Source organism: Ananas comosus, linkage group 15 (genome assembly GCF_001540865.1).
Source record: "Ananas comosus cultivar F153 linkage group 15, ASM154086v1, whole genome shotgun sequence".
NCBI classification, from domain to species: domain Eukaryota; kingdom Viridiplantae; phylum Streptophyta; class Magnoliopsida; order Poales; family Bromeliaceae; genus Ananas; species Ananas comosus.
In genome coordinates, this window is record NC_033635.1 from 5,777,468 (window position 1) to 5,849,556 (window position 72,089).

The window sequence follows — 72,089 nt, forward strand, 5'->3', positions numbered from 1 at the left end:
GGAAGAAGCGGAAACCATTGGAAGGGACATTTTTGCATAATTAATTTCAGTATTTGGAGGGACACATTTGCAAAGATATAATTTCAGTACTTAGAGTGACATGTTTATAAAGATGACTCTTGTGTTTTTGTGAGGAAGACATGTTTTTCCGATTCGAGCCGTTAATCCTATTTGCAAGGACATAGTTGTAAGGATAATATTATTATTTTATTTTTCTAACGGTTAGAAATAAATAGAGAACTACCGGCTCGAAACTAGAGGGATAAATATGAACATAACAGCATATTTTTGGAGAAACAAATTTAATTATTTAAATTTTTTTAAAGATATATTTATAAAGAACTCTATACAATTAGTATTAGCGTTCCTATAAATGTACGTGGCCCAATTAATCAAATTCAAATCTGAATTTATTATAAATAAAAGTTAATTCTAAAAGATATAAAATTGCTTGATATGATATATCTTATTCATTTTTCATCTATTAACCAACCAGCCAGCCTCACGTCATTTCGAACATTTTTCATTGGCCCAATCTGAATTTATTATGGAAGGCCATTTAGACCGAGTCATGTTCGAAATGACGTGAGGCTGGATTGGGCCGAGTCATATTCGAAGTGGTGTGAGGCTGGTTGGTTGGGCCGAGTCACAATTGAGATCCGTGGGCGCTGTATCTGTACGCTTTAAGTGAATTGGTTGCGTATTTCTAACGTTTCGAGTTTTTGGGATCAATGGTTAGCGTCAGCTCAAGCTTTTGGAATTAATGATTAGCTATAAAAATATTTAAAAATAAGTTTTCAGAGAATAACGATTTTTTCGTATAATTTAATAATGAACTTTTCTAACTTAATTATATTTGTTGATTGTTGATTAGTTTGCATTGCCTTTTGAATTAATCTACTCTTTCTTATAAACTTTTAATTATAAAAGTAGAAATGAGTAATAGTTTGAGACAAGATCGACATTTAAAGTTGATTTTAAATGTTACAATTTTTTTTTTCTTTTCAATTTACCTGTAATTCTGCAATATCTCAAATAGTCCAATACTTTTCTAACCTCGCAAAGTCGGGAGCTCGAGCTCTATTTTTGCACCCCACTCCCCGTTTCTTTAATCTCTCAATAATATAGGATCTTTATCAAAAATAGTATCTATCATCGACCATTCCTAGAACAAGTGGTAAAAGGTTTGATGGTTGGTATCCGAGATCCAAGTTCGAATCCTAATTGATTCAGATTTCTAGCTAAGTTTTTTTTCTAAATGAAATAAACGAAGCAGCTAGCGTATTATCTATCTCTCTCAAAAAAAAAATGTGAAATCACAAGGGTGGTATTTGAAGTTTGGAGATTTTGTGAAGATAGGCCATCTCTTTGAATTTTACAGATTCGGACCAAATTTTTAAACAACTGAACAAAATACTCTTATTTTTTTTCTCTCTCGTTCTTTTTGCTCTCTCCGACCTTTCTTCACTGTCTCCATGGCCCTCCACGATACTAACGAGCGCAGCNTTTTTTTTTAATGCAGTATGTTATCTATTTACACATATAGGTAACATGTCCAACTAATTTACCATGGTGCGTAACCGCAATAAAAAAGTCTACTGTATTATACTTGTACCACATCAGCAATAATAAGTCAATCATATCTTTTTTTAAGAAAAAATGTACAATAAAAATACTTTTTGATAATCATGATGTAATGAATTAATCCAAAAAATTTATTTGATTGGTCGGAGAAACAGCGTCATCAATATAACTAGGGTATTCTAGAATTTTTCCACCATGAAATAAAAGTGAATGCCATCCGTAGCAATACGGCCACTGATATTTGATTTTATTTATTTATTCATTTTAGTGCTCGGGCATCTAAATTTACAACATTTTGTCCTTTTTTTTTAATCGATATTCAATTTCGACAATTTATTTGTATATCCACTTGACGCACAGAAAAATAATTTTGGAAAAAAACGTAAGATTTATGCCTCATTCATTTGGTATCGTTGCTGTTTTTCAATTTTTTAAGCACGAATTCTGTAAAATTTAGTATGTTGGAGGTAACATCTTTTTTTTTTATTATTATTATTGTTATAGTTGGTTAGCTTACAATTCATCCAGCTGAGAAATAAATAATAATTTATTTTTAGAAAAAATAAAAAGTACAAAAAAAAGTATTTTTAAATTTTTATTTTTTGTTGTCAAGTATAAACCCCTATATCATTTGTTATATAAAACTTAACTAAAAAAATTAGAAAGTAAACAGGATACGAAACGAGGCCGTAGTTTTTCGATGCTACAAATATTTTAAATCACGCTCAACAGTACGGCACGTCAATTTTGATTCTCTATCATAAAAAGAGAAAAGAAAAAATAAAATCGTAGCCCGCTTGCTAGTAATAATATTAAACCAAGTGCAGGCTTCTAAATTACCAATTGTGCTTGCTGGCCCCAAATATCAGACTGTGCGTGGCTGAATTAGGCCCACTAACACCTTCCGACGGAGGCCCAACAAAATCTCCGGCCCAGATAGGGATGACAATTTTTCTCGCGGACCCGGGTCCCCTATAGGAAGTCGAATGTACTGGAGTGGTAAAAATTCGGTACGAGTATAATTTGAATAAAATTTCCATCTTAATTTTTAAGTTCGTCGAAAAATGCAGTTTAAAAAATGGATCCGCCAATTATCCGGATATGTGATTTACGTAGAAATTATACGTTCGCCAATTAAAAATTTGGGGTAAAAAATTGGGCCGTTAAACTAAGCTTTTTTGTCTAGATTTATGCTACTGGCGTACATTGTTATAAATTCTTAAGAATATAAAAATAGAAAGCTACAAAATAATTCTCTATCTTCATTTTTTTTTTTTTCATGATCCATGTATTTCGAAAGTTCATAAAGTTTTTCAATAATTCGCGAATAATTCGGCAATAATTTGGAAAGGGATTTCATCCAAAAATTTTGCACATTTTTTTGGTCGAATAGTTCGGCATACGTGAATTATTCGCGAATAATGAATTTAATTAAAAAAAATCACGTTTTATTCCGATTTTTTGGGAATAAATCATATTCGGACTGTTTTATTCGGATTTTTAATAATTCGTAAATAATTCGTGAATTAACTAACTATGGAGCAGAATTCTATTTTTTTTTTTTCTAGAATTTGCATCCATCTACTTTTGCTTCCAAAAACTGCAGGTTTTATCATATTTGCTGAAGATATATTAATAGAAGGGAAAAATATACAAGACCCCTTAAACTTTAGCTCTTTTATAGATAGACACAAGAATTTTCAATTTTGAAAATTAAAACCTCCTAAACTTTATCAAATAATCTGGCAGGCTCTTCTCCTGGATTGAAGTCACAATTATACAGCTATTTTGATCACGTAACACTCACATAATCTTGTAAAACTTTTAAATAAAAAAAAATAATAATAATTTCTTTTGATGTTTACAATTAAGCCTCAGTGTAGAAGAACAGAGTGAATATACCTTCAATTTATTGCCTTTCTTTTATATGATAGAATAGAAAAAAAAAAAAAAAATAATGTCTTTAAATTTTAAAGCTTAATAATATTATATTCCAGGCATACCACCAATGCAGTTGCATAACTAGTAATTTCAGTTGCAGAAAGTGGCCTATTGAACTACTTAATAAAGTTTAAGAGGTTTTACAAAAACCACATATTCACCCAAAATTTGATTCTGAGTTCCGTTTTCGAGTCAATTTCATGCCAAAACGGATCTAGCTTGATCCAACATTTAAAGACATACTGTCAAGCAACTCAAACTGTAACTTTGTCAATCTACCAAGTCGTCCGGAAAGCAGTAAAAACTTCATATTCATCTAGAATTCAATTCTGAGTTCCATTTTCGCGTCAATTTACCGTCGAAACGGGTTTAATATGGTCAAGCATTTTAAAGACACGCTGTCAAGCAATCCAAACTGTAACTTTGTCGATTTGCACAAGTCCAGCATATTATATGTTTAATTGCCAATACTGAAAGTTTATGTGTCTATTTGTCAACCAAATCAAGTTTAAGGGGTCTCTATGCATTTTTTCTTAATAGAATGTTTTGTACAAGAGAAATGCCACGTCATGCAACAAACAAAGGGGTCTCTGTGCAAATAACACTTTACTAAAAAGCCATAAAATTACTAAACTTTTCCAAGCAAAAAGCATCCTAAGGTATATTTGGCAAATTAAATTAGTAGTTTGTGTTAATTAATTACTTGTAGATTTGTGATGGACTCACAAAACAATATATGCTACTATAATAGGAACATATTTTAAGCAAAATTAATTAACGAACAAAACCATATTATTTGCATGAACACATGGTAACTTACAATCCCCATTTTCATGGGGTTTATATGATTATAATTAAAAAGAATCAAATTTAATTAGGAAAGGGTGTTTTCCTACATAATTAACCATTTTATCCGTACATAAATAGTACATCTTAGGCCGAAATTATTGCCCCCCTAACTAGTGTATCGAGACGTCGCACCCACCACATTAATTAATTTATTTATTTTTTAGTGTATATATTTTACAAATTAAAAATTTAATATGACATTTGTATAAATATTTATAAGTTGCAAAAACAAAATATTATTACACAAGCATTCACTTTCCTGTTTCATCCAAGAAAAAAAAAGAAAGAAGAGGAATATTATCCAAACCGAAATGAAGAATTATTGCCGCATTTATCTTGAACTGCATATATATTTTTTAAATAAAATTAAAAGTAAAATTAAAAGACAGTCAATGGGTATGATACCTAAAATTTTATCCAAATCTGATACAAAACGGATATAGTTTCAAATACGAATATGAAAAAAATGAAAACTTGACGGATTCGAATTTGTATATGAATTTTGTTTGTACCTGACCTAAACCCGAATCCGAATAGATCTTACATTTTATAAATCCGAACCTGAACCCGATTTGAAGGCTCCATCATCGAAAACAAATTGATCGCAACAAAGCACGTTTACTATCGATAGCATTCTAGCTCAACTCTCTCTCTCTCTCTCTATATATATATATATATATATTTAATATTATATTTGAATAAATATATTTTGAAATACGATCAGGAGAAATGATTGTTTCGAATTCGAGTGTTTGTTAGGTTCAATTTTGAATATGTAGTTTCAAAATACGCCATGTTCAAATTTTCAGTTTAGTTGTTGGGTTCGAGTTCAGATTTTTAAAAATCAGCCCCGACTTCGACCCGTTGACATTGCTAGCCAACACAAAACTTAGTTATTTTGAGACTAGCCCCTCAGCTTGAGTGGAACAAAAACAACTTCAATTGGACTTGACCTAAATTATGTACTAAGCTTTTAATATTTTAATTTTTATTATCTCATCTTCTAATACAAATGATTTAGCATATCTCAATCCGAACTTAACAAAATTTTCAAGCTTTTGACCAAATATTTCATTATCTAATGAAAATTTTTGCTGTTTAATGAAATATTAAACAAGTATTCTACCGAAGATCATTAAGTTCTAACCGAATTTCGGGCAATTTTTGTGAACCTTTTTGAGAAATTAAAGGAAATTTAAGGTTAGGTACCTAACCCAACACACAACTAACCAACACCTAATTGTAATAATGTAGGAGACCCTCTAACTAGTTTTAGTCTACTATTTTCAACGACATCAACTTTTACTTAACTTTTCAGCGAAAAAGCAAAATCAAGAAATTACAAAATAGCGACAAATAAAGAATGAGCTTCTAAACCTTAAAAGCAAATAATCGATACATTTGATTCTGCTGCAGAAGAAGCTATTGAAGCTATATTAATGTAGCACTTCTTCTAATCCTACTTAAATAACATTTATCAAACTACGTAATTATGTATAACAGAATCAAGCATCGCAGGGAGACACTAAGTGGGTGTTTGGCCTAGATTCCGGAATGTGATTTTGGAGCCAAAAATTGACATTTTCTTCAATAGATTGTCTTGTAACTTCTTTTTTTTTTAAATTTAATTTTGATTTTTAGAATCAACTTTCTGATTTTAGAGGCTCAGAATCAGAAGCAGTTAAAACCTACTGCTTGAATTCTTATTCCGATTTGTGACTCAAATTTTAAATTTTTATTTTAATTTTGGATTCAAACTTTAAATTTAAATTCAAATTTTAAATTATTTTGAAATAAAATTTAATAAAAATTATTATTTGTAAACAATAAAATAAATTTACCAAACAGATTTACAAAATTATTTTAGAAAAATCGCTTTTTCATGGAAACTCAACCAATTACATTACAGCTTTTAACCAAAATTAATTCCCTTAACCAAAATTAATTCCCTCTCCAAACCAAAATCAATTATGTAGAAATTATTTCTAACCAAAAGCTAAGCCAAACAGGCCCTAAACTTTCCAAGAAAAGCTTATACCCAAAGAGGAATTGGTATTCCTTTCTAGAATTAAGCAACATCTAATAAGGTTATACATTTGGAAGATTAAGCAGTAATCTTTATTAATCTATTATTAATTGTAGATTTGTAAGAGATCAAAACTAGCTCACATAGAAATCGATCTATAATAGGAAACAAAATTAAGTAAACTAATGAAAGGAACCATAAATATATATATATATATATATATATATATATATATATATCTTTAATTAATTGCATGCTATATACTAAGTACTTGAATAGCCCAATATATATATATCTGCATGTGTACTCTCATTCATAGACCACAACATATGTCAATGTATGATCCGAACAAAAATCTAGAAGATCTTTACCAGTATCCGGAAAGAGATTCTCATGATTTGTACATCAACATTTATGGGAAATTAAATCGAAATTTAATGTGGAAATTAATTAATGGTGTTTTGTTTTATAAAAAATTTACCCAGTTTCTATCCGTACATAAATGTACCATTATTATGCCTTACTGAGATAACTATATTTCCTGCACCCAGTGTATCCACAAACAACGTTAAGTTGCATTTAATATTTTCTAAATTAATTGTTGTTTAGATATTAAATAGTCTATAAAAAAAAATGTACAACGTNTAATAAATTAATTATAATAATTATCTAATTATTATTAATTAATTACAAATAATAAATTAATTAATTACTTAATTATTAAAGTAATAAATAATAATTTAAATATATTAATTAGATTAATTAATAATTTACTATCATTAAAATTAAATTTAGATTTTAATTAATCTTGTTCTCATCAAGGAACAAGCTTGTTCCAGTAAAAAGGTGGAACAGCAGTTCCAGCCTTATACCGGCTTGTTCTTAAAATCCTGGAACTACTGTTCCCGAGCAACAAATATTGCGTTTGGGAACAAAGGGGGGAACAAGGGCTTATTCCCCCCTTGTTCCCCATCCAAACGCTACCCTAGAATTAAGCAACATCTAATAAGGTTATATATTTGGAAGATTAAGCAGTAATCTTTATTAATCTATTATTAATTGTAGATTTGTAAGAGATCAAAACTATCTCACATAGAAATCGATCTATAATAGGAAACAAAATTAAGTAAACTAATGAAAGGAACCATATATATATATAAATATCTTTAATTAATTGCATGCTATATACTAATAAGTACTTGAATAGCCCAATATATATATCTGCATGCGTACTCATTCATAGACCACAACATATGTCAATGTATGATCCGAACAAAAATCTAGAAGATCTTTACCAGTATCCGGAAAGAGATTCTCATGATTTGTACATCAACATTTATGGGAAATTAAATCGAAATTTAATGTGGAAATTAATTAATGGTGTTTTGTTTTATAAAAAATTTACCCAGTTTCTATCCGTACATAAATGTACCATTATTATGCCTTACTGAGATAACTATATTTCCTGCACCCAGTGTATCCACAAACAACGTTAAGTTGCATTTAATATTTTCTAAATTAATTGTTGTTTAGATATTAAATAGTCTATAAAAAAAAAATGTACAACATAGAATAGATCAATATTATTTTATCCATGTAACGAAGTAAAGATCGAAGATATTTTTTGATATGAAAACTTTCGAATCTCTTGAAATTGAACATATTCACTTAATTTAGAATTTTAAAGCCGCGATAGATGATACGCTGGGCGTAGGCAATGATTTTTCAATATATATAAAATAGATAGATAGAATAGAATTGAGTTTCTATACTTGTAAAAAGCATAGGAGCTAAACTTGCTCGTAATTTTTTAGTCGTCGAGAATCCATACATTACTAATAAAGAAGATTTAATAAGACACAACACTAATAGTGTTATATGAATCTTAAAACTCAACGCGCCCTCTCTCTCTATGTATATAGAAAGAAAGAACATAACCTTATATTTTTCAAGTCACGCACTTTTTTGGCATGTGACATCAACATGGCTCCTTATATAGAAGTAAGCAAAATGCACACACCTTATTATAAATATAAATACATCATAATACAAACCTCAATAATTAGGATGTTACATATATTATATATTATATATATATATATATACACGTGCCTTCTTATTTCCTCTATAGCTTATTCTCTCTCTAAAAAGGCTAACGTATCCCAAGAGGAACATAGAAGAAGAAGAGCAATCGACGTTCTCCATAAGCTAGTTAAGTTTCTCTCTCTCTCTCTCTCTCTCTCTCTCCAGAGGAAACCATAAATTTATAATAACACCTACTTGATTACACCATGATGAGCATTGTTAATTGTAGGTTACTCTAATGAACCATTTACTAATTAGTTAATACTCTCTTGCACATTTTTGCAGATTCCTGCTGCATATAAATTAAATCAATGGGTCATCTCCAAAACAAGCTTCTTTTGATCACCCTTCTCATATTCTTCTCCTTCCACAACCTGTTCTCTTGTTGCTACTCTACCTTGGAGGAGAGCTCCATTAATAATCCCTACTATGACACCGCTAACTATCGCATGGACTACTATGATTCCCTTCCTTATCAAGAACTCAGTAGTGGCGCTGGTCCGACGTCTCCGGAGAGAGCTTTCAACGTCGACGATTACGGTGCGAGGGCCGACGGAACGACCGACGATCGCGACGTACGTACTATCGCATCGTAATATTCTTNGCTCACATAGAAATCGATCTATAATAGGAAACAAAATTAAGTAAACTAATGAAAGGAACCATAAATATATATATATATATATATATATATATATATATATATCTTTAATTAATTGCATGCTATATACTAAGTACTTGAATAGCCCAATATATATATATCTGCATGTGTACTCTCATTCATAGACCACAACATATGTCAATGTATGATCCGAACAAAAATCTAGAAGATCTTTACCAGTATCCGGAAAGAGATTCTCATGATTTGTACATCAACATTTATGGGAAATTAAATCGAAATTTAATGTGGAAATTAATTAATGGTGTTTTGTTTTATAAAAAATTTACCCAGTTTCTATCCGTACATAAATGTACCATTATTATGCCTTACTGAGATAACTATATTTCCTGCACCCAGTGTATCCACAAACAACGTTAAGTTGCATTTAATATTTTCTAAATTAATTGTTGTTTAGATATTAAATAGTCTATAAAAAAAAATGTACAACGTAGAATAGATCAATATTATTTTATTCATGTAACGAAGTAAAGAAGTTGTTTTTTGATATGAAAACTTTCGAATCTCATGAAATTGAACATATTTACTTAATTTAGAATTTTAAAGCCGCGATGGATGATACACCGGATGTAGGCAATGATTTTTCAATATATATAGAATAGATAGATAGAATAGAATTGAGTTTCTATACTTGTAAAAAGCATAGGAGCTAAACTTGCTCGTAATTCTTTAGTCGTCGGATCGCCTCAGAATCCATACATTACTAATAAAGAAGATTTAATAAGACACACCGCTAATAGTATTATACAAATCTTGAAACTCAACGCGCGCTCTCTCTCTCTATGTATATAGAAAGAAAGAAAATAAACTTATATTTTTCAAGCCACGCACTCTTTTGGCATGTGACATCAACATGGCTCCTTATATAGAAGTAAGCAAAACGCACACACCTTATAAATATAAATACATCACAATATATACCTCAATAATTAGTATGTTACATATGTGTGTATATATATATATATACACGTGCCTTCTTATTTCCTCTATAGCTTATTCTCTCTCTAAAAAGGCTAACGTATCCCAAGAGGAACATAGAAGAAGAAGAGCAATCGACGTTCTCCATTAGCTAGTTAAGTTTTTCTCTCTCTCTCTCTCTCTAGAGGAAACCATAAATTTATAATAACACCTACTTGATTACACCATGATGAGCATTGTTAATTGTAGGTTACTCTAATGAACCATTTACTAATTAGTTAATACTCTGTTGCACATTTTTGCAGATGCTGTTTCATATAAATTAAATTAATGGGTCATCTCCAAAACAAGCTTCTTTTGATCACCCTTCTCATATTCTTCTCCTTCCACAACCTGTTCTCTTGTTGCTACTCTACCTTGGAGGAGAGCTCCATTAATAATCCCTACTATGACACCGCTAACTATCGCATGGACTACTATGATTCCCTTCCTTATCAAGAACTCAGTAGCAGCGCTGGTCCGACGTCTCTGGAGAGAGCTTTCAACGTCGACGATTACGGTGCGAGGGCCGACGGAACGACCGACGATCGCGACGTACGTACTATCGATCGCGTCGTAATATTCTTAAATATATCTATATAATCTTTACGTACGTACGTACGTAGCTTTAATTTTTATCTTAAAGATCGATGTTAAGTACAGTAATGATAAGTTACTTTCGATGATCAGGCGTTTCTGAAGGCGTGGAACGCGACGTGCTCGTCGTCGTCGGATTCTGCTGCATTCGTAGTGCCTGAGGGGAAAACTTATCTCCTGAAGCCACTTATCTTCTCCGGCCCATGCAAAGCTACTCATGTTACTGTGATGGTGATGATAATTAATATTTAAGGATATTTTTTTAATATTTAACGATGTTTAATTAAAAGCGTCCTAATATATAGTTTAGCGTCATATTTAAAAATGTCGGTTAAAACGTCGTCGGCAAATAAAGAGTGGTCACGAACATATATACCGACGCTTATGCCAGTCATCCGACGCTTCAATAAATAATGGTTTAGACATGAATAGAAACTAATTTGTGGAAAAAATTGTGTGTGGATTAGATTAGAGGAACACTTGAAGCTTCGAAGGATCGATCGGATTGGCCGACCGACGAGATTCGGACGCATTGGATCAAATTCGAGAGCGTAAAAAACCTGCTAGTGCAAGGTGGTGGAACACTCGATGGAAATGGTGACATTTGGTGGCAAAACTCTTGCAAGATCGATGAATCTCTAGTATGTAATTTTTCTTTTTCCCTCCGATTTCGAATCAAATATTCAACAAGTAATTTCTCTTTTGCATGTATTATTACACCAACTATGACATAATTTTTTGTTGTTTTGTTTTTTTAACTTCTCAGCCTTGCATTCACGCGCCAACGGTAATTAACTAATCCTGAATTAATCTGTTTTTAATTTGTATGATCCTTCATATATATATAAGGATTTAATGATGTTTAATTTATGCGTATATAGGCTTTGTACTTCTACGGGTGCCAAAACTTGAGAGTGGAAAACATCAATCTAAGAGATAGCCAACAAATCCACATGACATTCGGGTACTGCGCCGACGTCGAAGCGTCCGAGCTAACCATCACCGCACCCGAATGGAGCCCGAACACCGACGGAATTCACGTCGCGAGCACCACGAACGCGCACATACACGACTGTTCGATCGGAACCGGTACGAAATTATGCACGCATATATATATATACATTTGTTTTAATTACTTCACTAATTACAAAATTAACTTAATTGATGCAGGAGATGATTGCATCTCGATTGTTAATGGCTCGAGGAATATAAAGGCCACGAACATAGTTTGCGGTCCGGGTCACGGAATTAGGTGATTTCACTGTACTAATTAAATTCTAAGTTATATATATACATAGTTGTTTAAATAGGATCAAAATTAAAGTTAAGCTTGTGGTCCGGGTCACCGAATAATTAGGTGCTCTCGTTAATCTAATTCCAACCAATATGTATAACTAATTGTACTATGTAGGATCATCGATTTGACATGCATGGGACTCCTCTCACCAATATGGATCCTAATTAAATAATGATTGATTTTTGGTTTTTTTTCTCTTAATTAATTTAAATTTGTGTGTGTGTGTGTGTGTGTGTGTGTGTTTGTGCATGATTGATTTGGTGAACAGCATAGGGAGTTTAGGAGCGAACCACTCGACAGATCATGTGTCTGATGTGATTGTTGACAATGCCATGTTGACGGGTACAACAAATGGAGTGCGCATCAAAACTTGGCAGGTGATAATAATAATTAGAAAAACTTCAAATATTATCCGTATAATTTCACATTTTGTTATTTTAGTATTATGTCGTTTAATGTGTATCAATTTAGTATCTCGTAATTTTATTTTTTTCTTTTTATTATTTCCTCCATTAATTTTTTTTGTTAAATTAGTGATAGAACTAAAACTAAAACTAAAAGATGCTAAATTGAATATTCGATAAACTTAGGTGGGATATCTGAAATTTTTTGTATATAATTTAATAAAATGTTAACAAAGATGCTGACGAAAAAAAAAAAAAAAAAAAAAAGAAACCATATGTTATTAAATTGATAAACTTTAAACTATAGAATAGTAAAGTGAGAACCTATAATAATTATATAATCATTATTAAGTTTGTTTTTGGTCTCTTGGATCTTTTTGACTTCCACAATGGTAGCTGTGTTGGTTAGTTAAAACTGAGCAATCAGTGATGATTAACCTATAAACTAGGTAGCACTGCTTTAAAAAAAGGGCATAGAATTATTATTTGAGCTGGAATTAATTAATACTTGCTTTTAGAAGCATGGTACGACGATGAAACTTTTGTGTCACGATCGGTTTTCTTAGATGTGATGTACATTATTGAAAGTATTTAAATTTTAAAATTTTGCTTAGTAATGTTTTTATTTTATTTTTTTAAGTAAAATATTTTGAAGTAGAGTTCTTTTGCTTTTAGAAGCATAAGAGAGTTCGTACTTTCAACTTTTAACTCTTAGATCAATCCTTTTGATCATTTTTTATCTTTAGATTAATATTATTATCCTAGGGAGACCACTCAACTCGAAGGGGACCGCTTAACCCTAAGAGGGATCACTATCACCCCGACCCTACAATCCTTAATCCAAAAGCCAAAAAGTCAGAAGCACTAATTCACTTATGCTTTTAATAGCATATATAGTAGCTCTACGCAGTATTTTATATCAAAATGTGTAAGAGTAGATAGTGAATTGATTGTAATCTTTTTATTCAAAGTATATACTTGGCAACAAATAAAAAAATTTTGAAAGGTTGAAAATAATATATTTTGCTTCAAAACCTTTTTTTTCACACAAGTTGTCATCTGTAAACTTGACTGGATGTATTTATAAGTTAGTCAACTGTAATAATAAAATAAAAGTCTTTCTTCTAATACATCAAATTACATAAAATTAGTGTTTAAAAACAAAAAAAAGAAAAAATGGCAACGATACGAGACAATTAGGCCTAAATTTTATGATTTTTTTAATATTATTTGCCAATGATCGAAAGGTCCCAACATCGACAATTTTAATGGTCAAAATATGGCACTTGCAAATTTAACAGTATAAAAACATTCAAGTCTGATAAAATTTTAATAGAACTTTTTTTAACTATTTAAAATAAGATCACTAACTTCGCTTTAAAATTTTAGTTTTATATCATTATGTGTTATTAGATTTTATTTTCAGCAGTTAATCTTGAAAACCACTCAATCATTAGGCAGATAGTATCTAAAGTTTGCCAAAAATTTGGATCTTAAAGACTTCAAATACTCTAAATCAAGCCTATCAAAGCCGATCGCATATTTGGAAGTTCCATCATCATCATCGAAATCAGAGTGGAAGCATGTTCGCACTACTCCCAAACTCAGCTCAAGAACAATAAATATGAGAACATTATTAAGTAACATATGGTTTTATTTGTATTTGTAAGGATAGTTACTTGACTTGGCTAAATCACTTTGAATTTCTACGTGGTAAGACACCTAGAGGGGAAGAGCAAGGTCTCGGGTTTGAGTAATTAGTTTTTATTTAGAATTTTAATAAATTCAGTCTAATTTTAGTTCAAATCAGTTTAAATTCTATCCAATAATTAAGTTATTTTTCATTCAATTGTCAATTTATTAAGTATGACACGTCAAATTATTAAAAACTTATAGCAATTAAATACTGTTTGACTGGTATACTACATTAAAAATTAAATATGTTTAAAATATTTGATTAAATTAAAAATATATGAGATGAATTAAAATCAGCATTCTATATGTATAAATAAATTAAGAAGTTTATAATAAGTTATTATATTATTTTGCGAGGTTTAGAAATTTCGCGGGGCGGGGACTACTATCCACATCCTCGCCTCGCCTCGTCCCGGCAAGCCGGAAAAATTTCTATCGCCTCTCTATCAACATGGGAACAAAATCCTCCCCATTCGGGGCAGGTTTCTACAAAGACCCGTATTTTGAGTCTTATTAAAGATGACTAAAGGTTTCTGACAATAAACTAGTGAAATTTAACTTAAGTTTCAAATAAACTTAAATTGCTTTACAAGGATGCTGCTATAGGTGCTAGGGCACTAGCCAATATTTCATATATCTTTGAATTGAATTTCCAACATAACAGTCATCTAGGAAATTTGGATGTTCAAATATGAAAAATTTCTCAAGATTCAAGCACAAACTAACTTTATAGTTGTCACTCTTCTTAGTTTTCAACAAACAAACATGCATATTTGAACTATGTTCATGCTAAAGTTCTAACTAAAAATCTTAAAAATCCATATGAACCTAACTAAAAGTAATCAGTTGTCATAAACTTGGATCTAAGAGTGACAACTATAAACTAACTTTATAGTTGTCACTCTTCTTAGTTTTCAACAAACAAACATGCATATTTGAACTATGTTCATGCTAAAGTTCTAACTAAAAATCTTAAAAATCCATATGAACCTAACNAAAAAAAAAAAAAAAAAAAAAAAAAAGAAACCACATGTTATTAAATTGATACATTTTAAACTATAGGATATTAAAGTGATAACCTATAATAATTATATAATCATTATTAAGTTTGTTTTTGGTCTCTTTGATTTTTTTGACTTCCACAATGGTAGCTGTGTTGGTTAGTTAAAACTGAGCAATCAGTGATGATTAACCTATAAAATAGGTAGCACTGCTTTAAAAAAAGGGCATAGAATTATTATTTGAGCTGGAATTAATTAATACTTGCTTTTAGAAGCATGGTACGACCATGGAACTTTTGTGTCACGATCGGTTTCCTTAGATGTGATGTACATTACTGAACGTATTTAAAATTTAAAATTTTGCTTAGTAATGTATTTTTTTTTATTTTTTTAAGTAAAATATTTTGGAGTAGAGTTCTTTTGCTTTTAGAAGCATAAGAGAGATCGTGCTTTCAACTTTTAACCCTTAGATCAATCCTTTTGATCATTTTTGACCTTTAGATTAATATAATAATCCTAGGGGGACCACTCAACTCTAAGGGGACCACTTAACCCTAAGAGGGACCACTATCATCCCGACCCTACAATCCTTGATTCAAAACTAAAAAGTCGGAAGCACTAATTCACTTATGCTTTTAATATCATATATAGTAGCTCCACACAGTATTTTACATCAAAATGTGTAAAAGTAGATAGTGAATTGATTGTAATCTTTTTATTCAAAGTATATACTTGGCAACAAATAAAAAAATTTTGAATGGTTGAAAATAATATATTTTGCTTCAAAACCTTTTTTTTCACACAAGTTGCCATCTGTAAACTTGACTGGATGTATTTATAAGTTAGTCAACTGTAATAATAAAATAAAAGTCTTTCTTCTTCTAATACATCAAATTACATAAAATTAGTGTTTAAAAAAAAAAAGAAAAANTTTGGATGTTCAAATATGAAAATTTTCTCAAGATTCAAGCACAAACTAACTTTACAGCTGTCACTCTTCTTAGTTTTCAACAAACAAACATGCATATTTGAACTATGTTCATGCTAAAGTTCTAACTAAAAATCTTAAAAATCCATATGAACCTAACTAAAAGTAATCAGTTGTCATAAACTTGGATCTAAGAGTGAAAGGAAGCATACAGTATAATAAAAGAAAAGGCAATAGCAGCTTTTAAGTACCTCTCTAATATATTACTTTGAAATAAAAACAAGTAGATGGAATACATTTTTGAAGCAAATGCGTGGAGAACTTGAAGAATCTTCCCATTCTTTCTTCATGATCAACTACTAGGATGAAATGCATGCATGGAATGCATGAATCTTTGACTCAATGATAGATCATGTGAGGAAAAGGAACTGAAAGATGCATAACTCTCTGTTAGATCCATATATAAGAGGTGTATCGGAAACCAAAAATAGTGAACAAAAGTTATTTCCAATTATTTATGAACTTGAACATTGTTTTTGTCAGTTTAGTGGATCTGGTATAGACGAAATTTCACAACTGAAGCTACTTAAACAAACAACTAGGGCCTTGATGAGATGAAGAGGACAACATATGTTTAATTTCATGCCAGAGGAACCTGCAAAATAGAGATTGGTTATAGCTAGCAATGATGTTAATGCCCCTAAGCTTCTATTTAGCTCCACTACAGCACATTATGAATACTACAATGGAGAAAAACAATAAGTGCAAATAATTGAAAAGGAATACGAGGAGGGGAGAGAAGAGCCGAAGAAATTTCCTTCAAAACAGCATTCTTATACTGTAAGAAACATATTTGCATGTATGGATGAATGTATCCAGTTTGTCTGTATACTAACAAATGCATAAACAACAAACACTCATGCAGAGAAACAGATAATCATATTTTTAATATCATAATAACATCATACACAATAGAAATGTCAAGGTATAAGCCATAAAGCCTCATGTAAAATACATATCAAGTGTAGCATAATATTCATCTTCAATCATAAGACCAAAAGTTTCTAAGTCGTATCAATCAACTAAATTATAAGCTAAAAGCACCTTTCTGTGTAAATAAAATACGTAAGGCCAAGATAAAGTCAAGATAGATAGGCTTTTTGTATGGCTATCAAGTGTAGCATAATATTATGTTCTGTAGGAATCACTCGAACTGGATATCCTACGAAGTAAACTGTAGCATTGTAGAAATTTCAGCAGGCTAGCAGGCTACAGCTTATTACCTACATGTTCTCAAATTAGTAATTCTGGTCCTTTTTGCTTTGTAATTTTATTTACGCATACCTTTCTGCTTTGATGCGTAGGGAGGACAAGGACATGCGAAAAACATAATTTTCAAAAACATAAACGTGCATAACGTCTCCAATCCTATTATCATAAATCAGGACTATTGCGACTCCATGATCCCATGCCATGAACAGGTAACAACTCAGAGCACGAGTTTCCTATAATTTTGTTAATTGATGAAGTCGACTCATAACTTCGTAATCTTCTTTTGATGCAGAAATCAGCTGTTGCTGTAAGTGGAATCCTTTACAAAAATATCAAGGGAACTAGCGCTACAGAATTTGCTCTGAAATTAAATTGCAGCAAAAGTGTTCCATGCCATGATGTGGTGTTACAGGATATTTCTTTAGAAGGAGAAGGTGGAATTCCTATCCATAGTTTGTGTCGGAATGTTAAATGGACTGCAATTGGAAATATCTATCCTACTTGTTCTTCATAGACATAGTTCAATGTTCAGGAAATAGAAAAACAATATGATGGTTAATGTTATAGACCTATTTTCTAGTCTATATATATTTTGTGCAGTTATATGAAAGGCAGCATCTGTTTTTTTGTTTTATGCATTTAATGTTTCTCATCTAATACCTTGGATGTCAAGATTGCGAGAATCCACCATTCTCTCTTACACTACTTCATGTAGAAATTCTAGTTGAAAAGAACAAAAACCCGAATACCAAACAAGGCCGAAACAAATATCCAACAATCAATGCTGACTTTGTATGTGATTTTTCACCACAGAGTATCTTAATTTGTAGTATAATGTAAGAATATAATACGACTCTACTGATGAAACCATTAAACTCAGACTACTACAGAGGAAAGAAAATGGAAGATAACATAGAAATTGTATCAAGAGCTTTTTCAGACAAACAGTAGCATTCTTAACTGGTACTGTTCGGAGAATAAAAAAGTAGATTCGAGAAAACTGAGCCTTACCTTCTTCGAACGTAAACAAAGTAGAGTTTCTTATGCAAATAGAAAAATATCTGGATGCACCAACTAAATAAAATGACTCTTAACAAAGTGAAGCATACAAAGGGTGGAGACATCTTCAAACAACAAGGCTGGTAATTTTGAACATAGCACAAGAGCACTCAGATCAATACACCCATAAGAACTCACTGCAACAAGCAGCCCGAAAAGAGAAATCTATTTATTATAATCTTCTAAATCAATTTTCATCACGTAATTGTTACATTCAGGTATGAAGCAACCTTAAATTAATATACATTTCAAGTGTAAATCACATCCAGATAATGTTGTTGCTACAAATTGCATCTACTCTTCCTATAAAATTGATGCACAGCTTGCAAAAGAAGCAAAATAATACTAAATAAGCATCCCGGGGCAGTTGTACCTATCTTTCGGAGAATCCACACTTTATTCTGCACAGTAGCAATCGCTCTTGAAGACAATCTTGACATGACAGAAGCACAATCACAATAGATTCAGTAGCACAGGTTTGGCTGCGCCTCCAGAAGTAGAGAACTTTGGATATTGTTCAGTTTTAGCTCAAGTTCCACTACGTTCCAATGGTGGCAAGTTGACCAGTTCAACTAACAAAACGAGGCTTCAAGTTTTTGCTCTTTTATGCCTTTGAGAGATAAAGCGAATTCCTTCCTTCCCAAGCTCCAAAGTCTCACATCTTCCATCATTTAAACGAACTGATAAAGACGAAGTGCCTTCGATGATGTCAGAAACCACTCCTTGATGCCTATAAAAGAGATATAACAGTTACCTAACAATTAACCAAATCTCCAATTTTTTAAACAAAAGTTAGTCACACTATCTTATAATTGGCAAATGGTAAGTCCTTTCTGTTCAAAAGTGGCCATAATTTGCTGCAACAGGGCTATTTTCAATGGATAGTTCACTTTCAATAAATAACTGTTGAGTGGGTCAAATCCGTAAACACCCTTCGTTCAACAAAATATGCAATCTGTCAATAGTAGTGAGTAACAGAAACATAATACAAGAAATAACAAAAGGGATAGTTTTGGCATGTCCATATACTGATCAAACTGCCACTGCAACAACTAAGTTAAACCATTCCATTCGCGATATTATTTTCCACTCACAAGCATAACAATCTTAAATAGCTCAGAGATGAACAGTAAAGCATCCTATGTGTAAAAGGCCAAAATATCAACAAATAATAATAAGAAAAAAGAACTTGCCAGGAATTATCTGATGATAAACGGACTTCAACTCTTTTTCCAATTGCGTCCTTGCCCAGCTTCCGCAATATCCAGTTTGCATCCATCACTTCATCAGCAGGACTTTCCTGATGCGGCTTTGCAGGGCTATCCTCCAAGCTACCCACTTTCTTTGTCGAGGGCCTCTTTCTCTTTGATCTATGTCCTTTAACAAAGTTATCTTCCTCCCCTTCACGAGCCCAAGAGCTCCTATTATCGAGATATGGGTTTTTAAATTTCAATCTCAGCAGCGGTTTTGGGTCGTTGGAGGAATTGGAGACAAAGCGTGACGGTCGAGCATCATTGCTATTAACAGCACCTGCAGATTCTTTCTTTCCAACTACCTCATTTCCAACATTTTGTGATGTAGGGTCTATTTTATTGCTCCTCCCAGTTTGAAAAGGACTTCTTTGTGTAGCCACAGCCCCAGTGAAGTTATTATCCTTTTGTCGGATGTCAAACACTTTCCGAAGTTTTGCATCATTGTTTTCTCTCATTCCATGCTTGGAATTTCTTATCTGGTTCAGGTTATCATATTTAGCACCTAAAATAACCAAGAGAGATTTATTACTGAACGGATTTTCACTATAAGAAATGCATCACAAAATTAGTTCAACAAGATGAAGTCAAACAATAAAACCAAAAATTTCAAAGCCAGAAATCGCACTAAAATTGAGTAAACAAGATTAGTGCCTTAAAAAGCCGTTCACATAGTATTGGAGAAGATAAAGACACCTTGTGAAGATCAACAAGTGAAGAGCAAGTACCTTTGCTATGAACGGCTTCAACACTTGCATTACAATCCTCGGAGATAAAATTTTCGCCATCTTTTGTCCTCTGCTGAGTGATGTTTTCACTACCTGTTCCAGTGGACAGAGCTTTAATAAGACAATTAGAGTAGAGAAAACAGATAAATAGGTTTGTCCATATAACTAATTTGATATAGCTCTGCTTTGGTAAAAGAACAGATGATGACAACTACAGCTGCCAAAAGATGAACAGCAAAAATTTAATAGTATACTCTCACTCTCTTCTGTAGGCTTGAAGGCCACATCTGGCAGAAGGAAGATGATTGGGATCAAGAAGAGCAAGAAAGAGGAAAAGCTGAGAGTAAACCGGTCATCTTAATAGTTACACTACTATTTATAGTAATACTACTACTAACCTTACGAGAAGGATGATGACGGGACCTAAAGAAAAAATAATAATAATAATAAAAGCTTTAAATATGTAATTTTGATTATGTATCACAATTAGGCATGAATGCATGAACTTATGACCGTATAACAGGAACAACTGAAGTTACAAAATTGCTAAAATTGAAACTTCAAGACCCCAGTAAAAATCAAAACAAAAGCCAACTCTTCAAATCTTGATTCGTAAGTTTCTAAAATTATGCATCCAGTCAAATGGCTGAATTTGTTATACAAGGCTTTCTTCCTCTGTGGCCAAACTCTTCCCACATTGACAAATGTTTGATAGTTGTTTGCTGGAGACACAAACTGAAAGCACGCGGTATCAGTCAATACCTCTCCCAGCAGCTGGTCTTCAAGAAATTTTAAACAATCCAATCTCTTTCACAACTTATTAGAACCATTAAAATAAGTCACAACTCAGAAACAGGAGTCCCTAACCAACTGTTTGAAAATCCTCAAAACTTTCATTACATCTTTGATGCATAATGGAAATCAAATATACGAGGGATCCTAGCTGTAAATCTAGAATCAACTGCAAGAAAAGTCAAAGAAAACAAGTGGCCATGTTTTACATTTTTCCATAGCTAATTTCTTTCCACTTTCATGGTTAAATGTTCATATGGTTTAACTTTCATGATCTCAGTTCTTAACATACATTTTGTTTCGTGAATATCATGCCACATATTATTGGCTTCCTTGTAAAATTTTCCGTTTTAGCAAACTTACAAAAATTAATAGCACATGTTTGAAATCCACCCTGGGTTTATAACTCCCTCTTGCCACCAGCCAAATGCCACTCACCATGAGTACTACTAGCTGTTATGCATCTCGTAAGTTAGTCCGTCTTAAAACCTTAGGAATCCATAACGTAGGCTGTAAACATCATCAAACTGTCTGTACTATCTAAATATCTAAACCTCAGTACTAGTTCACCACCATTGCCATAAATGGCAATAGTTTGAACCAACAACAGACCAGCGAAGATTGTAAATCCACTGGCTCTCTGAACCACATGACAACAAACAAGACACGAGCAATCAAGAACAGAGAACTTCCCCAAGTACATCTATCTGATGGAACATAATCAACGTATATTGATACGAAATGGAGGCAGTACTAAAATCTATAGGAGGTATTATATTGATACAGAGTTGCATTGCCTCTTGTCAAAAAGTCGTTTTAAGTCTTTTACCTTCAAAGGCGTGCTATGAATAGAGATCCTCTAGTTCAACTTATGCATTATGATTTTAGAACCTAAGCATGAAGCCACATGCTTAGTTGCATATCCCTCCCTATTTGTTGTTTGTTTCATTCATATCCTCTACTTTTCCTTCCGCTAGAGCGAAAACACTTTAATTGCGCATGGCAGCATATAAATCTTGTAACAAAGGCATTAAATGCTATCACGGCCACCTATAGAGAAATATAATTGTTAAGATAAAAAACACAGGTATCTACCTTCTGCTATAGAACAATTTATTTTGGCAGAACAGTTTATCTCCAACTTATGGGCTCCATGAGATACTATCATTTTTAAAATAAAAAACTTACAATATTTTTATCATGAAATTGCACAATATTTTTATCATGAAATTGCACAAGTATCTGCATATTCATCTTCAAATCACAAATGCAATTAAAGTGCGAGGCGTGGCTGCCCTAAAAAGAGGGACATTTTTAGAGTATTATCATGGCATTTGAGAAGAGTAATTTAATAGTTAATCTTATAGACGTCCTTGAATTTAAAGAGGAATCATTCCACCAGACTGGCCAAATCAGAGCAATACCACAACAAGGAATGATGACAATAGAAGCAGCTAAAAGATGAGAAAGATCATACCATAAGAGACAGGAAATTCTTGATCTCTTTGGCAGCTTGAAGTTTCAGACCTCGGGGAACCAGAAACATTTTTATTCCGTGAACCAATATGTATAACCAATTTTGTACCTCTCCCAGTCTCACTATTGCTGACATTATTTGTAGAATATCCTTTGATCTTCAAACTTGGTAGCTTAGCACCCTTTATCTTGACTTTGGGAACTGTGCTAGCAGGGTTGACTTTGTCTTCTACAATTCCAACATTCTTACCACCTAATGGATCATAAGAGGGTTTTACATCTTTTCTGTTGGAGCTTCTGTTTCCAGAAAATGAAATGACATCAGACTTAGCATTTCTGTCTAATTCTCTATCATCAATCCGTTGATCCCTCAAATTGCTCCCAAGTAATCTTGCCTCATGCCGTCTTTCTAGATATATCTCTTCTTGTTCGCCAACTAATTGGGTCATATATCCTTTCCTCTTGGTATGCCTTTTAGTGCTCGCTGAATTTCTGTTGATCCCATTCCCGTATTCCATGAAATTGTTTGATGATTTGTCACTAATACCTTTGACTGAAAATTTCAGTGTCTTGCCAGTTTCATTCTTTAATATGAGTGGACCACCTTGCCCATCATCTGAGAAGGGAGAACCCGAATAAAATTCATCCTCAGGTGGCAATCCTGCAGCAACTCTTAAACTCATAATTAGATCATGATCAGCAATATCTCGTCTCTTCCAAAGCTCCCGTATTGCATCCTCAGTGTCCGTAACCTATCATAGAGTAAAATATTGCTTGAATTAACATAGGTAAAATAAATAACATTCAAAATATAGAAAGGAAATATTGCTAGAATAACATAGTTACAATAAATAACATTCAAAATATAGATAGGATTCAATGATACCTGATAACAATCTCCACGACATGCAGCACACCTATATTGTAGGTTTTGATCAGCTTGATATTGCTGATATTTTTCTTCACTGCATAAAATGGAACAAACAGAAAGAATGAAGACATTATTGGCATAAATAATATGCAGATATTGTTCCTTTCCAGACAAAGAGAACAGACAACACTAAAATACTTAAGATGTAAACTAAAGGGAACGTAAAGAAGCAATTGACGCTTCTAATTCCATCTTTGTGTGCCGAGTGTTATAACTTTCAACAGCCAGCCCAAGCTAGATAAAAGTAGAAAGGCATATAAAGCCATGTATGATCAAAATTTAACAAAATTTAAAACTCATAATAATAAAGGAAAAGAACACCAAAGATTATATTGCATTAACTTTCAGCGAAATGAATTGGAAACATTGAAAGTAAAGGCAGGACTAAAGGCATAATTTGCTGTATATTGAACCAGCAAAGCAATGGCTGTAGCCATAGGAAATTTTCAGAACAAACATTAAAATTAGCAAATATAAATTGGTAATATACCTGCCAAACAATAGTTTAAATTAAGCAAAACAGCAAACTAACCAAGGGAAAGGTCAGAATACGATAGCTCTGGATAGTAATTCATGAAGTGCACTAACGTGCTGAACAAATAATCGAAGAATTATATCAAAAGGTATAAAGGTTGAACTGGATAAAAGAGCCAAATCCTCAAACTCAATACAACAAAAGAAAATCTCTGTCAAACAAATGGTTTAAAAGGAAATCACTAACGATTCATAGAGTGTCTTTCGCCAATCAATTAAGAATTCGAAAAACACTAAGGTTAGGCAAGTGACAACCTACTCTGTAAATGACCTTCAGTACCATTTAAACCTCAAGAAAACAAAACAAAAAACAAAATCAACAGGGAGAAGCATACAACAAACCATACCAAATTGTTCATATATATGTATGAGAAATAAAAGTTCACATTGATAGGCCCAATCCTAATAGAATATTCAGCTCATTAGACAGTTGGCAGGAATTTTAGCTGGAGCATACAGTTAAATGATGTTCCTTACTCAACCACATTAGATGTTTTCTACACTATCATCCTTTTTTTAGATTTTTGACATTCAAATGAAAGCTACATCATGTAGATTGTAGAATCATCATATATATATGAAAAATATTAGAGCACTAGCGGAGAACTTCCACAATATCATGGCCATAATAACACAGAAAACGACACGAAAATGATGCATATAATCCAGCCTGGTCATAGATTCTTCCTTGCAAGGCCACTAAGGAATCACTTGAAATTATAATAAATGAAATTCTATAGCTACATTCATCAGTCAACAATAATAAAACAATAGCAGACCTGAAATCTCAGTCTAACTTTTTTCAATCCAAAAAGGTGATCCCATCAAACCTTTTACACATGCATATACATTCCCATGCCAACATTATATACCAGGTTACACATTCAAAAGCACATAAATCCATTACATACATACATGAAGATAAACAGGTAGGCAGCACAATCATCAAACATAAGAAAATGGTGTAGCAGTATTCCATCAAACCAAAAGCATCAAAGTTACATTGGCACACACCTGATGCCATCACATTCACAATGCACCCATCTTTCACAATTGTCACAGCAGACCATCGGTATTTGCTCAGAATCTCTATAAACCTAGATAAGCAAGATAGGAGGAAATATAGTCAATTACTATAATTACAAATACATATAAAACTAAAATCAAAAGCACCATGAGATAATAGTCAAGAAATATCCTAGCTATCCAACATATACAATTTTTTTTAAAAAAAATCATGAAATTAACAACATAATACTGCTAAAACATCAAAAAACAACTTCAACGACAAAACATCTATCTTTATGGATAAAATAATAAATCCATCTCAACAATATAAGAGCCACTAAAAGAAATGAAAAGAAATACAATGGTAAAACTTTGACAGTGGTGAGGTTGAAGTCTGGAAAGGAGTCAAATTTGCAAGCAAAAGGCAAAAACATGAATCAACAGAGACATTCTCCCGGATGAAGGAGAAAGAACTCTATGGGATTGTTCTTGCATTCTCTTCAATATAGAATATTCCTCTCCACGCAGAAACTGTGGCATTATTCTGTAATTTACAATGTGAATATGAAAAGAATTTGGAATAACTCAAATATGTGAATGAATTTTGCTATCTCATCCTCAAATATATTGGCTGCCACATTGGGCATGAAGTGAACCTCACTATCTAGTTATATATCTCTAATTACATTGGAAACAATGTCCACAAAATCTCCAAGGTCGATCCAAAGAAAAAAGAACCTAGAGGGTTTATTTCTCATCTCCTAGGTCAACGGGTAAAAGAAAGGTCTCTAAATATTGATCAAGTCCATCCAAATCCAACTTTATGAAACACAGATTTAGCTTCCTTTATTTGTCTTGTATCCAGATACGTACTCGTAATCATATAAACATTCAAAAATTCATATGAATTCGGATAATCATTCTTAAGTATACATCTGCATATCTACCTACAAATTTCAAATTACAATGTGAATCTTTAATAATTTGCCTTTTGCATGATTTTTTATAATTCTGTATTTATTTTGTCCTATATATTTCATTGATGTCCAGCCATTTTAAGATTTACTTTTCGACATTAGAGGTATATGGTTTAGAAACAATTCTATCCATATCAAACCACTTTAACTCTCAGAAATGTACACATGCTTTTTCCTCACCCTCCCCGAAAAGAGCATCTTTGATCTTTCATGGATGTATCTTTTATCTTTACAGCATTGAATATTCAATAAAACTAAAAATAGCTTCCATAAAACTTCTATTTAGTGATGTTTCATCATATATTAAGATTAATTATGAGCTCTTGCCAAAGGAAGAAACTTATATTCCTGAAAAAAGAAGGACAATTAGTGATACCCTCCAACAAACAAGCAATGCTCTAAGTTTTCTCTGTGACCTTTAGAGTTCATTTGAATTTAAGGGCATACATTAGTTGTTAGATCATAAAATATTTAGAAAGCAAAACTGTATAGATGTCAAGTTCTCAAAAATGAAAAAATAGATAGGAGATTCCAATGCAGTTTTTTTTTTTCACCGGAGAGGAAATGTAATATTTAAATCAAACTATCTCTATTCCAATCAGCTTCGTCAAGAATGGAAACTTATTTCATGCTTCGTTGAATGGGATAAGAGGATTATCTGATTCAAAAGTAAATGTGGGTGAAGTGATACCATATCAACTCGTTATCTTTATGATACTTTCATAACTTCAATCTACTGCATACTATGAAAACTGCACACCAATTCTATATTGATTATGCAAGGAGGTGGCCTAGAGCAGCTCAGAAAATGTACTATAAGACAAAATCAGCTTATAGAGTTGCATAAAGGTAACTTTTATGCCTAACCAAGTCTGCATGTTTTCTAGTTTAGGTTAATGCATGACAAACATAACTACAAAGTAGCCAATAGGGCATAGGACAATTAGAACATGCAATAAGCATAGTACCTTCAAACAAACAGGACAGTAGTTTCCTTTTACAAACAGTCTTCCGCAAGCATCACAGCAAGTATACCCCAAAAACCACCTGTGAATCCATAAGCACATTCCATTACACAAAGAATGAAAGTACCTGTAAAAATCTTTCATCTATTCTCGTACTAAAAGTTGAATCTTGCATTTGAGAAGAACAGTGATAGTAAGATATTAATATTACTAGTGATACTTCTATACAACAGTCAACAGACCCGTCCCAACCCGTCAATCCTCCCTATCCAATAGTCCAGAACCTCTGCCGCAACAGGGGGTCAAAAAATTTACTACAGGTGAGCTTATGCCATCTCAAGCTGGGTAGCTTGGCCAGCTTATCCTATGTTGTACAGAAGCATTTGCATAATATTAGACAGGGAAATTGAAATTCAAAGCTATAACCTTGTGCTGGGACCACTTCCAGGGACATTTGACCCGCAGCTGTGGCACTTAGTATGCTTCGGGCACAAGTATGGTCCACGACTAATATTCTGCATGTAATATTCAAATGAAGTAAAGATGGATGTGCAAAAATTACAAAAAAAAAAAAATAGAAAAAAAACAATCCAACAATAGGTCATACCTTGTGTGGAGGCTGCTGACAGTAGCAATGGTAAGCACCATCACACCTTTTACAGAACATCAACTTATTTGGGTCACCAGTTCTTCGGCACACCTAAATGATTAAAAAGAGCTATACACATGAAGGTCACCAAAACTAAATGCCAGATATGTATGCTCATTTACTCGAAATAGAAGCACTTCACCAAAAACAGACAACAGAAACAGAGCAACAAGTACAAAGTTAAATGTAATTATGTAACCCTTCTTACAGACATTTGTAATCCAAGCTCCAGAATAGTGCCTTTCAATACGGAAGAAATTGTGTTTTTCACCAGAGAATTTTATTTACTGACCAAAATCAAACACAAATTACCATATCCTTTTCAGGAATAAAATGATCACATGTTAGCAAGTATAGCAAACTTTGTTACAGCCTGATCTAATTAAGATAGGAAACAGAAAATGACAGTGGAAATACATCTTAATAGATGCATGATTTGTTTTGAAGGCTCTGGCTTGTAATCTAATTGTATGACAACACAAAGAAGTACCAGTTGTCAGAAAAATTATGGAATATGCAACTCCAAGCTACGCAGAAAAATGCATTGTATCTTTTTTCACATGGACCATCCATAGTGGAAAGTAAATTGTGATAAAAAAATAAAAAACCATATTCTAGATTTTCTCAAATTCTTACTTGTTATCCACTAAATTTTAGGATAAAGGAAGGACAATTTGGAAATAAATATTCAACTTTGCGCCAATAAGTAGCAACTCGAAGCACAAAATAATCATGAACCCAAAAAAAGTAAAACTGACAGTTAAATTGGAAACAAGTAAGGACTTCAAGGTTCTTTCAAAGATAAGCAACTCACAACTAAATGCAACCAATCATTGGAACCTTGCCTACTAGGGCTTGGAGGAATCAAGCGCATTTCTCTTTTGAGTACTTAATCTTTTTTTTTCCATCAATTTTTGAAACCAAAAACAAAACCTCACATTATAAAATTACAAACTTCTTTCTTGAGGGAATTCCAACGTAGAAAACATGATCAACCTTGTTTTACACAGTGAATGAACTTAAATTTATGGCCTTCCAATTATCCAATCACCTTCAATCTTATTAGACTATAGACCATGTGATAATTCAAATAAGTTTGACTTTCTTGCACTACAGACCCTCTTCAAAGTCAGCACCTTATCAGATGCACCGTGCACGTACAAATGAAAATTATTTGGCTATATCTCATTTCAGCAGAAATGATCATCCTTTGGAGCAAAACAACAATGTCCATTTGAATCATGCATACAACGGGAGTTCGAATATCCATAAACAACATGATAATTGTCCTTATGTAGTTGGTACCAATAAAATATAGTGACCAAATTTGGAGAATAAACAAATGCACAAGAGAGGACACACTGTATGTTAGTGCATAGAATGATAAGAGAACTAACCTCACAAATGCGACAAGAGGGGCAAGCCCATGAGCTCCAATGGAAAAGATCTACAAAGAGAACAAGTTATCAGCTATCAAGAGATGTATAAAAAACAGCTGCTGAAGAAAGTTTAAGAGTTTACACATTAAACCTCTATGTTCAGCCCAACTTTTCAAGCAGCTCTTATGGTACTTCTTATTGCAGGTGTTGCATGAAAGCATCTTAGCAGCTCTGTCACTGCCCTCATCATCTCCAGAAAAGCATAGGCAGCACATAACCTTGAGACCAGAAAAACCTTGATCTTCTTGATCGTCTCTAGCACTCCTAGAAGCTGCCTCTCCTTGCAGCTGCTGCAATAGCATAAGCATCTCCAGTAACTAAATACTTGTTTAAAAACAATGAAACTGGACACAGGACTTTGCCACCAAACAAGATACGGAGAGCTCCAATATCAAATATAAACTCATTAAAGGACTTTTGAGACTTAAAAAAGGACCAACTAGAACACCATCAAGATCAAGATATAATAGCACTTGTAGAGGAAATGTCCGAGTTAAGCATAGGAACAAGACCGATGGAACCTACCCCAAACAGCTGAGGCTACAAGCACTACTGAATACTGACATTGCCTTTCATACAAAATTTGAAAGATTTCTTCATTATATTTGATTTGAAACTTAAGCAAAACTTCAAGTTATAAGCTGCATCAGTAAGATCTAACAAACTGTCACTCCGATCAAAGTTCAAACAGCAAAATCCATCATCCATAGGAGAACTATTCAGCTAATTGATAAATCAAAGCAACAAACAATTTCACAAGGTTCAGTTCCAGCACAAGACCACCCAAACAACAAATCAAGAAAAGAAACCCCAACATCCAGAGAGAGATAGAGCACCTACCGCAGAGCCCCGGGCCTCGAGCCTCCGGAAGTAGTCCTCGGCCGCCGCCGCCTCCGGCGCCGCCGCCTTGGGGACGAGCACCTGCACGGTGGCGCCGCCGCCGCCATCGCCGGCGCCGATCCGTACGGTCCAGGGCTCTCTGAGAAACCCCTCAAGCTCCTCGATCTCCGCCCAGAACTCGCCCCGCGCCCTCCCGCTCCGCAGCTCGGCCGGAAACCCTAGATCGCAGTAGCAAACGCGGCGACTACGAATCAAACAAGAGAAAAAGATACCCGCATCAGAAGCGATTCGCGAGAAAGCGCGCTCAGAGGAGGGGAGCGAGAGAGAAAGAGACGGGCAAAAAGAGAGAGAGAGAGAGAGAGAGAGAGAGAGCGAGAGAGAGAGAGAGAGACCAAGTAATGGGGCAAGCGACGTGAAACGCCATGGGATTTAATCGCGCGCTCCTGTGATAAAATTTGAAAATTTCTAGAGACGAAATTTTGGGGAATAATTGGAAAACGAATAATAATAATAATAATAATAATAATAATAATTAAGAGGGGGGAAATATAAGGGTTGTGAAATTAGGGCGAACCAGGGAACGGCGTGTTGGGGAAAAGGGGTGGGGGAAGTAACGTCGTAGGAGGGGGGTTATACGTAACGATCGAGGGCGCGGATTGGAGAGATCGAGTATTTATTTATTTATTTATTTATTATTAATATTGATGATGTGCGCGGAGATTCACGTTGATCAGAGCCGTCGATCGAAGCGGTGTTCACGAGTTGATGGAATTGTGATTGTGCGGGGGATTCGGTGTACAACTGAGAGAGAGGATTTAAAGTTTATTTAATTTTTTGTTCTGGTTTAATTTTAAAATTATATATTTTAGGTCTTAGTTTTGGTTTCGGTTTGGTTGAAAAAAAAAAAAAATAAAACAGAACCAAAATTGAAAATTGGATAGTAAATTATATAAATAAATATTTTATTTTTTTATATATGTACAACATATATTTAATGTTATTTTATATTTTTTCCAATGCAAATATTATTTGATATATAAATATATTTATTATAGGTAATAAGCAAATTTTGATTTAATTAATATATATGATATATGATAATTAATCGATATGTATCGATAAATAATTATCATACAGTATATAGGGCTCCCCCAGCAAAAAATAAAAAAAAAAAATCCAAATCAAATTTAAAATCTAGTGCAAAAAGAAAAAGAAAAAATCAAAATCTCCAAACCAAATGAAATTAGTTTTGCGTTGGTTCGGTTTGGTTGATGTAGCAGTTTGGTTTGGTTCGATTTCTAAACTCATGGAATCGAAAATTTTCGTTTCAACTAGAAAAAATATGAAATATTAAATGGAACTATCGGTCACTGGTGGCTCTTACATCAAGCCAAAACTTTTTTTTTTTAAGAGAGAGAGAAAGGTAGCATGTTATCCGCTTTTTTTATTTCATCATTTGCCACTTGCGCTAGAAACAGTCGGTAATCTTTAAAAAAAAAAAAAAAAAAACTCATCAATGTATAGCAGATATGGAATAAATAAAAAAATACCTTACAAACTTTAGGATTTTGAAAAATAGTTTTCTTGGCTTTGAATTCTAACAATAAGATATTTCTAAATTTTATAAAATAGTTTAGTAGTCATCTTTTTTTTTTAAGAAAAGTTACTAATTAAATTGTCATTCTTGACAAATGCCTCTTCCATGCATGTAATTTGATTGAGCTTTAGAAATGCAATAAAATGTGTCTTTTCGATTTTTAACACTTAAAAAAGGTAATAAAAATTGTAGATGGATTCACCCTATCATTCAATTATAACACTTTATTTTCATTGGTAAGAAGAGAAGAACCGGACCATTTATATAATATTTTACCAACATAGTTATTTAATTAATAACTTTGCTTAAAGGAAAAAAAATTAACAAAATTATTTGATAAAATTTGAGGAGTCTAATACCAAAACTGAGAGTTTGTGAGGTTCTTTGACAAAGCTCGGAAGTTCAAAGGGTGTTGTACATCAATCTATCAGAGCCAATCATACACAAGTGGATATTCCACTAGATCATTATCTACTCTATATGTCACACACGAGATAGGAGAGAGCTCAATCAAGAGTCTATAAATCCATACGATAATCAACATAACAATCAATAGACATGTAGAGTAAAAGCATGTATAGATGTGAACTTAGGGGAAGTTGTCCTACTCAAACAATATATGGAATAGATTAAGCAGAAATAAAAATCAAGTAAAATACAACTTTACCGACATCGAAATGGAACAGCCCACCTCACCAAGTACCTAAATCCTTGACTTGAACGATGATTCTAGAAGTCACCTGTACCTAGAAAATACCAACAAAACCATCATTAACATCCTGCGTGTCATCTATACTAACCTGACACATTCCACCTATACTTGTGTGTATCGTAATGTGACCAAAAAGTCAGTTCCATAAACCGGCATACATAACTAAGCCCAAACCAAACCGACTTAGCAAGGAATCACCACATCACGACCACAATCTCAAGATTCACCGCTTTAGGCGATGAAACGACCGCATACTAGGTGCTCGCCAAACCGAACGACAACTGCCGCACAAGGCTACAACCGAACCTATATGTGTCGTTCCGATGATCCGAACACCACTTTGGTGTCTCACCATATATGAGTTGTGTAATTAGCTCTAAGGCACTCACAACATGTCACATCATAAATTGGTGACATGAAGTCACCCATAATGTGCCACAGCATGAACGGAACATCAGACATTTTGCCGATTCCCCGAATACGTCGACTTCCGTATAAACCCATTGGTGTGCCACTTCAACTCGTGAAGTGTTCCGGCTCACACTATACATCCTTAAATTACACCCGCTATCCCCAAACACCTTATTTAGGTTTTGGAATAGCCACAAATGAAATGCATCGAAACGGGAGTCGTAGCTCCAAAAGTAGCTCAAAGTGGGTCCGACGATATCTATTTCGGTATTCGGACCACCCACAATGCTCTTGCTGCACAAGGGGTACAAAAACATGAATCTAGACCAGCTACCAAGGCTCAACACACATTCCGAATAGCAACAGACATCGATTTTGTGATAACGAAACCGAAAGTCGCATTACCAATCTGATTCCGGCCCGATTTTGTGCTGTTTCGCACCAAATCGGCCACAAATGTTTCCAAACCTCGGACAATAAGTCCAAACATCTAATACTGCCAAACATTGCTGCTCAACACCACCTATGGCACTAAAAGTGCCGCAATACTCTACATATACCACATACGCACATATATCATCCAATATAGCAAATGTAAAGGGATTTACGAGTAATTACCGAACTTCGAAGATCCGAAAGTGAATCGGAAGTGCACAGGGATCGATAATGTGCCCCTGGGTGCCACGAACTAGCATTGGAGTCACCACGATGTCCCCCGATCACTAAAGAGCAAGAATAGGCCGCGCGGAGCCAAAATTAGTATCCGATATCTTCACAATCCCATCGAGCATCCGTATCATACTAGCAAGGTGAGCACCACATAGATGAATGCCCATTGATCCCGTGCTCCCAAGAAACCCAAGTTTCGACCACCGGATTGCCCGAAAAAGCCAAAAGAAGAATAGTCAATTCATTGAGTACTAGGTGGGCACTAAGAAATAGAGATTCGGGCGTTGTTACCTGAATCACAGGGAAGCACGGACCAGCACCAACGTCGAAAGGAGTCGTGCTCACCAATGGGGGGTTGTCGGAGGCACCGGATGGCCAGCAACAGCAAAAGCTACACCCAGGGGGTAAGCTGGTCCAAAAGAAGGTTGGGGGAGGATGATCTAGAGGTGGGGATGCCGGGGCTTGCACTAGCCGGCGACGGCGGTGGCCGGAGAAACAAGTTCAGCTCGAGAAGCCAAAATCTTAACTTGTACTAAGCTATATAATAATCATCTAATTTGGCAGAAAAGTAATAAAAATTATAGTTGATTTATTTAAAATTTAATTTATTTTTCAAATTTAATTAGATTTAAAATTTTAAATTCTGTTGAAAAACTTATGAGGGTTATATTTATGTCATGCCCTGAGTTCCGTCATAGGGATCCGTTTAGGCAAGTACAATACACCCACCAAACGGACAATATTTTTTCTATCCACACGAAGCAGAAACATACCTCTATATCATGCCATGAGTACAATACAACATCAGAATACTGGTTCTAAATTAGATCATTACGACTTTAAACTTTATTAGAGTTGCAACACTTTAAAGTTTACATCCGAATACTCTCCAAAATAATAAATAGTTTTGTTTGTACAAAGAGGATACTTTGACCTAGACCGATTAAGCAATATACAGTTGCTACATCCACTATGGAGGCAGAGTAGACTTCGTCACATGCTTTATGGCTAAAAAATTTTATCTCAGATTTAAGAATTGTCAACTCTAGCTCAAGGCCAATTAAAATTTATTGCGATAACTCTGCTGCGGTATTCTTTACCAAGAATAGTCGAATTACATATCGCAGCAAACATATCGATATAAAGTATCTTGCTGTGAAAGAATACGACAAGAATAAGATAGATATCTAACACATTGGGACTAGGGGTAGAAACGAGCCGAGCTCGAGTGAGCTTACCTCAGCTCAAATTCGGCTTGAAATTAATTTCGAGCCTAAATTTAAGCTCAAGCTTGGATTGAAATTAATTCGAGCCGAGCTCGAGCGAGCCTAATTTCGAGTCGAGCGAGCTCGAGCCCTAATCTTTTCAGCTTCACATGTCTTTTCTTCCGCCTTCAATCTCCATATTATTCATTTTCATTTATGCAGTCAAAAATAAATAAATTATATAGATAAATATTGGATTAAACTATCCAATCATATATAACTAAAATTAAAATTTTATATGAATAATAATTTTTTACTTTAAAAATATTCTGTATATTTTCTCAAGTATACAATTAATAGCAAGGTAGGCAACGGCGGGCATATGCTGTTACTTGGTAACTTGGAGGGCTTCCGGCTTGGCCACTTAGGGTGAGAGACAGAAAAAGAGAAAGAGAGAAACAGTATTGAAAATTTGAAGCTCTGTAAAAGAAAGAAAGAAAGAGAAAATGTATAAATTTGGTGAAATTTCGCTCTTTTTTTGTATATTAGGTTTTGTTTTTATGGACCAACAACATTACCCAATTTTAACATAAACTCAGATTATTCATCAACCTATATATAATTAAAATATATTATATTTATATATATTTTTATATATATATATATATATATAATGTAGAACTACTATGCTATTGAAAATATAAAGGATTTGATATTTTCGAATTTTTGACCCTTTGATTAAAAATTGTATGGTTGGGATGATTGTGATCCCCCCATAGGATTAAATAATACTCCTAGGATTGAGTGGTTCTTGCAAGGTAATAATAATATTAATCCAAAAAATAAGAAATGATTAAAGGAGTTGATCTAAAAATCAAAAAATCGAAAACACCAGATCCTCTATACTTTCGATAGCATAGTATATATATATATATATATATTTGGGCTTTTCGAGCTTTTCGAGCCTAATTCGAACGAGCCAAGTAATACTCAAGCTCGGCTTGAAATGAATTTCGAGCTTTTTTTTTGTTCAAGCTCGGCTCATTTAATTTCAGGTCGAGCTCGAGCGAGCCAAATATTGAGTCGAACGCGAGTCGAACACGAGCCGGCTTGCTCATTTGCCAGCCCTAATTGGGACCAAGATGATGATTGCTGATCCTACGACTAAAGCATTACCGGCAAACAAGTTCAAGGATCATATTCATCATATGGGTATCTTGAGTCCATTTACAGTTTAAATATTTTCTTCTTGTATAAAGATTTTAAAGATTATTCTTATTTGAGTAAGAATATATTTTGATTTTTGTACATATGCGCATAAAGTTATCTTTTGTATATTAAAGTATTATTGTGTACTAAAGTGGGACTCTAAGTTGAACTTATAATAAGTTCATACGGTTGTAACTTATACAGTTATTTGATTAAAGAATACGTGCTTTTGATACATGGAAGGAAGTGTTCATCTTTTGGGACATAACCGCTGTAATCAAAGTATTGTAATTCTTGGTTGAGTGGGAGATTTCAACTATATAATTTGGTTGGTATCTAATAAAGTTTTGTATCGCCTATATAGTATGAATATATCAATAGGCCAAGTGGGAGAATGTCGGATGTAGCTCATGTGATTTATTCAAGGCGATTTATAAAGATACAGTCGGTTTATTCAAGTCGATCTACAGAGATATGGTAGATCTAATGGTTAGGATGTATATGAACATGTCCTTGATGGACGGATGTGATTTAACATCCTTATATTAGGTTATATATAAATATGTAACATATGGGAGTACCGGTTTAACCTTAATCCATTTTTTTGTGACAACTCTTAGACTCGAAACATTCCGCTCTCTTGTAGATTGCTAATGAGGACGAACCACGAGTAAGAATCGTCGTCTACAATCCGGGTATAAAAATTAAAATCATGACAGAAGGTAAAATATTAATTTTTAATAAAGTTTCAACACATCAAATATTCTTTTGTGTACTCACTTGCCATAGTCACGAAAAGTCCCTCACTGTTGGCAGTGGGGATGGAATCGACGACGCCTTCTCCGGCGATGGTGATAGTGAAAATAACGATGATCCCTTCGATTGTGACGGAGGGGGGAGATGGGCGCGCATTAGTGAGAGAGGGAGGGAGAAGACGGTGTATGGGAAAAGGGAGAAAGAATTGACGAATTAAGTGGAGATGAAAAATCTGGTGGAGAAAAAGTTTGGTAGTGGGAATGTTTAGATATATTAATTAAATATATTAATTGAAAATTTGATAAAGAAAAAAGAAATGGTCAAATACTGGTGAGGGTGAAAGGCAACTTGCCATTAGAAGTTTGGTAATGAAAATGTTTAAATGTATTAATTAAATTATTAATTAAAAGTTTAATGAAGGAAGTGAAAATGGTTAAATGATGGTGAAGGTGAAGGACAACTTACTACGTGGCAAAAAATATTAGGGATTCATATAAGTTAATAGATTGCCAGCGAAAGTTTAGTAATGAAAATGTTCAGATGTATTAATTAAATTATTAATTGAAAGTTTGATGAAGGAAATGAAAATGATCAAATGATGGTGAGGGTGAAGGACAACTTACCACGTGGCAAAACATATTAGGGATTCATATAAGTTAATAGATTGCCATTGATAGTTTGGTAATGAAAATGTTTAGATGTATTAATTAAATTATTAGTTGAGAGTTTGATGAGGAAAATGGAAAGGGTCAAATGATGGTGAGGGTGAAGGACAAGTAGGGATGCAAATAGGGCGGGTCTGGGGGTGGGAGTCCCGCCTCGCCCTGCCTCCCGCCCCAACTACAGAAAGTCCGCCCCGCCTCCCGCCCCGAATCTGTGACGGGTTGAAAATAGTTATCTCATAATCCGCCCCGCCTCATAACCCGCCTCCCGTCGGCGCCCCGAATCCGTCCCGCCAAATAGTATTTGTTTTACAAAAAACTTAGTAATAGTCTGATAGATTGAGTGCTTCTGGTCAACTGGAACTGTGGTTTTTCTTCTTTTTTTTTTGTATTGCTCTTTAGATGCAAGGAAATTTTTTATGACATTTAGGGGTATTGTTCGTGGCATATTAAAATTAATGAACATAACATTGACAAAAAGATTATGCTTCTTCTTCTCTTTCTAAATATGTATTATCAACAATATTAGATGATGCTAAAAAATAGAGAAAAAAATAGGAAAAGGAAAAAAAATACGCGTGTTGAAGCCGTTGAGGGTATGGTATTCGTAGACGGAGGCAAAGAAGGAGATGGAGGAGAGGAAAAGGGCGGCGGCCGGCGGAGGCGAGGGAAAGGGCGGCGGCCGGTGGAGGTGAGGAAAGGGGCGACGACCGGCGGAGCCGCGGAGGCGAGGGAAAGGGTGGCAGCGGCCGGCGGAGGCGAGGGAAAGGGCGGCGATGGCGGCCGGTCCGCCGGTCGTGTTGGGGGAGAAGGAGGAGTTGGGACTTGGGGTGGTCGGTGGTCCTGGTGGAGGGGTTGTGAGTTGTGAGACTTTTTATTAGGGTTTGCAAAATAAGAGCTAATATAGTTGGGTGTTTTGTAAATATATTATTTTTCAGGGATATTTTAAAGAAATATAGTAATAGTTTTCGGGGCGGATTCGGGGCGGATCATGGTGGGGCGGATTCGGGGCGGATCATGGTGGGACGGATTTGGGGTGGATCAAAAATTTTTCCGTTTCCTGCCCCGAATCCGTCTCGGATCATAAAAATTTTTCCGTTTCCTGCCCCAAATCCGTTTATTTCCTCTCGTTTATTGCTCCATTCGGGGCGGATCGGGGTAGGAGCTCCACCAACCCGAATCCATTTGCATCCCTAAGGACAAGTTACCATGTGACAAAAAATATTGAAGATTCATATAAGTTAATAAATAGATAATAGATGTTTGAACACGGTGAATGATTTACTGTGTTCAACTTAATCTCTCATTTCAACATAATGCTTGCGTGGTGCTCACGCGACATAAATAGGATCAATTTTATAAATATAAATTTTATAGGACTATTTATAAAAGAAAATTTATTAAGAGACTAAATACAAAAAAAAAAAAGGCATATAAAAACTTCATAAAATTATAAAATTTTTGACTATGCATACTAACGGGGGGCAATAGGCTCTTAACTTTGGATCTGTGCGGGAGCAATCCATTATTCAGTTATTAGATCAGCGTGACATCGGGGGTTTTGGGTCCCATCTCGCAGCGGCGGGTCTCTCTTTTCCGAGCGAGAGCGAGAGCGAGAGAGAGAGAGAGTGAGAGACGATGAGGAGGGGCCTGAAGATCCCGTCGCCGGCGGCGGCGGCGGCCTCGCGCTCGTTTTCACCCTCGTCGTCCTCTCCATTCAGTCCTCTTTCTTCACCCGTAAGTAATACCCTCCGATTCCATTTCTTCTCCTTTTATTTATTAACGCCACCGTCACCATCTTCCTCTTCTTTCTGCCCCCCCTCCCCCTCTCCGTCTCGCTTCCTCAGGGATTCGGAAATCGGATCGGGACAGTCTGGAGGTCCACCAGACGCTCTTGGATTTCCAGTCTCGCCTACAGCAATGCGTGGTACGCCCGCCCTTCCATCGAGAAATCTCCTCGTTTCTTAAGACGATATTTTGGCCCTATGAAATCATCTCGTAGATCAACCATAGTAACTATGGTTGCTTTCCATGTATAGTGTGCTGAGATTTGCGAGTATAGATTGTTGAATATAGTGTATCAAAAACACTGCTCTATGACAGCTTATTGTCATGCACTTATGCGAAGTGAGCAAGCCTAGACCTACTTGCCCTAAGACTAAGTTGCAAGAAAGAGAGAGGCGAACTCTTGCGAAAATTGAAATTGTATTACCTGAAAGAGAAAGAGGATTACAATATTCTTAGTTAGGTTGGCTCGAGGCTCCCTACTATTTATAGGCTTCTTGCTGCCCATGAGTACAAATAAAGATGCGTCAATTATTGCTTTCTAGAAACATTACGCTCTTCGGTGTCTGCTTGTACCGCATCATCTTCTGCCTATGACTTTTCAGCTTTTGGCTCTTTGACTTCGGCGTGTCTTATTGAAATTTTGGTGGTTTTTTTTAAAAAAGGACTGATGAGTGAAGATTTCTAATTCCCTGATAGTCTCTCCTACCTAGCACCCCAATGTCCTTGTCGCACGCCTGTGCATGTCCTTGTCCGCGTAGCCTCGCTTACAAAGCTGCAATGCTGTAAGGGCCTGGTTCTTCGTCAGCTCGCCCCGACCCATTGGAACCATACATTGAGCTGACTCATCTATGAAACTTAGCACCCACAAGAGTGGTATGGACATTGCCTTTGCTGACGCTAAGAAGTCCATCCTTAGGATTACTCCAAAGTCGTTTAGCGGTCCACAGTAAGGTTAGTCGTTCCTCTCCACGAGCCAATGACTATCTTCACGTTCTTCGCAACTCCTGCGATAGGTCGCTCCTCGATGTTGACAGCCTTGATGCAACTCACATCTTTCTCCAGCTGAAAGCCTAGTCGCAGTGCCTCCGTCCCCTTGATGAAATTGTGCATCGTGCTAATATCGATCATCGCCCACATGGTCTTCTCGTTAAGGGTCACATCGACGAACATTAGTCCCCTCCCACGAAGTTTTCCACCGCTTGTTGGCTCATGAACCGTGTTAACGAGCCTTAGTGCACCCATCCTCGGTAATTTGGCCTCATCTCACCCTTCTTGGTTTGGACTGCAACAAACTTCCTCTTGTTTTTGTTTGGGGAATCCCTTGCCCAATGATCTTCACCGCACACTTAGTACATAAGCTTCTTGCGTGGTGTGGCTGGACTCTACTCGCACCCCTTTGTGTCCCCTGTATTGTGCCACTCTCCCCCACCTTTGGCTTCGCCCGTCTAATGTTGCTTGCCACGGTCGCCCTTGGCCTGCTCGTAGTCAAGCAACTTTTCTGCCAAGGCTATTGCATAGCTCAAGTTCTTCACATTGCGTTTCACGAGCTCCTTGTTCACCTATGGTTGCATCTCGTCCATGACTCGTAGTCAACCAACATTTTTGCCAAGGCTATAGCATAGCTCAAGTCCTTCACATTGAGCCCCACGAGCTCCTTGTTCACCTATGGTTGTATCCCGTCCAAGAAGAAGAACGACTGATCCTTATTGACCATGTAGGTGATCGCCAACATTAGCTCGGAATACTCCTTGACGTACTCTTTGAGCGTCCTGGTATGCTTGAGCCTTCAAAATTGTCTCATCGTAAGATACCGAACGTGCTTGGGGTAGAACTATGCCTTGAGTTTGTGCACGAAATCCTCCTGAGTCTTCAACTTGCAGCGGCCCAGCTCGACCTCCCCTGACCGCCGACGCCACCATAGCATCGCATTGTTGGTTAGGTATATGGAAGTGGTTTGGGCTTTCTCTTCCTTGTCCTTGAGCCGCCACACCTTTAGATAGCGCTCTATGCTAAAGGAAGTTGCCAATTTCCTTTTCGTCCCACATGCCCTTGAAGCACTGAGGCTCAGATATATAGACTTTTAGGGCATACTCCTTTTGTACTTCAGCACCATGAGCCACTGCCTTCTTGAGGATCGTCACTCGCATCTTGAGGTTCTTGACCTTATCTACCCCGGTGACAAGCTTTTCGATCAACAACTTCTGTTTATCCTCGTGACGAGCGATGTCATCCCAAAGTTGCTTGAGCTGGCAGTGAAAGTCACCACGGTAGCGACAATACTATCCTCCATGGCATGTAGCCTATCGTCTATCAGCCCCAAAGTTTGTCAAAACGGAGCACTGCTTCCCCACTCTTGTCACTACCTCCTCTAGAAGTGCCACGCAGTCCTCCAAGGGCGCGGCCTCCTTTGCGAACTCTCGTGGCTCCTTGCTCCTCCCACGCCTCGATTGCTTGGGTTCCGGTACATTGTCGATGATGGCGACTTCCGACGACAACATGGTTCCTCCTCGAACCGACTTTGATACCAACTGTCTCGGACCTATGCTTTTTGCTTGTAAAGGCCCGTGCGACATGCACCTTCCTTTGCGAAATGAGCAAGCCTGCCTCTTACTTTTGAGCCTGGGCCTACTCGCTCTAAAGCTAAGTTGCAAAAAAAAGAAGAAGAAAAGAAGAGAGATGGACTCTTGTGAAAATTTCAATTGTATTACTTGAAAGAGAAAGAGGATTACAATATTCTTATTTAGGTTGGCTCGAGCTCCCCACTATTTATAGACCTCTTGCTGCCCATGAGTATAAATAAAGATGCGCCATTTATTACTTTCTAAATCCTATGACTCTTTGTCTTCTTCGCTTTATGATACTTCGGCTTTTGCCTATAACGCTTTGGAGTATGTCTATGACATTCAGCTTTTGACTCTTTGACTTCCACATGACTCTTTGACTTCCATGTGACTTTTTAACTTCCACGCGACTCTTTAAATTTTGGGTGATGATAAGAAAAAGGGCTGATGGGTAAAGATTTTCAAGTCCCTTACATTAGGCTCCGTTTGGGATTGCGGGGAGGGTGTGTTATGTATAGTGAGAAAGTGTGATGAAAAAATATTTTGTTCTTTTTTGTAAAAGATATCTTGTTGTTTAGATTGCAATTATTTGGTTGCAATATAATTTTTGTGGCTCCATTGAAAGAGAGAAGTATATATTTTTATGCTTATGTTCCAACTCTTTGTTGCCCAATAGTGTTATATTAGCCCTCAATACCCAACGGGCCCTTAACTTTGAGTGCAGACATGAGAGGGAGTGTTGAATATAAAATATGAAAACACCGTTTTCTGACAACTTAAACTTTTAGAGGCAACCGGTTGTTTCATGTTGATTACCTGTGGAAGCTTTTCCCTAGCATTTTTTTCCTAGTTTTCTCTTGCTTCTTGAGTGATGCGATATGCATTTAAGAAGTCTCCTTGGGTATGGGATTTTATTCGCCCTATAAATATGCCTCCATGAATGAGCTTCATTAGATTTCTTGTCGGATGGTGTTTGCACTGAGACTGGGTGCACTTGTAGATCTTGCGAATATTGCATTTGTTCTACACCTTCTTTTTTGCTCTTCGTGGTTCGAGTTAGTCATACGAAACTTGCTTTAATTTTCCTTTTAGGAGTTCGAGTTTATTTTGAAGTATTGCACTTAGAATAAAACATCATCTTCAAATATATTGCTCTTTTTTCCATTTGAATGTTGAAACTGTATAGTATACTCCAGAGAATTGAAGGCAAATATGCAAACATTATTATAAGAAATAAAACTGGAGGGGCACATGTCACCATTTGAAAAATAGGAAGATAGAGGGAGATAAAGGGCGAAATATCTATTGTAAAAGAAGGGATATTTGATGGTTACCGCAAGTTGGGACTGTGGAGTTTGTCCCATCCCATGTTGGATGGCTGTTCTCGGAAAGGAAAAAGAAAAGTCAATGTTTTGTACATATGAGCTTGGAAGAATGACTCTTTGATTATCATGAAAGCCGAATTTGGTATAGCTCAGAAGAACGCAATACTTGATTGTGTTTTGCATGCGAACTTGGTGTTTTCTTAATCTTTTGTTTGTTTTTTCTTTGAAGTGATACTTTTTTGGTAAAAATATACAAAACTTATCTGAACTATGGACCATTATGATTCAACTACCCGACCTTTCAAAATTTCGATTTTACTACCCAACTTTTCAATTTGTTTGATTTGAGTTAGTCGGCGACACTTTGACTTCAAAATTTGAACGTGTCGTTTATCTTTACAGGTTTAGTCTATTTTGTGCAATTCTCATAACTATAAATTCATTAAAGTACGTAATTAGCTTAAAATATTGAAGTCAAAGTGCCGTTGACCGACTCACATCAAACAAATTGAAAGTTTGGGTAGTAAATCGAAAAGTCGGGTAGTTAACTCAAAATGGTCCATAGTTCAAGTAATTCAATACATTTTACCTTTTCTTTAAAGCTCAGTGTTGATATGTATCCTTTGTTTAGGCGAGCAGAGGACTTGGTCTTAGGGCAGAAATCATCGATCATTGCAAACTAGTTCTCAAGTTTCCTGAAGGAACCAACAGTACCTGGGTCAAGAATTTTATTACCCTCTCTCTCGAATTTTACAATCATGTTTTCCTATGAATAATGATCTTACACGTAAGAAGCATATTAATTATGGTTTTTTTTGACTTCTGCAGTATAATGAGCAATTTAAAATTTTTGAGCCATTGGAATATAGATATGATGTCTGTGAAGCTATTTTGTTGTGGGAACAGGTGAGGTTATTTGTTAAAACAATAACATAAATGTTAAATATCGTTATCCTAAGTCTGACAAAATATGACAGTACCGCAATATGACAACAGTCTTGACAAGGGAATACTTAGATGTGCGGCCAGATGGATGGTTAGAGTATGCTGCCAAAAGGATTGCTCAGTTGTAAGAATTTAAAATTAAACAATTTTAACTTATTTTTGATACAATACTTATTGGCATCAGACATCCATAAGGTGGAAGTTTCTTTTTTTGAGATTTCAGGGGTGCAGATAAGTGTTACAATCGTTCTCTCTGTGAGGAGCATCTTAATTTGATATTGCCGGCTAAGCCTCCTTTTCACCCGCGCCAGTTCAGGACATGTGCTGTTGTTGGGAATTCAGGAGATCTCTTGAAAACAGAGTTTGGACAAGAGATAGATGAGCATGACGCAGTCTTTCGAGACAATGAAGCACCTGTTAATGAGGTAAACAATATGTTATTTTACTGGTGTTGGGTTGTCTATGTGACGCATAATATCCGTGCTTGGTAATTGTGCTCAACATATAAGCTAAAACTCATGTTGGTGTTGTAAGTTAACTACTGCCTGCTTTATTTTAGCATGCTCGTCAGGCATTCTTTCTGTTCTTCTTTGGTAGCCAATTAGACTGTTGTGCTTGACTAGGCAGACTTATCCAACATGGATTTAGCCCTAAACTTTTAGAATGTGCTTGGACCTTAGTGTTTTAGTTGCATTTATTCTAGGCTTGACGTTCATTTTATTTTTTTGTTGATTTACCTGACTATACTGTTATTCCACAGAAATATGCTAAACATGTTGGACTGAAAAGGGACTTTCGTTTGGTTGTCAGAGGTGCTGCTCGCAACATGGTTGCGATACTAAATGGATCTTGTAAGTCTGATACTACATATTGAGAAGAATCTAATTTTCTAATTTGTTAAATGCCAATACTGCTTGTAGTTGTTATCTATTACGAGTTGGACACATTATTTTAGAGTTTAGTCCTTGGATCTCAAACTGAAATTGTTGGATACTTCCAATCAAGGTAGTAAGTGCCCATCGGCACCTGTTCCCATCGTGGCGTTCCGTGCCAACAAGATATCGGTACGGTACGACCCCTATGCCGACGACACAACTCAACATAATCTTTTCTTTGAAATTAGCATGTCGTTACCTTATAAAGTGTAAAAAATTTGATAAAGTTAGATGATAAGCAATTAGCATATATTAGTGCCAAAGAAAATAAATATTTTTTATGTCATAGTGTGTCGGCTCATAGATATTTTTGTGACCGGTACACATCGGCATGGCGTGACACGCACTGTGCCATACCATGTTAGCAAGTTCTTGGCACGACCTTGTGCCACGGGACTTAAATTCTTACTTCTGATACACCGATCTTAGGACTAGTTTTGCCTGTTAGAAATAAATATGCAATGAAGATTCAGGAAACATGGGATCTGATTACATGCTCTATATTAGATACTTCTAGAAGCCAAAAAAGAATATATGTTGTTGTGGTTGATGCGTATATTGAACTACAATGTGAAAACCAAAATGCTTTTCCCTTTTAAATTTAAACTTGACGTCATGATTGCATGATTCGAAAACCAAAAAGCCAATGATATCTAGTTTTACATAACTCATAATTAATTTATTTGGACAACAAACATTAATATGGAAAAGTGCCAGAAATCTAGCGATATATGGTTGTATCTGTTGGTAGTCCTGTTTTAGTTTGTACTCTTGTGCATATAACATGGGTTTTGTAGCTATGTTGCGTAGAGCGAATATGAGATGCTAATATGGTGATACGGCAAATTCTACCAATTAAGTTATGGTATGTGGGGAATATGTAATTAAAATTAATTTTTTTTTTAAAAAAAAATATTCTTGTATATAGCAAAATATGTTATAGAAAAAAAAAAGATGATTAGATAACATAAAGAAAGTCACTAATTTGTAAAAGGTATAGAAAAAATATGTGAGCTTTGTTCATCAAGAAAAAGTAAGCATATCAGAGTAACATTAATATTGAGTTCATTAACCATGAAGAATGGTTCACCTATATCTCATCTGTGTCTGTTGCATATCCTTTAATTATCCCTCAAGTATCCAGATATTGTTCTTATGTAATAGAACGATAAATACTCCTAAGAACTAATTAACAAGTATTAAACGTATTGGGCGAGTATTGGTATATGATGCATATATGATACAAACATGAAGCATGACAACTTGCATGAAGTATTTGTTAATCACAGGTATGTATGCATGGAATACATTATCAATTTAGGTTGGCTCAATCTTAATCTCACATGAAGAGATGTCGACTGTTTGAACCTTCAAAAATAAATGAAGGGCTGGGCTTGTTTGGATGTTTTGGAAAACTCTCGTGAAATTTTTTTTCTTGTAGTATTATGGTTGCTGACTCCAACAATACTCTGGTAGAATTTACATACCAAAACAGTATTTGGTTGGACAGAATCTTTTTACTGGAATTATGTTAGGATTATAAAATTAGTTTTCGAACCAAAGAGAGAACATGCACAAAGTTTGAAAACAGGAACAAGAAATACAGCAAGAAATTGAAGAAACACCTTGTGGGTAGTTGACCATTTGCGATGGGCATCAAAGAGCATAATTATAATGATTAAGCTAATTGCAAAGCACCCAAAATGGAAAAAAAAAGAAAAAAAAACTCATTTTTAACTGAGCCTAGTGCAGTGGTGGATTCTTATTCAAGAAACATATATTTTTTTTGGATTGGAAATTGAGAACACTTAATTTGACCCACTAGATCGCACACCAAAGTTAAAAGTTGAAAAATATTTCATAAAAATTGGAGCAAAACCATCAATTTTCAGAAAAAAANCAGCCACCCGGATTCGAGGAGAGACGCCATGGATTTCGCGGGGGAGGGGAGGTGAAGGCCGCGAGAGCCCGACCGAGGCGATCTCACCGATATTTAGAGGCGAGATTTAGGGAGGAGAGAGAGAGAGAGAGAGAGAGAGAGAGCATGGATTCTGTGAGACTTCGGTCGTGATATGCTTTGGCAAGGCTATGTAGAGGCATGGAAAACGTAGGTGTAGAGGTAGAAGTGTTCTAAACCAGCAAAAGGATCAGTGGGTTTTGATCCCGACAAGTGTTGAATTTTTTCTTTTTAGAGGAAAAGGTAGATTTTCATTTTACCTAAAACTACAGAGATTTTTCAATTTACTCTAGTTTTAAAATTTCATTACAGAAGCACCCAAACATCTAGAAAGAAAATTTTACCAAAAGCTATATAAAACAGAAAACTCCTTATATAGCAGTATTTAGAGGCCTTCGAAATAGGCCTTCGAAATAGGCCCTAATTGGAATTTATGATGTGAATCCTCTTTCAAAATGATGTTCTCTTAGAAATATTTCTTCTTTTGATCCCATAGCTGTTAAATCTTCTTCCATTCATCTCTAAATTTTTCCTCTCACATACAACAATAATAATCTCAACAGTCATTCCGTAGCAAAATAACCTACCCCACCATTCTTAGCAATTCATTAGGTCTAAACTATTGGCCCAAAATATTTAAGCGCAAGTAACTCATTGGAAAATGTTAATCCTTATATCCTTAAGCAAGTTCCATCATTTTCTGATGTGGAACTATTGAGGCGTCGCAAATTCCCTCTCATTTAGTCCTTGACATCCTTGTTAGGCCCTCTAAAACAGTTTAGCATCTCTAGGCAATGTGGAATTCTGTAGATTTCTCGTACAGGTTCAAGAGATGGCTCCCACCATTTGCATTGTACGTCACTTTGTTCTGCAGAACTTGCAGTTTCCATTCTTCCAATAAGCAGCTTAATCTGATATAATATATGGCAAACCAATTCAGCCCACTAGTATAAGCAACTTGTTGGGTTTGTTCCCTGGCAAGTTCATATCATTGTCTGACGTCAGACTAATGGGGTGTCACGCACTCACACATCCATTGTGATTCTTGAATTGTTTACGTGCATATATGGGCAGGCAAGTGGTTTGATATTGATGTACATGTACTAGATTTTCTTGATTTATGATGGATCTAAAGTTCTATACATTTAGCACTAATATGCTGCTTGCTTTCTCTCAGAGGTGGTTTTTCCTCGGTCCTAGTTGTGGTACTTCTACTTGCATATTATGAGACATTATGCTGCAAAATTAGTGGCAACCATGGTCGCAACCATGTTCTATCTAGGCAATGATTTTAGTTGATCCACAGCCAACTTTCCTAAAATGCACACCATCGCTGTCATTTTCGGCCATTATAGCTACCTTTATTACAATCGTTGCCCCTGCCACCACAACCTTCCAATGCCTTGTCGTAGTGGCCTGCTTTCCTTGTCCTGTAATTGCAAGTAATTGCAAGCTCTATTTGTACTGAAAGATAGAGAAATGGTATAAATTGAAGTAACAGATACAAGCAACCATACGACATAATTTTTTTAAAGTACATCATTTTCTGTTACAATACAGTTTGAGTTGGTCTAAACTAAACTTGGGCAACTGAATCAGCTGAAAAAATGTCTGCTTGCTTTGTAAAATTATGCTAGTTCATCTTTTTCTCGTTGTTGTATAAATTAATGTTTCTCCATATTTTATTCAAATTGTTTATGTCTATGTGAGTGAGAGCAACTTTATACTGAAGAGTGATTTTTCAGTAATCAGACAAGACGCCAATTTTTGGGTGTAGTAATCATTATGGCATGATATGTAATAATCTATATTGTGCCTTACAAGTTCAGCGAAGGAAGAGAAAATTTTGTCTCTTCTTTGTGTGGGAAGAATGGAAGTAGCTGGTTTATGATCAAATTAGTTCAGACCAACAACTGACATGAAGATCTAGCTTTGTAAATTTCAAATACTGTTGACATCTATATCTTCCAAGAGTACTTGTGGTTTGGTGCATTCATGTTCCTGAACAGTTTATGCTCGATGATGAGAGTTATGAGAATGAGAGTTATTAGGATGCTTTCGCCAATCTTTTAGAGTAAACTATGCACTATTGTGTGGTTACTGTATAAAATTTCATAGCAAATGTACAACTAACTTTTTATTTTATTTTATTTTATTTTCTTTCTAGTAATCCATCTGTTTTGGTAAGAAAGGTGCTTATATGTTTAGTAAGGATTATAAGATATTTTGATTGTTATTTCACATTATATTTTAGCACATAGCTGATCTAAAAGCTATTTGATGTTATGATGATTGTCGTGGTTGTTAATGCTGAACAATTATGATTCTCCCTTCAAAATTTTCTCTAAGTAGCTAATATTATGTTCTCAAGTTTTGGCACATGTCAGTTTACCTAGAAATCAATTAACTGATTGCAGCTGATGAAGTGCTTATAATAAAAAGCGTGACCCACAGAGATTTCAATGCAATGATCAAGGTATACTACCAAAATCAGGCTACCTTTTTGTAAATTTTAGTTGCTTTATTAGTTTTTTTTTTTAGTTGGTGTTACTGTTATTCTCAAAAATACAGTTGTTCTTTGTTGCAACAAATATACAAGAACAACTTTTCTAAACATGTAATTGTATGCTTTGCAGAAATTTGCAACTTTTCTAAGCATGTTATCCTTTTTCATGCAGGAGCTTCCAAATCCTGTTTATCTTTTCCAAGGTATAGTCCTAAGAAGGGGCGCTAAGGGAACCGGCATGAAATCTATAGAATTGGCTCTCTCCATGTGTGACATTGTTGACATATACGGCTTTACAGTTGACCCTGGCTACACGGAGTGGTGAGTTTAAATGCAAAGAACTTTTTGTCATACAAATCCTCGATTCAGTTATACGAGTTTATTTATATTTTTTGGGAAATACCTTTCCAAGCATTTGAAGAATTTATAATAATTGGCTACGTTGCAATAATGACCTGTGATATCTGCTTCTCTACTTTCACTTTTACCACACCATAGTGAAATTCTAATTTTGGTTTTTATGGTACTAATAATGAATGTTCATTCTGGTTCTTTTCTTCAGTCTTTTGTTTGATTTCAGATCTCTCTCTCTCTCTCTCTCTCTCTCTCTCTCTCTCTCTCCAGTTACCCACATGCTCATGCACAAGCACATAGAGATACCCGCCTTTCTTGACGTTTTCTTGTCCAGTTCAACCATGTAAACAAATTGGAAGAGAAAACCTGTTGCTTCATGCTAACAGGGGCAAGTTTAAGGACATCACGTGTTGAATTAAAGTAGGATGCTTAAAACGGAGAAGCATCTCTATCATGCTGTAGTCTTTGTGTACCCTTCAGCTAATAGAAAAACAATATGGAATGGCTATAAGGCTAGTGCGTTATGGATCAGAATGTTCAACAGTCAGAAAACAAGTGCCAAAAATAAGTGTGGCCAAGATATCACTGCGAGTGATGAGTGGAGTCACTAAAAGAAAACTAGAAGATGAGATACAAGAGCATTGCATCTGTAGTGCAAAATTTGGTTTGAAATTGGTTAGGACCATGTGGGCATGTTGTGGGCTTGTTTGTTTCACCAAAAGGATTCAGGTCGAAGTAGACTTTCGGGTAAACTAGTGTTCGGGTGAAAATTACTTGTCTTCCGCTATTTGTTGCTATTTGAAGTAGACATTTGGTTGAACTAGACTTTCCTCACTCTTTTTTCGCGTAATTGACTCAGGCCCGGGATGAGCTGAAGTCAATTAAGGTATTTTGGGGAGTTTGAGTTTCGGCTGATGGTGAAGTTACGGTATTTTAAACAGTTGGAACTAAAGCATGGGTTGTTGTTTTAATAAATTACATAGGATGCATTCTGGTAGTATCGCTGAGATCTGGATGATTCAGAATTCATAGTAATTAACAATGTGATGCATATATTGCAGCAAATGTTGAAAGATGACTTTAAACTTTATGTATTTTCTTATATATCATGGTGCTTTATTGGTTTAGTTTTCCAAAATGTAACTATAATCGAATATTGTTGCTTGTAATATTCTTGAAGTTTGATAACTCAACATCTCGATTGTAACTTAAGTTACAGAGCTAAATTTATAAACTTACATTACCTCAGTTTTATAATGAGATAAACAATTTTGTCATTCCATTACCTACCAAAATTTAGTGCGCTAATCATTACTTTCTTGTTTTGCTAAATTACCTCCTGTTCAGTTCTTTAGTTTTTGACCGAGGATCTCGAGTCTCAACAAAATGGATGGACTTACACCACCTGTTTACCCGAAATCTCGTGTTTTGATACTTAATTTTAAGCTGCAAGCTGCTTGGCTGGACGTTTGTTTTTCTAAATCTCTCCTTGTCATCTCCGTATATGAAGTTTCTCGAGATTAGTTCATGTTGTGTCTAGATTAGAGTTGGACCTTTTAAATGCTAATCTAGTCTTCAAGATTTTAAGATACAGATAAATGCCTTAACCGATTGCCTTTTCTGCAGGACTCGTTACTTCTCAGCCCCTAGAAAAGGGCATAATCCACTGCAGGGACGGGCTTACTATCAACTTCTGGAGTGTCTTGGGGTACGACTTCTTCACTTCTTCCCTTTTGAGTCGTGCTAACTCGAATGCAATGTTGTCATCTCACCACAATGGATAATTGTTCCCATATGTCATAGGTGATCAGGATTCATTCTCCAATGAGAGCGCAGAGGAAGCAAGATTGGTCGGACGTGCCGAGTAAAGAAGTAATAGCGGGGGCTCATGCTGCTGCTTTACGTCTGAAAAAGACGGGAACGGGCCAGCCAGATGATCTAGGGCCTTATACTAACTGTAGGATATGGGGTGAAGTCGACCCGGATAGTGGGCCTGTTTCGGGATCTCCAGATATGGGTGAGATACGGAGGAACTCGAACTACAAAAAGTGGGAAGTCCTTCCTTTCGATAGCCTAAGAAGGGAAGCACGAGAACAATACGCACAAATGGGCGGCGTCTCTCTATACAAGATGGACGGAAACAAGCTGGACGATCTTGTTTGTGTGAGGCACCTACGATCTTCGAGTTGAGAAAGCATTTATGTGATGGTTTACTCTGATATAATACCGAGAAGATTGTGCAGTTGATCATCTGAGCACCAAGAAGTTCAGATTTTGGATGTAGAGCTGCACAAACAGAGGGGCAGAAATCCAGATAGTTCAAGAAACCAATGAGGATATTCCCCGTTTTTTTGGTTTGTCTAAGTTTTTGCGAGCTGCTGGGGCAGAGTTTATAATCACCCAATTTTTCTCAGATTAGTTGTAAGTTCACACTGAAGAGAAGGTTTCGCCTTAAAATGTGATTAAAACCTCGGTTGATGTGTGGGGTTGATCCGATTCAACACTCTTGTTAAGTTTGTAATGGATGGTCCACTGTGATCAAGGATTCAAGTGCCGTGGCATAAAATATTGAGTTCAGAAAATTTAAACTTCACTGTACTTGAGTTTTATTGGTAAAAAAAAGAGAAAAGAGCAATGCTATCTCTACTATTGTACACCCGAAAAATGAGGTATAAATTTTTGTTTAGGGTATAAATCTTATATTCTCTCATCCGTGGGTCTATATAGGATCTTTGTTTTGTCCAAAATGTGTTTAGTAGCCGTTTCAAAAAAATATAGTGGATCTAGAAGTGGCATAAATTGAATGTTTGAATCTTAACCACCCCTACTGTGTAATGGTTTTTTTTTTTTTTTTTTTTTTTTTTTTTTATGGGGTGAAATTGTAGGATGCATAGTACGTACCCTCCGATTCAGTCGAGTTATGACTCGTGCAGCATCGAACGAACGCAATCAAGATTAGTACATTGTACACCACGTTGTAGCCGGCGCAATCCACAGAATGTACCGGATCAAGATCAACATGCTTGATCTTGAATTTAAAATTTTATTTTCAAAATTTAAAAATTATTTAATTTTCACCATTTATTACTAAGAATTTTATATACTATATCATATTTAACAGTGTGAATTGTTTATTTGAATTCTCTAAAATCGAAAACAAAACTTTAGTACCGAACCTCTGGTATTTTATAAATAATATAGTAGTCTCGCCTGTGCTTGTCACACTCAAAGAACCTGCTAAAATTTTAATCCAATGTTTAGTGTTTTGTGTAACCAAACTAAATCGGCTCTTCACATGTTGTTTGGAAAAAATGTGAAAAAAGAATTTCCGAAAGAAAGTTTTTTGTCATTTTTATTTTTCAGTTTTCTGTTTGTTTGATTCCAAAAAAAACTAGCTTTTTTGAAAAGCTATTTTTCAAATTTTATAAAAAATAATATTTTTATTTTACTAAAAAAATTTTGAAAAACGAAAATATTAGTTTTTCATAAAATTTGAAAATTAACTTTTCAAAAATTTTATTTTTTCTAGAGCCAAATGAGCGAAAAATTGAAAAAAAAAGTTTTCCATAGAAAACTTTTTCTTGGATTTTTTTTTTACTCGTACTTTCTCGAGCGGCCAAATAACCCCTCAGCGGAGAGTTAATTTGAAGATTACCGGTGCAATTTAATTTAGGTGAAAGCATAAATTAATATATGCTTTCAAAATTTTGATTTTGCTATTTAATCTTTTAATTTATTTGATTTGAGTTAGTAAACAATGCTTTTATTTTACATATTTAGTTAGTATATACTTCATAGGCTTCTTGCAACTATTATAAACTTATTAAAATAAGTAGTTAGTTAAAATTTTTTAGTCAAAATGCAAACGACCGACTCAAATCAAATGATTTTTTTTAAAAAAATTAAATAATAAAATTAAAATTTAAAAAATTTAAATAGTCAATTCATAGTGCAGTTAAGTGTTATACGTTTTTTTTTAATCTTTAATACCTGTAACCACTAGTTCTGATACTTGTTGTCGAATTATTGGTGCTGACCATTAATCCCGAAAGTTCAAACTGTTAGAAATACACAACCAATTTACTTAAAGCGTATAGATACAGCGCCCACGGGTCTCGATTGTGACTCGGTTCAACCAGCCTCACGTCACTTCGAACATGATTCGATTCACACATGACCTTTCGTTACAGGACAGCATGCTCGCCCATTTAAGCTAAAATATGCCCTCAGAAATTGTGTTACTTTAAATTTACCACTTCAAACGTAGGACGAGGTGTGGCAGGTTATGTTGTACGAGGACCTAGCCACTCTTTGTCCTTTCCTCTTCGATCTTCTGAATTAATCAAATAAATAATACAATATATGTATGTATTATTAAGTGCATGTACTCCTCGGGCTCGCCGTGCCCAAACACGAGCATCTCCCGCAGTACGAGAGGACACGTAGAACTGTCGAAACGCCAAAACACACACACACACACACACACACACACACACACACACACACACACACACAGAGAAAGAGAAAGAGAAAGAGAGAGAAAGAGAGAGAGAATATGAGATTATGAGGACGAGATACCACATGTTGTTACGTGGTGTAATGGGCGCAACAAAACAACCACATTAACTCCACCCTGCTCCCGCCCCCCGCTCCGTTTGAAATTAAAATAGTTAAAAAATAGAGTGTCGATTAAGGGCGTAAACAAGCGGAACATGAACGAGCTGGGATCGGCTCGTGTTTGGCTCGTTGGAATAAACGAGCGAACGCTAGCTGTGCTCGTTAAAGTATCGAGCTAAAAAATTCAGCTCATGTTCGGCGTTAATAAACGAACCGACACGAGCTGGCTAACGCACAATAAGTTAAAATTTATAAAATTTTATCCATTAGCTTTGATCTAATAGTTGAAACTTTACATTAAATGAGTTTTTTTTATAATTGAGCTCACCTTTAATTTTTATTTTACAAAAAATTAAATATAAAAATATATATTATATATAAATATTTTTTATATATATAAATATAAATTAAATAAATTATTAAAATATAAATATATGTATTCGAGCTGTTATCGAGCCGAACATGAGCGAGCTGACCTCAGTTTGTGTTCGGCTCAGTTTAATAAACGAGCCGAAAAATTCGGCTCGTGTTCGGCTCGTTTACTTCAGCTTTATGTTCGGCTCAGTTTAATAAACGAGCCGAAAAATTCGGCTCGTGTTTGGCTCGTTTACTAAACGAGCAAATCGATCTCGAGCTCATTTCGAGCCACAGAGCTGGCTCGCGAACAGCGAGCTAGATTGCCACCCCTAGTGTCGATTGAAACACACACCGCCTCCGCGGCTTCTGGCCAAGTTAATTACATCCTGCTTCCAAAATTTTTCAAGTTCAGGTTGGTAAGAGCGCTTAATGGTCGGCATCTAAGTTTTAAGTTGGAAATTTATTTACTGTATATCTTTAATTCAGTTTAGTTTTTTTAAAAAATAAACAAAGCAGCTAGTTACATATCTTTAAAAAATTAAAAACACTAGAAATTCGTAAATTGTCAGCATTAATAAATGATTCGGAAATAAAAAGGGATTAAGAAGAATAAGGGTGTGATTCTTCATCTTTACCTCTCCCCTAGAAACCTAGTTCTTCTCTTAACAAGATATCCAGCTGTTGGTACCAATAAATTGGTGTCACGTGGTAAAGTGGTTCACGGTACATTTGGTGCACCGGGAGCAAAAAAACAAGTGGTAACCAACCGCAGGCGGTATGAGTGGTTGAGATCGGCTTATAGTGGCTCACGAAATTAGAGAAGTGGCCGATCGTGTAAATAACTGAATAATAATACGTGGAGTATAAATAGGCGTCTTTTTCCCTGCGAACAAAATACCACTTTTAAATTCTACACATTTTCCTCGTTTTTCTTAGGAGTAGTTTACCTGTAATCTTTTCTTTCTGTATTTATCGCTTTTATTAGGAATAGTTTTAAGATAGATTTTATATAAGCCATACCAGCATTCTTTTGTATTTGTTCCGAATTTTAAGCTAATATATATAAAAGAGCATTCGGCTCATCAGCCGACCCAAAGACATTGTGCAATTTCTGATTTGGTTGATTTAGTTGAACCGATTCTGCAGTAGGAGGTCTCGAATTCGGCTGATCCAAACTCTCATCAGCCGAATCGCTTGATCTGTCGAAGGGCGTAAACTTCGGGGGTCATCACGTGTAGCCGTATCAAATTCCTACACGCTTTCCTAGAAAATTTTTTGACCAAGTCAAGGGGTACAGAATTCAGCTCGCAGCACCAATGAAAATTCGTTAAGAGGGAGGAATTGTTATTTCATCCGTTGGAATAACAATTCCTCCTTTCATACCTCTATTAATTAATAGTAATGTATTATTAGTTAATGTACTAGAGTTCAGCTGCTATACTATCAATAGCACCAAGCACTTGATACTACCAAATTTCCGCCGTTAAATCTGTCCCTTTGACTATTTCCACCTGTTGGACATACTATTCAACCAACCACCCACTCGACCTTAGGGGACCACTATCATCCTAACCACACATCCCTTCATTCAAGGGTCAAAAACCTAATAACACCAATGTCACGCCCCGTATGATAGCAGAAGCTAGGGTTACGTCGGTAAATAAGCCGCATGTACAAGAATATACCTTATACATATGAAGTATCAATAAAACTTGTCGAAAGAAGTTACTAAAGTCCAACAAATATAGGTATCAGAGTAGAATAAAAACTAAGATAAACTTCAAATACCCCCCTTGTGGTTTCACACTTTCTCCTTGTGGTTTAAAGTGTATCAAGTTAGTCCTTATGGTTTCGTACTTTCTCACTTTAGTACCTTGTGATTTAAAATGTATCAAGTTAGTACCCTGTGGTTTCATTTTTCTTTTTTTATTATCCATTTCACTAATTTTGTTCGTTAAATCAGTGGCAAAGTTAAAATTAAAGGGTACTAAAGTGAATATTCGATAAACCTAGGTAGGGTATCTGAAGTTTTTTTTGCATATAATTTAATAAAATATTAACGGAGGAAAAAAAAATCAGTGACAAAGTTAAAACTAAAGGATACTAAAGTAAATATTCGATAAACCTAGATAGGATATCTGAAGTTTTTTGTATATAATTTAACGAAATATTAACAGAAGAGCCGACGAAAAGAAAAAAAGAAACCATAGGGTATTAAATTGATACACTTTAAACCACAGGGTACTAAAATGAGAAAGTACGAAACTATAGGATACTAAATTAATACACTTTAAACCACAGGGTACTAAAGTAAAAAAGTACGAAACCACATGGGTGGTATTTAAAGTTTTTCCTAAAAACTATATATTAAAACAACACTATAGATATGCAATCATCACTACGTCAATCCATAAAATGGCACAATATTTTTGACCACTCCAAAACTCAAAATACTATATAGACTACTTTATATACTAATAGATAGTCCAATTATACACACAAAAAAGATAGGAGATGCTAACTATTTGCAACTCCTTATCTCGATTAGTCGTTGGTGCTGAAGGCTCTATTATAACATATTAATAAAAATAATATAAGAACTATAGTCAATAGTTTTCAGTGAGTATGATCGATAACGTGGACGGTCTACACGACTTGGTCCATAAGAGGTAGAAATAGTAGTATGCATGAATATGTATCAATATGAATAGCCGTTGAAAATAACTGCTGCTATCATGCCTCTGTAATATAATTGAAAACTATAAATAATCTATCTCATGCATCAATAGTTATTGAATAAACTAATATAAAAATATCCAATCATATTGACCGACTTAACAGTAAAGTCTAGCTTGCGTCGTCTCATGTCCAGCACCCAACTATAGTGGTCCGCTACCACGGAGGCTACTGTCTGACCCATATAATAATAAATCTCGTAGCCTAACCTCCGGAGTGACACTCGCGGGGCGTTACCCCAACCTGAGTATAGTATCATTGTCAAACTCAAAATAGCATGCGGATTTTAGTCAAATGCGATGATCAAACAGATCATTAAAATGCTGTCATATAATCATAGTCTCAAACTATCTGTTGCTATCTATTGATCTTCAGGACAATATTACATAATACTAATAGTAAAAAATATGCATATTTCAATATACTCTACAGGTAGGTGTTAAAATACCATTATTATTTCAACTATTTTAACAGTTCATCTCATTGGTTAAATAATAAAATATGAATATAGGAGTTAGTCCATCAATTTTGAAAGTAAGGGACCTACCCTACAACTATCCAAATCTAGAAGAATAGAAAGAATAGATCGAAATAACGATATGATCAGCTACTGTCTGACAGCCACAACATCCAGAATGGCTCGCAAACTCTTTCAGATAAATCACATAAAATCAGCTCTAAAACATATAGAAAAGTAGATTTCTAACTTCTCAATTCTTACAAAAGTCTCTTAAAGAGTCTAAACAAAATAATAATATTTGACACTAATCCCATCTCAAAACACAATATATATATAATTATATATATATATATATATATATATATAGAAGAGCAGAGAGAAGAGAGATGAGAAGAGAAGAGAGAGAGAGAGAGTAGAGAGAGAGAGAGAGAGAGCAGGGCTGCTGTGCTCTCAGGAGCACGGAGGCCTCCGTGCTCCTGAACCGTTTTCGATGATGGAATTTTCGAATCGACGATCGACTCCGTTAGACTTGATCTAGCGTATTTGAAGTTTCTAGAAAATAATTTTTGTGATTTTTTGATATTATTTATCTAGTAATCAAAAGGATTCAAAATCAATAATTTTTAACGGCTGAAAATAAAAATTCTACAAAAAGTGGTGATATAGCACTAAAATTTTCGATCAGAAATATTGATCTTGTTGTAGATAGTATAAAGAATTTTGTACTTAAAATGCAATATTGCTATGAAGTCCTTCAAAACCTAATATTTTTAACTTTAGTCTTTCGCAAGTTAATTATATTTTGAATTTTTAAATCTGTTATTATATTTATTTTGTGCCAAAACATCTCCAATTCAGTCAAGCAGTGCAAAAAAAAAAAATGCTGACTAAAAATTTATACTACAATCTTGCCTCTTTGTTAAGGTTTAGTACATCACAATCAATGACTTGGTGTTATTAATAATATAATAGCATAGTTTAATGTATTATATATTACTTTATTTATCAATTAACTAGATAAATAATTAATGATTTGATTTATATACTCTGATTTGATTTAATTATATACTCTAATAAATACTTACTTGACTATTTGAGTAATTAACTTAATTTTATAATTAATTAGCTAATTAAAAATTAATTATTTAGTGTCTCTATTGCAATAATTAATATTTATACTGAATAACCAACTAATATTTTGACTATTTATATTTATTTATTAATTAATTATCTGACTAACTAAATACTTAACTAATTAATTTATTAACTTATAAATTTATTTATTTAATTTATTAACTTATTTATAGTTGATTACATTAATTAATAGTGCTCGTGGTTAATTACTTAATGGTTAATTAATTTATTAACTTATTTATGGCTGATTCCATTAATTAACGGTACTTATGGTTGATTAATTAATGATTAATTAATTTATTAATTTGTTAAATTATTATTTAACAAATATTTTGATTTAGGTAAAATATTATTATTTTAAAAGATTATTAATTTTTTTGAGTACCGTCCCATCTATTCCTAATTTCATAGGTAGTCCTACAAAATTGTCAATATCAAAAATACCTTTTTAATTTCAAGAAACTTTTTAAATTATCCTTATTATATTAATTAACTCTATTTAAAATTTGGGCGTTTGTCCGTTTCGCCCATGTAGTGTTTTAGGGCGTGTTTGGTTCGCTTTTTTTTCATCTTGGAATCGGAATCGGAATGGGTGAATCCGTTTGTGGGTGTTTGGTACGCGGGAGTCCCATTCCGATTCCGATTCCCGAGTGGAATGGGAATCCCCCAATCAACTCTTTTTTCAATCCGGCCTAGGTGACCGGATTGGAAGTTGAATCCGGACGGAATGGAAATTTATTCGGATTAAATTTATTTTTTTAATTTTTTTAATTAAAGTAGGAGTTAAAATTTAAAAAATTAAATATATAATTTTAAATTTTAATTTGAACTTAAATTAAAAATTAAAATTTAATCAAGTATTTCGAATCTAACTTATGAATTTGAATTTAAATTAAATTTTAATTTATATAAAGTTTTATTCAAATTTTATTTCAAACTTAAATTAAATTTATGGATTCAAATTTAAATTTAAATTGTAATTTTAAGTTTGAATTTGAATAAATCAAAATTTAGTTTCATATTTTGAATTATCCAGTCAACTTCAAAGTTTAATTTTTTTTTAAAAAAATAGATTTAAAATTTTGACATTATTTCAAAATTTTGATGTAAATTTTTAATATTTAATTTTTAATTTGAATTTAAATTAATATATTATAAAGATAATGTTAGTATATTAATTTGATTATATTTTTTATATTCACCTAAACCGAACACTGACAATGGAAATGATTTATTCCGATTCCGATTCTGGTGATGAACCAAACAGAATTAGATAATGAGTCATTCCGATTCCGATTCCAGCTTACTTTGATTCCGATTTCGATTCCGACTCCGACTTCGAACCAAACACACCCTTAGAGTTTAGAGTTTAGGATTGTAGGGTTTTACAGTTTTAGGAGTTTTAAGGTTTAGAGATTTTAGAGTTTTAGGATTTTAGAGTTTTTCTGATTTTTTTTTTGAGAGTTTTAGTGTTTAGGACTGTAGGCATGGGAATCTTATTAGTGAGTACGTGTAAAATAATTTCATTAATCTTTCAGGATAGGCAAAATATTAACTATAATTTATAGTACACTGAACTTCTATAAATAGCAAAGTTTTAGTGAAAAATAGAAATAAATACTATTTTAATAGTTCTAGTTGTATTGAGAAAGTGTTGGAGTGTTTTCTCCGCGAAAACGGACTCTGAAAGACAAATTCTATAAAAATGCCGTTTGGTTGTTAACACCGGTCCTGAAGTTGGGGAACCACTACTCAGCTATGGATTGGGTAGGAGAATTCTCGAATTTTATAGAACGCACCCGAGTACCGGTATTAAAGTTGGGAGTACCGATATTGATATTTTGAAGTATCGATACAGTATAGTAAACGGTGAATTCTAGTGTTCGGATTTTGTGAAACTGCCTTTTAGTACCACTACATGGGGCGGGGAAGTTTATCGGTACTGCTATTCGTGTACCGCTACCAACTCTACAAAATTAGAGTTTGCATAGGTTGCAAATACCAATGTTTGGAGGGTTTAAATGCATTTGTTCCACTCTTCTAAGGAACGGAGTTTGATTCAAAATGGAAAATGAAATTGGAATGAGAATCATAATAGATACGAATCAAATATAGAATTGTGATGTCCCAACTTCCCAGAGGATCATCCATTCTAGAACTACTCCCGTCTTAGCACGCTTAATTCTCTTAACTTCTTGGGCCTAGCCAATGCCCAAAATATTTAAGCCGGATTAAAAGTTTTAGCCATATTATATCTTATATATAGAACTAACTGGGGCCTCATATTTTCCCCCCCTTAAGCCGCGACGTTCTCGTCAAGCTCAAACTCATAAGTATTAGGTGATGTGAGACTTGTCTCATTAGCTTAAATCGACCTTATGGTAAGCTGTGCTAGGGGGACACCCATTGTAGGACTACGCCCGTCCTAACATGCTTAACTCTCTTAACCTCCTGTGCCTATCCACCGCCCAAGATATTTAAGCTGGGTTAAGAGTTATAGCCCTATTATATCTTATATATAAGACTACTTGGGGTCTCACAAGAATGATACAACCTCCTAATATATTTGGTTCAGAATAACAATCGAAATCGGTACGGTTGATTTATATTTAAAAAATTTTGATTATCAAAAAATAATTTAAAAAAATTGAAATAAAATATGAAATATAAAAATAATTTAAAATTAGTTTGCACCTCAAAATAAAAAATTAAATTTGTAATTTAAATTCAAACTAAAAGTTAAATATTAAAAATTTACATCAACATATAAAACTAATTATTGAGTTGATTCAAACTCAAACTTACAACTAAATTTAAATTTAAATATATAGATCAAATTCAAAATTCTTAATTGAATTTATATTTTAATTTAATTTTTAAATCAAAATCTAGAATTACAAATTGAATTTCTAAATTTAATTTTATATGTTAATTAAAAATTAAAGTCAAAATTAAATTTAATTTTAAATAAAAATATAAAATATAATTAAGATATTTTTGTAAAGTGTATTTTTTTCTACTTGGATTCAACTTTCAATCCATTCTCTGAGGCAGAATTGGAAAAATAGGTGATTGGGGGATTCTCATTCACCTGAAAATCGGAATCGGAATCGGAATATGACTTCTGCATACCAAATATCCACAAACAAATTTGTCCATTCCGATTTTAATTATTGGGTGAAAAAGGGTCTCTCACAGCCTAACACCCTTTCCACCCTCATTTTTGCTTTCACACACTCTCTACTTCCTCTCTGAATTTGCTAGGTCTTTTTGATTCACCTTCTTGCAAGTTCGAAGAAGATCAAGAGTACTTGAAAGGAGTTTGTGAAGGAGAAGGCAACCACCTCAATTCTTCTTTACTTGAACAGAAGAGGTGAGTTGGAGTTTTAAAGGTTAATATTAAGAGTTTTTCTAAATAAGAGATTTAAATATTTTAACCTGATTAGAACTCTTTTTTACAATATCTTGAACGTCTTAAGAGATTAAGAGATTTCTCTAAGGTAGCGTTTGGTTCAGGAACAAGGGGAGAATAAGCCCTTGTTCCTCTTTTTGTTTCCAAACGCTGCGTTTGATATATGAGAACAATAGTTTTCGAATTTCTGAAATAAGCTGGTATAAGGCTGGAATTGTTGTTCCACCTTTTTTCTAGAATAAGCTTGTTGCCAGGTGAGAATAAGGTTAATTGAAGTCTAAAAATAATTTTAATTATGATATTAAATAATTAATTAATTTAATTAATATATTTAAATTATTTATTTATTGATTAAATAATAAAATAATTTATTAATTTATTATTTATAATTATTAATAATTAATTAATTTATTAATTTATAATTAACTAATTTATCATTAATTTATTCTTAATTAATTAATTTATTTATTAATTAATTATAATTAATTAATTAATTTAATAATTTATTATTTATAATTATTAATAAGTTATTATTTATATTTATTATTAATTAATAATTATAATTATAATTATTTATAATTTATTTATTTATTTTATTATTAATTAATTAATTTATTATTTATATTATTATTATTTTATTATTTATATTATATTATGTAATTAATTTATTATTAATAATTTATTTATAATTATTTATTATTTATTTATTATTATTAATTAATTAATTAATTTATATTTTATAATTATTTTTATAATTATTATTTTTTATAATTAATTAATTAATTAATATATTTTTATTATCTTATACAATATTCATAGCTAATAAATTTATTAATTTATTAAATTAATTTTAAGTAATATTTTGATGTTAATTAATTAGAAAAAATAATTTTAATTTAAAATTAGAACTCTTATTCCCTTTGTTCCAATCTAATCATCCAAACACTATTTACCTTATTCTTTAGAACAATCCAATTTTTATCCAAACGTAAAATTAGTCTAATTCTTGTTTATATCTGAACCTGTACCCATTCCTGAAATAAGCAGTTCTTATTTATACCTGAACCAAACGCTGCTTAAGAGATATTTAAGCTTAGGTGAGAAAAATCATTAAAATGGATTGATCTCCCATTTGTTTAAAGCATCCATTATTTCTATGTGAAAAATATCTTGTCTAAGCATCCATTGTTTCTTGACTAAAAGTAGACTAAACTTGGGTTTTTTTTTTTTTTTTTTTTTTTTTTTTTTTTTTTTTTTTGAGAGAGATAGGTAGCATGCTACCTGTTTCATTTATTTCATTTACAAATAGGCTTAGCTAGAAATATAAATCAAGATTCGAACTTAAGACCTCGGGTGTCCACCACCAAGTCTTTTGCTACTTGCGCTAGGGACAGTTGGTTAGATTAAACTTGTTTAATTTGCATGAGATGGGATTTGAGAAGTTATAAGGATTTACGGGTACTTGACCTAGCATGTAGGATTCTCATTCTCTTTGTCATGGCATTTTAATAGTATACTTTATGTTCAAGTAGGATATTATATATGAACTTAATGGTAGAGAATAAATAAATATGCGAAAGAACTTAATGGTAACCCTAATGATCATTGGAACTTTAAAGTATAAACTAAGAAACGAGCATTGGTATCGCTTGTAGGGGTCGTGACCCTATAAGCCACGATTTTCCGGAGATGTTTTTATGGAAGTAGGATGATCATCCTGACTCTTTATGGCTTAACTTAGGGTAGTACACTCACCCTCGACCCTAAGAGCTTACCAATTAAAGAGGTTACATTCTTTCTCGACTCTCCATAAAAAATTTAATATGGAATTGAAGCCAAAAGTAATATGTTGGTTAAAGTTAAAGAAATGAGGTTGGGTAAATCATCTTGATCATAACTATATCATATCAACCTTGACATATTGGTATTTTGCGCGAGGCATAGTATTAGTGTATTTTCTTTTACGTCTCTTATTTCTATTTATGCTTTTTTTGGACTGAGTAAGTGTAGAGTGTCAATTTCGGCGGTTGCAGTTACCGAAAACTTATTTCAAGTTTTCACCCTATTATTATTGTTGTTTTTTAAGAACCCTCTATCGCTAGTGAGGTATGAGATTGCGGTAAGGTATCGCAAGTTAGATAGTTCGTTTGAGAGTCAGTCTAGAGAGTATCCTCTTTGTATGAATAATGTAACATTAATTTTCAGTTGATGTGGCGTAAACTCTAAGCAGCTGGATTGTAATGGTTTTAATTAGAAGTCAATTTACACTGATACTTTATTGTACTCATATCTTATACGTAATGTACAGATTCGTGTATATTTTTATTCCCTGTGGATAGAAAAATCTTACTAGTTTGGCAGGTCTATTGCATGCACCCGATGAGTCCTTTGGGCCGGTCTCAGGACGTGACATAATTAGCCTAGAAAGAGATAAATTAGTTATTTTATATTTTAACTCATCCTATGTCAACGAGAGGTTTTCTAATAACATTGGCAGGGAGGATGTTTAATATTGTTTGTGAATTTTTAGGGATAATACTGATGTTGACAACTTTAAAGGGGTATTTGTGTTATTTTTAAAGTTTTAAGAGGCACATTTGAAAATTTTATATTTTAAAACTATAATTATTTTTATTCTTACTATTTCAATTTAACTATCCATATGCTATTTTTCATTCCCACAAATAATCCTATTTTTATCTAAATACAAAGTTGGTCTAGTTTTTAAATTCTAAGAATCATATTTACAACTTTGTTTTTTAAATCTCATATCTCAATCTTATTATCTATTTAGATATAAATTTTTTTCTCTAGAAAATAATTTGATATTTGAATTGAAAGTATGAGATGCTTGAAACACAGATCAATTTATGATGCATGAGCAAATGGATGAATTACGTAGAAATAAATTATTTTTTTAAGATAAAAATAAAATAAAATAGTGTTCAAAATTAGGAAATTAACTAAATTAAAATCTCATTGAAAGAGAGATCTTTAATGTTTGGTTGCGTGCATATAGTTGTAACTGCATTGCAGTCGTGGTTGCATACAGATTCAAATTCGATATTTGATTTGATGTGTTTGAATTCAACTGCTACAGTTGCAACTACACGAAAGGTTCTACAGTAGCAGTTGCAACTACATTGAAATTAATCGCAACTCTAACTACGGTATTTGGAGAGAGTAATCTTAAATAAAAGAAAAGATTGCCTCCCTAATAACCTTTTAAATAGAAAATATATATTTTTTTCTTACATAAATATAATCTTAACATCCTATATATAAAATAGGGTTAATTGCGTGCAACTCCCTGTAAAAATATTGAATAGCAAATATATTCCTACAAAGTTCAACTATTCATATTAATCTATATAAAAGTTCTAACATTTTCAAATATATATTTACTGTTAGGATCCATATAATTAACCATAGGTAAAATACCTAATCCTGGTTAGTAAATAAGATAAATTGGCTTTTTTATCTCTCTTATATTATTTGTGATTGCAGAAAGGAAGAAGATAATTGTAGGAGATTTTTGAGAAGACATTTCTATATAATTCTAACAGTTGGGACTTATGGAGGAACATATTTTTATGGCAAAAATGTTATTTTATTTATCATCTCTTAAAAAATAAACAGTGCTCTATGGTAACAAATTAGAAGAACAAATTGAATTTCATCAAACCTGTAGAAATAAATATGAAAAGTTGAGCTTTGTAGGGATATATTTAATATTCTATATGTTTATGAAAAATTGTATGAAATTAATTGTAAAACTATAAAATAATAAACTTTTACGAATATACTTTTCAATCATATTATGTAAAATAAATTAATTATAACTATAATATTTCTATTACATCCATTCCAATTAAATGAATATATAATTATAACTACCCGATTTCAATTACAATTTCTATCTATACCGTGTTTAATTAAAATAATTATATTGCCAAATGCCCCTTGAATTAGTCAACTCGATTCTTAGTTAGAACAGAATGTTTTAATTTCAACTGTTAGACTAGGGATAGAATATAGAAGGGTGATGGATAAATAACTGCAGTGCACATACGGCGTGGTGCACCGGGTCTAGCAAGCCGCCTCTCTTCCCTCGGAGGCGTGCACGGATCTCGATGCACCAGCACACAGCGTGGCGCCACGTGTGCTCGTCCCATTAGCCCCAGCCGTCCGCGGCCTCTCCCGCTGCATGGGATTACCGAGACGACCCTCGTAGCAGCTGCTTTCCCTTCTTTAAAATTACGAAAACGCCACTAGCTCGATCGAGCGGCTGCGATGTGAGGGACTAATGATTGGGAGCAAACGGACGGTCGTGATCCCAAGTAGGGGTGGGTATTTCGGTCATTCAGGAGTGAGTATTGGCACTACTATCCTTTCAAATCTTGGCTTTTCCCAGAAATCGAGAAACACCCCCCTTCCCTTTTCCCCTCTCGTTTTTATTTTTTATCCTCTCTCTCTCCTTTTCGCTTCTCCGACCACCATCTTCCCCAGACCAAACCCAAAAAAGGCCAAAAAAAACGGCTCCCACTTCCCCGAGGTCACTTCCGCATTTCCAAACCCTAATAAAAGAAGAGGAAAGGTAAAAACCGACTCGCCCATGGCGTCGTCGTCGTCGGGGGGGCGGAGGAGGGGGAAGTGGGTCCCGCCCACCCCGAGGATGCTCCTCCGCCTCCCGCGGCGGAGTCGCGTGGCGGCGGCGGCGGCGGCGCCCCGTAGGTCGGGGACGAACCTCGGCGCGCTCTTCGACATGGAGCGGAGGGCGAGGGCGAGGGCGAGGGCGAGGGCGGCGGCGGGGGAGGGGGAGGTATATTCCGGCGAGGGAGAGGGGGAGGGAGAGGGGGAGGGAGGGTGGAGGTTCCAGGCGGAGATCCTGCGGGCGGAGTGCAACTTCTTGCGGATGGAGCGCGAGGTGGCGCAGCGCGAGGTCGACCGGCAGCGGGCGCGGGTCGCGGCCTCGCTCAAGTCCGCCGTCGAGACCCTCGTCTCGGTACGAAATATATACTTTACTTACTCCATATATAATAATAATAATAATAATAATATACATATATATTTTTTTTTTTAAAAAAATTATTTAGGGGAGGAAGAAGATCGAGGGGAGGAGCGGCGACGGGGCAGTAGGGCTGGTGCTGGAGGAGGAGATCCGGGAGCTGGAGGAGCAGATAGCGGAGCTGCAGGCGGGTAAAGAAGAAGGCAGCACCGGGACGATGCGCGGGAGATGTCGGGAGCTGCAGAGGAGCCGCGGGCGCAACTTCGACCGCCAGGCCTCCGCACTCCGCCGCCGCCTCGAGAAGATGGCAGATCCCCCCGACCACCGCCCCTCCTCCACCATCAAAGAAATCAGAGAGATTATTATCCCGCCCCAAATCAATCGCAATGTCGATCCCGACCGGCTGTGCTCTTCCGATGTAATTATATTGATTGTTCTTCTACTTAATAATTTGCTCTTGAATTCTTTTTTTCTTTTTTTTTTTTTAATTCGTGAAGCATTTTAAGTACGGAATTAAATTGAATTGAATTGAATTGAATTGAATTGAAGGTGGAGATGCTGAAGCGGAAGATGGAGGGGCTGTCGAAGGGGATGCTGGAGAGGGTGGCGGAGTACGGATGCTTGTTGTCGAATGCAAACCCAAATCCGAATCCGAACGTGAATCCGAACTCGAACTCCAAAAGCGGTGGAAACAGCAAGCGGAGTGCGAGCCGGTGGAGCAACGGGTACCAGCAGCAGCAGCAGGTAAGAGGATTCATAACTCTCGTTTCCTTCTCAATTACTTTTTTTTTTTTTTTGAGAAAATTGCATGGAGTTTTTCAAATTGGACCTTTTAATTTTTAAATTTTTTTTTATAATGACGTCCTTTATTTTCTTTTTTGATTTAAAATCAATGATTCTATTAGTGAATTATGATTAATTTAATTTTATTTACTAAAAAAGTGATTTATGTCATTACATTTAATGAAATCAGCAATAAATTTGATGAAATCCTCAATTTTTTTGACTAATTAATACCTAAAAAAAAACTAAGCAGTTGGGATCTTTGTCAGTTGAAGGGTCTCCCTACATTTTTTTACCTAAAATTTGAGTAAAAATATACTGAGACCCCTTAACTATAGGCTTTTTAGAAACAGGACCTTTCTGTATTTTCCTTTTTTTAACAGTTTTTAGCTTTTAATTATTTTTTTTACTGAATAATTGTCGCCTTTTTAAGTTAAAAAATTTATTTGATTTTATAGTTTTATTACCTATTAATCACTAATTTTCTAGTTTAATTTACTAAAAAAAAATTGAATAATTATTATACTTGACGGGTTTGCTTACTTATTATAAATTTGATAATGTTTTAAATTTTATCGACTAAAATTATTTAATTTTTCTAAAGAAAGTTAAAAGTTAAGAAAAAAAATCCAAAAAGAAAGTTTGAGCGATTCGAAAATGAACTACACGTGAGAGTCTCCATACATTTTTAGCCGTTCGTTTCCTTTTTGGAATGATTTTGGGTTTCTTGATCTCTGGCATGTCGTTGACCTGTGCGCGGTATACATTAGTCAATCACTTATTAGGGTTGTTATTGAAATAATAATAAATTTAAGTTTACTAGGTCTTGTTTTAGGAGTAATTTTTTTTTTAAATTTATATTTTAAAATTTAAATAGATTGGTTGATCACGTGTGATGAATGATCAGCGTCCGTTGATACGCCCCCTCTGTGGGACCTCGCACGAGCGCATTTATTTATTTATTATTTAAGCGGTGTGGGGGCGGAGGAAGCGCTACCTAGAGATATAGCCGTTAGAGACTAACAACAAGTGTTTTGCTAAAAATAAGTAGTAGGTGTTTAAGAAGTGTTCCGGGGACCGGTTTCTGGTGAACCGTGCCAGAATATTTACTTTTGGAATTTTAATTAATGTTTAGGTCCACGGATGACGTGCTAGGCCGGGCCCATGGAAACTTTCTGACCAAAGGGTCTTGAGTTTGAGTTCCATGTGGCAATCGGGCTCATTGTTCACGATCCAGCTTGTGTTTGGTTCGAAACCAAATCTTTCGTTTAGTTAACAAGTCGAACATGAGTTAGGGTCAGCTCGCTCGTATTTATGTTGATAACAGCTCGAATAACATATATTTTATATTTTTATATATAAATAAATAATTATATATATAAAATATAGATTTTTATTATTTGACTTTTAGCTCAACCTAAATATAAAGCCCATCTCTATTATAAAAAACCTATTTATATGTAAAGTTTCAATGACTAATCAAAATTTAATAAGTAAGATCTTATAAATTTATCTTCTATACATAACCTTTCTAGTCCTTTTAACTTATTTTTCGTGAGCCGGCTTATGTTCGGCTTGTTAATAAATGAGCCGCACACGACTTGAATTTTTCAGCTCGATATTTTATCGAGATAGTTTATAAAACGAGTCGGTCCCAGCTCGCTCGTGTTTGTCTCATCGACACCCCTAGGAAAAGCTATAGGTAAGGTTGTTGGCGGTTAAGTTTCTGATTCTTGAAAAAAGAAAAAAAGAAAAAAAGAAGACGCGAAATAGTTATTCCACACTTAAAAACGTTTGCTTTTAACTTTCTAATTATAATTTTATTTGATTTGAGCTATTTGATAGCTTTAAAAGCATTACTAGTTTCGTTGTTCAATCTCTGTCGCTCAATGAGTCATAATTTTTTTATCGTCAAGAATTGGATGATTGGACTAAATTAATGAGATGCATAAAGGGTGGATGGAGGAGCGGCACACAGATGTAATCATTCACATGGTGTAGACAATATTTTTTGTTTACAGGATGTAAACAAATGAATCAGAAGATTGGATTAATACCACCATTTCTAAACAAGCAGAGGCAGCTGTCCCTGTCTGGGCTGAGGATATGCAAGAAGTTTAAGTAGAATTAGCCCCACAGCGTTGCTAGGGAAATTCAGAATTGGGTAACGTAGGCCCGGGGACCAGCTCATGTGCGTCGCCACTTCGAGAGAATGTATTATGGGACCAGTATTATGATCCACAGGATTTGAACTGTGGACCTCATCTAAATTAGCCCATATTAATATGTTTAACACTTAACAATGTGAGCTGTGGCACTGTTAGAAACACTACTCTATGAAAAATGAATTGAACTACTTGTTCCGATGCAAAAGAGTATCGCAATTGGCTTTGATGTTATGAGGTTCGGTTTGTGGGATCTCAGTTTTAGATTTTTCCAGTTGTTCAGTTGGAACAAGCCCTCAGCAAGTTTTTCTTGTGCTGCTGTTCAGTAGAAATGTGCAATAGCTAAGTGGTAAATGGTTGTATAGTCTATTTGGAGCATTCATTTACATTGGTAAATTATTTTTGCCCCCTGTGCTTTGCTTGGAGCCCGCTATATTTTGTTCGAATAAAATTTTGTGACGACAATGACAAGACACAATCTGATGATACATTTGTGGTCCGAAAAATAGTACCCGTTTTTTAGGGAGTTGAACTCATACAAAATGATCTTTCTCCTCTATCTACAACATTTACTAGCCATATTACATTCAAAGCTTAGGAAGCAATACACAAATTGTTCAAATCAAATGATTCTGTAGGTTAATATTTCCTTAATCAAATGATTCTGTAGGTTAATATTTCCTTAATCTACTGAAATGATTACTGCACCTGCTTTCGCTTATTTATCATTCATCAGAAGATTGTAAGCAGTTATAATCCGGTGTCTATAAATTTCGTAGCAGGTGATGGTGGAGGAATGTACAGCAGTAGGTTTGGGAGGGTGCTGTGATTGCCGAGAGGTTGTCACCAGGATAACGGAGCAAGTGAGGGCGGAGAGCGAGCAATGGACGGAGATGCAGGCGATGTTGGAGCAAGTTAGGTTGGAGATGCAAGACCTGCAGTCCTCTAGAGACCTGTGGGAGCGCCGAGCCGTCGCCTCCGAGATCAGCGTCCGCTCCCTCCATGCGCAAGTAAGCTCTTACTTGCTAGTCTATACATGTTCGGTGGCTGTTGCATCTACATACTATGTTTGCAACTCTAAATAAATTAGCGTGCAACTCATATGTTATGCCACAATCTTACAGATGTTCCCCTCGGTACTTTTTTTGAAATGTCACAACTTGTTGCGTACGATTGCGTACGAAGACATTATTTTCTAGTTTCTTCTTCTTTTTTTTTTTATCAATTACATCCTACTAATGCAGAAATTGGATGCCTAGAGTTTAGATACTTGTGAAGTGTACTAGGGAAATATCGATTGATGCTAGACAAACGCATACACACGCACACGTGCGCGCGCGCGCGCGCGCGCGCGCGCACACACACGCACACAAACCTTCATTGGAGGTCTCAAATGTTTTGCAGCGAGTGTTGCATTATTACTTGCATCTCTTTTCTTTAGTGGAAGGTTACTTTACTATGCATCATCACTCGAATTTTTCCGTTATGATTTGTGAGCAGAGATTATATTGCTAGAACAGTTCGATGTTCTTTTCATTAATGTGCCTCAAATATGGCAAATTGATGGTGATGCAGATGCTGGAGTGGAAGCACAGGGCGCACGTTTCGGAGCGTAGGGTAGATGAGCTGCAAAAACAGGTTTCCGAACTGCAGAAAAAGCTGTTACATTCCTTGAGATTCGATCTCTTCGGTCCCTCTTTCTCCTCCCAAGGACGTCCGGAAACGCACAGAGCAACTCCACCAAGGATCAAAAGCCAGCAAAAGAAGAAGTCCACAGATTCAAACAAGGAGAAGGAGAAGCATGTTCTCGTCTGCCGCGCGAAGAACTCGCCGAACGACTTCTTGAAGCGAACGCCATTGCA

General features: G+C 34.7%; 4 protein-coding genes across 7 annotated transcripts in view; 3 read left to right on the forward strand and 1 right to left on the reverse strand.

The window, feature by feature from the left end:
• Positions 8,490–17,925, forward strand: LOC109721356 (polygalacturonase-like). Of its 2 annotated transcripts, XM_020248924.1 has the most exons (10): positions 8,490–8,612; positions 8,771–9,060; positions 10,812–10,949; positions 11,186–11,359; positions 11,485–11,505; positions 11,600–11,807; positions 11,889–11,970; positions 12,284–12,392; positions 17,408–17,524; positions 17,608–17,925. In XM_020248924.1, exons 2-10 carry the CDS (start codon positions 8,797–8,799, stop codon positions 17,827–17,829), a joined length of 1,335 nt encoding a protein of 444 aa, XP_020104513.1. In that variant the 5' UTR covers positions 8,490–8,612; positions 8,771–8,796; the 3' UTR covers positions 17,830–17,925. The 2 variants fall into 2 exon arrangements, with proteins under 2 accessions (XP_020104513.1, XP_020104514.1); XM_020248925.1 differs by lacking the exons at positions 8,490–8,612; positions 8,771–9,060 and adding an exon at positions 10,417–10,676.
• Positions 16,492–30,610, reverse strand: LOC109721355. 3 transcript variants are annotated; one of them, XR_002219200.1, is made up of 14 exons: positions 30,356–30,483; positions 29,964–30,207; positions 29,215–29,413; positions 29,082–29,131; positions 27,643–27,735; positions 27,462–27,550; positions 27,039–27,117; positions 25,100–25,182; positions 23,507–23,585; positions 22,622–23,372; positions 20,353–20,445; positions 19,568–20,129; positions 18,748–19,104; positions 16,492–16,698 (listed from the first exon to the last, which is right to left on the reverse strand). XR_002219200.1 is itself a non-coding variant. In XM_020248922.1 (14 exons), the coding sequence occupies exons 2-14, from the start codon at positions 30,385–30,387 to the stop codon at positions 18,963–18,965; spliced, it is 2,496 nt and encodes an 831-aa protein (XP_020104511.1). In that variant the 5' UTR covers positions 30,388–30,406; positions 30,538–30,610; the 3' UTR covers positions 18,509–18,962. The 3 variants fall into 3 exon arrangements, 2 of the variants coding, with proteins under 2 accessions (XP_020104511.1, XP_020104510.1); XM_020248922.1 differs by lacking the exon at positions 16,492–16,698 and adding an exon at positions 30,538–30,610 and having other exon boundaries at positions 18,509–19,104; positions 30,356–30,406; XM_020248921.1 differs by lacking the exon at positions 16,492–16,698 and having other exon boundaries at positions 18,509–19,104.
• Positions 37,783–52,177, forward strand: LOC109721551 (sialyltransferase-like protein 5). The gene is made up of 12 exons (XM_020249213.1): positions 37,783–38,048; positions 38,764–38,921; positions 39,032–39,111; positions 43,490–43,576; positions 43,687–43,764; positions 43,836–43,927; positions 44,027–44,228; positions 44,564–44,654; positions 49,113–49,171; positions 49,374–49,522; positions 51,182–51,263; positions 51,359–52,177. Exons 1-12 carry the CDS (start codon positions 37,783–37,785, stop codon positions 51,743–51,745), a joined length of 1,731 nt encoding a protein of 576 aa, XP_020104802.1. The 3' UTR covers positions 51,746–52,177.
• LOC109721552 overlaps positions 66,887–72,089 on the forward strand; it is a 5,526-nt gene continuing 323 nt past the window's right edge. Inside the window, exons 1-6 of the mRNA XM_020249214.1 lie at positions 66,887–67,048; positions 67,133–67,276; positions 67,368–67,697; positions 67,829–68,023; positions 71,007–71,237; positions 71,803–72,089. The exon at positions 71,803–72,089 is cut by the window's right edge and continues 323 nt beyond it. Coding sequence (XP_020104803.1) covers positions 66,887–67,048; positions 67,133–67,276; positions 67,368–67,697; positions 67,829–68,023; positions 71,007–71,237; positions 71,803–72,089 — 1,349 coding nt within the window. The remainder of the gene's footprint in view (positions 67,049–67,132; positions 67,277–67,367; positions 67,698–67,828; positions 68,024–71,006; positions 71,238–71,802) is intronic.

Coding starts and splice junctions, on each gene's coding strand:
- LOC109721356 (XM_020248924.1), top strand. CDS start 8,797: ATGGGTCATCTCCAAAACAAGCTTCTTTTGATCACCCTTCTCATATTC. Junction 12,393..17,407: donor TGCGCATCAAAACTTGGCAG/GTGATAATAATA, acceptor TTTGATGCGTAG/GGAGGACAAGGACATGCGAA. Junction 17,525..17,607: donor TGATCCCATGCCATGAACAG/GTAACAACTCAG, acceptor CTTTTGATGCAG/AAATCAGCTGTTGCTGTAAG.
- LOC109721355 (XM_020248922.1), bottom strand. CDS start 30,387: ATGGCGTTTCACGTCGCTTGCCCCATTACTTG. Junction 29,132..29,214: donor AAGTTGGGCTGAACATAGAG/GTTTAATGTGTA, acceptor TTCTCTTTGTAG/ATCTTTTCCATTGGAGCTCA. Junction 19,105..19,567: donor TTATCATCAGATAATTCCTG/GCAAGTTCTTTT, acceptor TCTCTTTTATAG/GCATCAAGGAGTGGTTTCTG.
- LOC109721551 (XM_020249213.1), top strand. CDS start 37,783: ATGGTATTCGTAGACGGAGGCAAAGAAGGAGATGGAGGAGAGGAAAAG. Junction 49,523..51,181: donor GACCCTGGCTACACGGAGTG/GTGAGTTTAAAT, acceptor CCTTTTCTGCAG/GACTCGTTACTTCTCAGCCC. Junction 51,264..51,358: donor AACTTCTGGAGTGTCTTGGG/GTACGACTTCTT, acceptor CATATGTCATAG/GTGATCAGGATTCATTCTCC.